Genomic DNA, 60,948 nt, shown 5'->3' with positions numbered 1-60,948 from the left:
CAACCTCTTTCCCCGGTCTATTCCCCCACCTTCATCCCCGTCGCTTGGAAAACCCTCTAGAGCATTCTCTAAAGTAAATTTCGATGGCTCAGTTAGAAATGATTCAGCAGCAGCAAGAACAATTATCAGAGACCATCAAGGTCGTCTTATTGAAGCTATGGCTTTTAATCTAGGAAACTCAAAAGTCTACATGACCGAGGTAAAGGGTCTCCAGCTGGGAATCCAACTTGCAACCAAAAACATCTCCAACATTCATATTGAAGGCGATAACCTCCTTGTCATCAACGCAGTAAAAGGTCTTTGACAACCCACATGGCAGATTGCTCATATAATTGAAGATATCTGCATCCTACTCAACTCCTTCTCCTCTCGCACCACCCGCAACGTCTACCGCGAAGAAAGTGAAGCAGCTGATTAGAATGCAAATGTAGGACATTTAGTTCAAAATAGTTTCTTTGGAACTGATTGTAATGATTCCAAACTACATGATACCCTTATAAGTGACTCGTTAGGAATTTCCTCGTACAAAAGGGTTCCTAACTTCTTTTTCCATTACCTTTGTAAAAAAATATAAATCATGTCTCTATGATATACTCCCTCTGTGGCTCCATACCAAAATATAGTTTTTGTTTCTATTTTAAAAGTCAAACTTTAAAAACTTTGACCAAATACTCTCACTAATGTATGTAAAATAACATACTCATGTGGGGTCTTATTAGATTCACCACAATGTGTACATTCATAATATTAATTTTTTATATTTTTTACTAATATGAAATAAAAGATATCCTAGGTCAAAGATATATCTTAAGAACTATGCAAAAAGAAACCGAAACTATATTTTAAGACGGATGAAGTATTATCATCTTTTTTCTTGATGTCCACGAAGAACATTGAAGATCTGATAAACCAAAAAATTCACACACAAAAAAGTGATATTAGATGTACAATCAAGAAGAAATAAAAATGTACATATAATTTTGAAAAGCCGATAGTAAAAGTAAAAAGAATAATAGGAGTTGTTTGTTTAACATTATTTAACATAGGAAGTTAGAAATCATAGGAATTGGAATTGTTTGGTTGACAAATTCATGGGAAGTAGAAATTCCTAGGAAGTTCCACTTCCCACACAATGGATGAAGTTACTTACCTACGGGAACCTAGGTAAGTAGAAATTCCCATGGGAATTTTCATTTCTCTTGAATCACCAAACAACATCTAGCAATTTCTAAAAAATACAATTACATGAGAAGATAATATTCCAAGGAATTTGCACTTCCTACATTTAATCAAACGAGCACTTATTCTTAGCATCACCTTTTTCTCTTTCATCCTTCCGACGTACTATGAAGTAGTATCACCATTTCAGCATCACCATTCACCGCCAGGCCTCAAGTCCTTTTTCTCTGTAACTTTGACAGGCTCAATTGAACTTTGAACGACATCAAGGTCAGAAATTTATTCAAATATTCCTCTTCTTACTTTTCAATATTTGTCAATTTTTCAATTGCATGTATGATGAGATTGATGAATGAAATTATTTTTCTTCCAAATAGTAGTTGTTTCTCTTTTGTTAGGAAAATTTGAATGTAATATTGGATTCATGAATTTGGATCATTCTTCTACTGTTGATTTGGGACGTTGCAAACAATTAAATTTGATGTATTTATGTGTATGCAGATTGTTTTGCGAGTTTAGATATGAAAATTTTCCATTTCTAATACCCACTTAACGGCTGTTTATGTTAGTACATGTATTGGGTACTTGTTGATTTTGAAATTTGGTAATGGGGTTAGTGCTGTTAGTCCAATGTTGAGACTTTGAGATAGCATATTAATCTGGGTTTAGTTAATCTGTTTTTAAACTTGACTAATTTGAAATTTTGAATACATCTAATCTATTTTAGAATTATGAAAGATAATACACTAGAGCTAAGTTTCAAGTCCTTTTTTTCTTTTAAGAAGGAAAGATAGAGAAAGTGGAGATGATTTTAGTCCAAATTTTCGTCGAATTCAACCAAGCCTATTAGATTTTCTACTCTATTGGTCAACAATCCTCCATTTCATAATGTTGAAGGAATTTTTCTTAATCAAGAAGATAAAATAGAATATGTAGCTACTTCACATCCTACGATTTGAACCAATGAGGGAATGATTAACGGCAAGGGATGTCATAAATCTCCCTCAAGACATGGGGAAAAGAGAAGAATTATCTTGAATCAAAGTCGTTTTAACTTGTTATTTTGTGACTTTTGGGATGTGATAGTTTTATGAATTTTGTTTTTTTTCCATCTTCAATATTACTGCAATGTTTATGTCTGTTCCACCACTCTCTTAAATTCATGGATCCACCAGTGTAAGTATGTGTATGTGTGCTTGTTAGGCAGTAATTAATGGCGGACAAACCAAGTAGAGGCCTGGTGTTGTATGGTTACGGTTTAGCATCTCTCATCACCCCCTCACATTCTCATATCCATGCTGTTGCGTCCAGAGGTTGCTGTGGCTTCTTAGCCCTTGATCATTCCTCTCCTAATCCAGGTTACTCTACTAACTGTCACTTTCTTGTTACAAGTTTTCGCATTACAGCCTCGATTACGGATTACCCAGACACAAAATTTGGTTTATTTTTATCATTTATTGTCTAATCTGTTGCAAAATCATTAGATTTGATTGGCTAGCTTTCTAGGCTTTGCTTGATCAATCAAGAAATGATATTCTTTTTTAACAGAGTAGGAGAATGTGTTTGGAATTGGTAATATATCAACAACAGGTATAGGAATTTTTATGGTCAAAGATGTGCATATTAGAGTCGTTAATTGTTGTGTTCTGCTACTTTTCGATGTTGAGGTTTTTTACTGCTTGTATTAGTAAGCAGGCTCACTCAGATGTTATGTTCGGCTATTCAAGCAATTATTATCAGTATGATCATAATTCAGAACCAAATCAGCTAAGTTTATGAAGCTGGAGTTTTTTTGTGGGATTGATTTCAAATTCGAGGCGTCCAAATTTTCTGTGAGCATAGTGCTTGTCTGCATGACATGAAGCATATATGATTGTGCACTTAATGCTTTTTTTAATGTTAGAGTTCCAATTTATACTTGTTGCATTGAGCTTCACCATAGAGTATTTTAAGGCTTAGTGAATATCCTGATCCTATTTTGTCTAATAGGTCTTTTTTCTGCATGTTAATTGGTCTTTTTTGTGTGTGTTGGAAACGGAAATAAGAAACCATTTCAGCTGCTTGTTGTTTGTTATTGGGGGGGGGGGGGGAATGGTTTACGTTTCTTGAGGATAACTATTTCCATCTAGTTATCACCCTTCCCTATCGTAACACATTATGTTACCCTCCTCAATCCCACACTTATATGGCTTTCCTATCTGTAGCCGAGCCCAAACACACAATATAGGTAACAATTATCGTTACAATTCCTATTCCGTTTCATGAGGTGAATCAAACATGCACTAAGTCTAGATCTTCTCCGGTTTCCCTGTTTGTGAAATCTGTTTGTTTCTTAAATTTTCTGCTATGTTTCTCTTATGTCATATTAATAAATGATAATTTCCTCTTGTTTTTCCACTTGTCTTTTTAATGTTATTAATCAGTTTAGTTGATATTATTATTTAATTTATGTTTTACTATGAAATGCACTTGCTTGGGTGGATCTTTCTTTGGAAGTAGTGAAAAGTGCGAGAAGGGCATCTCTATGTAGTGTTGCTTACTTTATCACATATCCTTTATTTCAGAAGAAGAAGACGGGAAGCTAATCAGAGAACTGGCGCAGCTCTTGGATGCTAATGAAGTTGTTTGTACTACTGTAAGCATCATTATTTAGGAATACGAGCTTTATTGCTACATTAGACCTTGACAATTCATATTTAATTTTTGGATTCAGAATGAAAAGGCGGATGTTGGATCGGAAGCCTTAAAGCAAGTTCCCAGCATAAAGGAAAGGTAGAAACGATTGTTATAATGACAACTGAACAATTATTCTTCTATATAAATGTTTAAACCTGAGTGGCTCTTCTGACAGATTCATGGGAATGAGAGCTGCCATAGTCACCAACAGTCCTTCTGTCAAATGCTTTGGAGAGAAGCTTGGTTTTACAGTCTTGGAATCTCAATCATCTGATTTGGCAGCGAACGAGTTGCTAAAACTGCTTGGCTTTCAAGATGGAAAAACAGTTGATGATGACCATTTTGATCTAGTCTTTGTGCATATTGGAGCATATATGAAGGGAAGTACACAGAATGGTATTGACTATGTGAACAGCTTGGTTGGGGAGATATTGCAAGTAGCCCAACCTGGGTCTGAAGTCGCTTCTCGTTTGCATCTAACACTCATTATGAGCAATGGAGCTGTCACAATAGATGATCCGAACTTATCACTTATGTCCTTGCATGATGTAAACAACGCAGACCTCCAGTCCCTCTTCCCACGTCAAAGCTATACCCTGAAAGGAGTAAATCCAAGGAACGGCATTAGGTATTAACAGCATGTTTGGTATTTTTTTTAAGTGCTGGAAACACAAAACCAAATTCCTTCTGTTGCATGCTGTTTGATATGAGAGGTGAGGTAATGGATTCCATTCCTTGAGGGTTAATGTTACCTCCCAATTACCCTCAACCCTATTGTTAACAGACTATGTCATATTCCCCGATCCCACACTTATAGGCACTTGTTTTCCATAGTGGAATCAAATGCTCAATAAAGTATCAAGTATTGTTAGTTTGTTACAATTCATTCTGTCCATATGATTCCATTCTTTTTCCATTCCATGAGCTGATCCAAACACACCCTAATTTACTGGTTCTGTTGATTACCTTTCAAGATAGTAGATACACATGGGCACAGCCATCTTGGCTTTAGTGGTTTCGAGTGCAGTTTCCAAGATCTTCACGTCAGGGGTTTCAAGGGCTTGTAGTAAGAGAGAGAATGAGAGATGAAGCAGATACTACATTAAAGTGATTGAACTACTTCCTGAATCTGATAATTTGCTTCGACAGGTATCATTATCCGATTTTAATAGCACAATGGCAGGATGCTGTAACTCGAAAGGATATGGCAAAGGAGTTTTCTTTCAATGAATTCAGTAAGGTACATTTTCTAATACAAGATTTTCATAAAGGGTCTAGCATCTCATATGCTTTCTGTTTTGTCTTCTTCTTCCCTTCATGAACCTAAGATGATGTAACTTTGGCCTTCTACCTCTATTGCAGAACTGCGGAAACCTTGCAATCCCAGCTGACAGATTTTTGTATGAGGTAGCCTTTAAGCTATGGAAGGCACCCAAGTATGGAGCATAGAATGTAAGATGGAGCTACTGCATATAACAGACATGGATCTCTGGAGTTATATCAATAACGAATGCAGTGAAATTCGAGACATTGAATGCTGATCCTCGCCTAAGATTATCACACTCAACCACTACAGATTAATGATCCTAAAGAGCTGAATATACTGTTCTGAGATGGGAACGAGACAGAAAATCGCTGTATCAACTCTCTAAAAATAGTCTGCTGTAATAGCTGTAGGAGTTTAACTTATTTTGTCTTTGGAATACACTGCAACTACGATTTTAAAAGAAACTGCTTGAAATCAAACAAAAGAGGAGATATATATGTGAAGGTCAAAAAGACAGTTGCTCATTTATGTGGATTCATTTTGGTTGCATCCTCTCTTTTTTCTCTGTTTTGTTTCTGGGGCAAGTGCAAAGATCACTTTGACAAACATCTGTTATATTCGGCGCCTAAAATTACAAATTGCTGCCATAACTACAAAAATAATGTATTATTATTACATTCCATCTTAATAATTTCTAATCTTGAATTTTTTGGGATGTTTATACATGACTGGGTTATTTTGGATTTTGGGGAAATGAAGAGTGCTTCGGGTGATAAATAGAAATAAACTGAGGAAAACTTGCACCAATTGAGATTCTGAAACATCGGGGCACAAAAAAGAATGAGTAAAAACACATGATGATATTACAATTTCCAATCTTGATTGGTCTTAGTTTGTTTTAGGCACAATTCATGTACAAAAATCAAAGAATTTATAAAATGTAGCCTTCCAAAATGTTTGCCAGTTCTATGCAAACAAAAGTTTGCAATCTTATTACCAAATACCCATGCACCTAACACTTAACAGTCTAGTATGTCCTTGACAAAATAGGTTCCTACCACAAACCATGTAAGAAGCAGGAGAGAAAATGATAGCAGGGCAACCAAGAAGGGCCAACCAACCATGTAGATGCCAAGGCACAGTACTGCTACAAAAGGCAGAAAGGATCTCAAAACCGACATGCCGTCAACCCATTGTCCCTTGTATAGTACCAATGCTGCAATGTTAATCATGTTCCAGCTCATTGACCCGCCATAGCAAAGGCGGTTCAGACAGTTGGCCCCAAAAGAGTGACAATTGCACGTGAAGAGATTGTATGATTTGTTCTCATAGTGACGCATACTTAATCCTAGGGCATCATCCCAAGATATAGCAGTCCCAAACTCGTGATGTATATATCGCTGTTCGCATATGTGCCTTGATAGATTTGGCGGAAGGCAGCACTACAAAAAAAAATTATATCTTTTAGATTAAATGAATCACAAAATCATATTGATTCTTGAAGAGTAAATTAATCCACTTAAGAGCCGTATAGCTATTAAGAGGGTGATTGGTTGGGAAGAAAACAGTTTCTAGGAAAGTGGTTTCCCTATTATCCTTTGTTCCGTTTGCTAAGCATTGGAAATAGGGTGGAAATCATTTTTCTTTTAAAAGGAAGGCCACACGGTCCTCCCTATTCCTCACATTCCCCTTTCCTGTTCGATCTTCCTATCCAGTGATCCAACCTCTCCTTTCCATTTCCATTCTTCCTCTTCTCTCTAAGTTTCCAGGCAAGGAACTAAACCAAGTAAAGTTATATAAAAATTATGTTTTCCTTAAACAATGTTTTTCTTGGACAATCGTTTTCCATTAAAAATGCTTTCCATCTAACCGAACAGAGCCTAATACACCCTCATAGATTTAGAGGAAAGCTATAAGATCCTAGCTATATTAGCCAATAAAAATTATTGAGTAGATACATCTTGGCTAACAATGGAAGGGAAAGATCTAAGCATCTAACACAATTATAAATTTAAAAGTGTTAGCAGGGAAATACCTGTCTTCTGTCAAGTTGGTAGTACCGGGCCACTGCACCAAATGCGAAATTGTCAACATTTACAAGATTAGACCCAGAAAAGTCTAGAATAGAACCATCCTCCCGGCATATGCCAACATGTCCGATAAAAGGTGCCAACCATGAAACAACTGGAAGTGGAGTCCAAACTAAACAACATGGGAACTTTGACTTCTCTAGATCGATATCATTAAGAGGCCACAGCTCATCTAGCATCTTTACAGTTTCATCAATGCTACCTGCTTCTAAACCCATTCCAGAAAGTGTTGCAGGTATCATAAGGCTTTCTTAGATGTTTTGAGATGTATAACATATCAAATATTGATTTCAGACATATTCCATCTATCCGGATGTTGATCAGCATTCCCACATGCACATTCCAGTACAGGATCCTGAAAGAAGAAATTTAAGCAAAAGACAGCATGAGATGAGAAGAAACACAGATTTCTTTTCTGTACCAGTTGCTCTCACACATATTGATAAAAACTAATCAACATGTAGAAGCAAAAGCCTTTTGAGTGCATTTCAAGATAATGACCTCCATCGAATAGGCATTCAGTTCTTGAACATCATCTTTAGCCCAAAATTTTTAATGTCAATCGATTATAGTTAACGATGAAGCTCAGGAGTTGGACATAAGGTAAAAGCTTCTGTATTGACCAGAGTCTTGGTTGTGATCAATACCAATACCCTTCATGGATACTCCCTTCCTCCCGCCTCCGTTGTCTGACTGTCTCATTTTCCCAATCCCTCATAATACGAGGTAATTGTATTTGTACCAAAATAGAAGAAACTTTTGTAATACTCAAGCGTTACTATCCTCCCCCATCACTTATAAGTAGTTGCATATTGAGAACTCTAGTCATATACTCCATAGTAAGAAAGGTGACAAATTTTCCTACATATCCTAAAATGGTAAACTTGACTTTAAATCCCGACAAAGAATGTAGCTAAGTAGATGAAAAGCGCAACTGTGGACTTGCGGTCCATCTGTTTTATGCATGAAAAAGAAGGAAGTGATCTGTTATCACATTGCAAAGCCATGATAAAAATGATAGATAATTCAATTTTCAGTTAAGGCTGTAAACGGTTTTCCCAGAACAGCAAGAGAATAAGTTCCTTAAGGCGAAGAGAGAAAAGGTATTAGAATCTTGGACAAATGTAATCCTTGCAATTTATCGATCACAAAAAGACCACCTCACAATCAATGGTGAAATCTAAAAAAAAAGGGCAAATAACAAAATTTTGAGAGATGACCTGGTAGGTAGAACAACAAGATAGAGCAAGACTACCATGTAAATGAATGTACTTTTGCACCTACATATAGAATGTGTATATATATACAAAGTAAATTCATGAATATAGGATAGTGTTATGTTCAACATATACTGATTTATTATAAGAAGTTATAAAATTAAGTCCAGACAAGTTAGATAAGTCGAAATCAGTTGAACAAACACACCATAAAACATGTCAATTTTCTTAAATTTGGTAAAATTGGGGTAGTAATTTCTCCTAGCTGTCCTCAAATCCTCACTTTTCCAATTCAAACAAATATGTTTGCTTGTATTTTTGCCCATCCAAAAACCAAAGATACTATCTTTTTCCTATAATTTATAGCATCACAAGCTATATTGATATTTCATATCCATTTTTAGACTTAATTTATATTCTTCATTTGTCAAAACAACTTTTTCAATGCATAACATCTCCAAACAAAATCCACAATTTATACAAATTACTGAACACTCCCTTCCCCACATCAAATTAATCGAACACCAACCCAAATTTTCAAGATAAGAATCCCAAAATTAAAACGACAAAATTCCAACAATGCGATCTCCTAAACCCACAAAAGAATTCAACTTTTCTCACATACCCACAAAATATACCAATTTATACAATCTCAACCAAAACTTACCCAAAAAACATACATAAAAAAAACTAATCCAGATAAAAAGTAACACAAAAAACAACCAAACAAATATAGTAACTAAAGAAAATGCAGCTAAATAGAAATATTACCCAAGCAGAGAGGCGTGTTTGGAAGAACAGCTAAAAAAAAATCCTCTTTTTTTGCAATGGATGCTGATATTAACCTTTTTTCTGCTTTTGATGGTGCAAAAACCACCTACCAAACAAAGAGCTACCCCCTTTTATTTTCTTCATCACCCAACAAATTGCCCAAAAAAAATTAAATAAAAGAAAAAGTAATTAGGTGGTTTTGTTCTTCGAGGATATAGATTGAGATTCAGAAACATGGAAAGGTGCATGAACCTGTTTCTTCTTCTTTCAATTGGGTCCCACATACTCCATACTTTTTTAAGATTTTTTTTCTTAGGGTGGGTGAATCTTGTGATCAAGAGTCTATTGTAGTATGTAAGGTGTACCATTGAGATTTTGACATGTGTTTTGTGTGGTAGATATTGTAGTTAGGAATGGTTGGTGATTACTGTTGTGGTAAAGTTAGGAGAAGTTGAAATGTGTGATTGATTGTAGAGGAAAATAAGCTTTTTAGTTTATTGGTGAGGACCTACACTACAATCAACGTCACATTCTTCAAACGTGACTTTTCTGCTTTGGGTGCAATCTAAGGTTTCTATTGAAATTATTTGTTTGCACAGTTTTTCTTGTTTAGGCAATAGGGTCAAAATTTTAAAAAAGAAGCATGAGGGATGGAACTGCCCACTTTGGCCTTAAAATATCTGGGATATGGCCTGTGGGCTGTGGCCTATGAGAAAAGAGAAAATGCATATACACTTCATCTGACTAAAAATAGTAGTAGTATTATATGTTTTTATGTTTGCTGATGTAAAAAATGAAAAAATTTAAATGAACCTGATGTTGTGATGCACACTAAGTTAGTGTGCAACGGATCGATAAGTGATATTAATTTCATATAGTGACTTAGTGAGTTCTACAGAGATATAGTAAAATTATATACAATATAGTAGATTTTATTACCGCAGACCATATAGTGAAATTATATGCAATATAATGGAGAAATTAATTAAAATGTTTTAACATACAAGAAGATCTAAGTTGCATAGTATATATCATGACACTTGTTCTAACATATATAATGATTTAGTTTGTGCATGATATAGTGAAAATTTCTACATGATATAATGTACATCTTAATGATATAGTGAGTTTCTACGTGATATAGTGTTTCTGAATGAGAATTTATTATTGATACAGTGTGTGCTTGAATGATATAGTGTGTGTTTGAATGATATAGTGGGCTTTTGCATAATATAGTGGGTTTTCGCGTGATATAGTGGATTGTTCAGTAATGATACATGCTTTTGGCCTGGTGCACACTAATGTTAACGTGAACCGGGTCCACACAAGTCAGATTGTGTAAAAAAGCTAATATGAATCCGGTGCACACTAACTTAGTGTACACATTATCCATCTCACGTGAGTTTCAATGATTACAACTTTCCGTTTTTGCCGCGTTTAGTCTTCCACTCTTTTCTCTCTCCTGATAACTTCTCTCTCCTCTGATAACTTCACTTTCCTGATAGTGTATTTTTAAAATAATATAGTATATTTTGAAATAATATAGTGTATTTTAAAATGATACAGTGTATTTTAAAATCATAGTGTTTTGCTGAGTTTTTTGGCATGATAGTGTTGCATGCTATAGTGTATATTGACATGATATCGTGTATTTTGACATGATAGTGTTTTGTTGTGTTTTTTGACATGATAGTGTTGCATGATATAATGTGTTTTGACATAATATAGTGTATTTTGAAATGTTATAGTGTAGTTTATTTGTATATTACACAAAATTATTATAATCGATTGTTATAGTGATTGACATGATAATGTATTTTGACATGATATAGTGTATGTTCTAAACAACTGTTTTTGTTAAAATTTTAGGTCGAGATAATCTTATTGAAGAGAGAGAAAATCGCACGGATTTTGGAAAGCGGGAGTGACTAGTTTGTAGTGGGGCACGTGTCTAGGTCTGGTCCACACTATTTTTAATGTGAACCGGGTCCACACAAGATGGATTGTTGCTGATGTATGGCTTCAGATATTAATAACTTTATTAATAAGTTAAAATTATAAGAAGTTGGTGTAAAAAAATACATATATTGAGACGAATTTAATAACATCCCACAAGGCTATGTGCCTATGTTGTTCGTAAAATATAAATTATCAAAGACAATCAAAGTGTAAGTAGTGAATAGTAAACATTATGCAAATTATACAATTATTTATAAATGGATAAGATATATGTGTGAACAAATACAAAATTGTCAACAAAATAGACATCATAAGTTTTAAGTATGACGAGTTAGTAGGAAAGTGGTTAGTGTCATCAACCACAGACACGGTGTTTGGAATCTTGACGAGTTATCCATGCCTCTTGCCCCCAAATATATCCCTGTGAATTTCAAAATACAACCTTCAAGCTGACCATGAAGCTACTCTTATCTGTTGGGCAGCCAAAAGAAAAATTTTCGATTCAAAAAAGATTTATAGAGAGGAATGGCAACAAGGTTTGCCTACTTCCTTTAACCATGAGCTAAAATGGAACAAAATCTGGGAAGCTCCTTGCCACCCTTAATAGTTGAAATCGTGTATATGTCATTAAGACTGTCCCAGAACCCTTGAGATTTGGAATAAGTGAACCCTTCCAACCCAATTCTTTAATATCGACTTTAATAGGATCTTGTTAAATGTCGCCCTAGAATTTTCAGTTAACGCCCTGTATTTTTGTATTTGTATACATGGGTTGTATTTCCCTACCTACATCTCTTTCATCAACAATAACTCCGGCAATTATTCCGGCTAACTTTCCCATCAAGAACTTCGGGAATTTTTCCGGCTAACTTTCCGACGACAATAACTCCGGTAACTTTTCCGGCCATATTATTGCATTATTAATATTAATGAAATTTTATAATTCTTTTAATACACAAAATTGGACTATATTGACTTAAAAAAAATGCTCAGGCACCTTTATTAGGTGCCCAAACCTGTAGTCAGGCGCCTAAATAATGTCTAATAGGAAACTTTAGCCATTTGACACCATATTTGAGTTTTCAATCGATAATAAAATATTAATATAATCATGCTCACCCGCGAACTAAAAATAACACTAGGCCTCGCAAAACTCTATTGTGTGAACAAATATGAAACTTTAGTCATTTGACACTAGATTTGATTTTTCAATCAATAATAAATATTAATATAATCATGCTCATTCGCGAACTAAAAATAACACTAGGTTGACCAAGACCAAAGCACTTGATGTAATAAAAAAACATTGTTAGATTGTGCATGTAACGCCCCGACCTCTAAGCATCTTTATTAGGTTAATTAATCTTGATTATTAGCAGCGGAAGTCCTAGCCTTTGGTCGGTGCGTTACTGCCGTACTTTCCATTAGGAAAATACAAGGCAGCATACTTGCATAAACATATAATAACATGGAAACTTAAACGTACTAGGTTATATTAAAGTAAAACAGAGTTAATGTTAATTAAACTAAGTAAGTACTAAGTTACAAAAGCTTTAATTGTTTGAGTTATTCTAATAACATTTCCTCACTGCTAAGCCATGGCGTCATCCCCATCGGTACCTAAAACAGAAAAACAAAACGTCATGAGCCGAGGCTCAGTAACATACTACTCTAACAACGTAAATTCATTTCAACTCATTTTATTTGAAAATAGGGAGAAGAGAATATCGCAAACATCATTTCATAAACATATAACTTGATAATAGAAATCCGACCATTTTGAGATATTATCCTTTATAATCTTACATCATTTTTAATGGTAACTTGGCAAGTACAACATCATAACATCATAATCATTAATCCGAAAGGCGGTCACAACAAAGGTGACACTTGCGGTGCCCATAACATTAATCCGAAAGGCGGTCACAACAAAGGTGACACTTGCGGTGCCCATAACATATACATATCCGAAAGGCGGTCACAACAAAGGTGACACTTGCGGTGCCCATATCCGAAAGGCGGTCACAACAAAGGTGACACTTGCGGTGCCCATAACGTACTGCCAAGAACCGTCTTTCACTTTCATTTATCATGTTTCGTTATTTTTATATTTATGTGATAAAACATCTCTTAAGCATCATGAAAACCAATTCATCAGCATCATAAACATCATTTAGCAAAACATTTCATATCCCGCAATCCATAAACACATATCATCAAAACATTATGTAAAAGCGTCATAAAACATAGTTGGAAGGGGAATGCGGGTGTTAGCAGTAGACGTTACCTCGAGTCGCGATTATTATACTTGATAGCCGGGTGAGGCTTGTAATATCCCTTTTCCTTTCTAATCTATTCAAGGATTAATAAAGACGACTTATTAATATTTTATTCTAGATTTAAACTCTACGATCCATTTCCATCATGTGTCTATGAATTACTAGAGTGTTTATAAAATTAATAGTTATGGAACCTTATTACAACTTTTATTACTAAAACAATACTTCTTGAATTTAGTAACTTGATTACTAACTTATGTAAAACTATTTAATTAGTAATAACCATTACTTCTAAGATTCATGAAAATTCATGTTTAATGACTTGAAGGTATAATTATAGAACTTTCATACTTTACTTAAACTTTTAATAGTAACTAGTTATTCCACTCTAACTTGTACTAGAGATATTTCATACTACTTGATACCCATGTATAAGTGACTTATTTAATTTACAACTTAAAAGTGGTACTCATTTAATCAAGCTAAAAGTGGGATTATAATTGTAGATTAAGGTTATTAATATTATACTTAAAAATCCAAGTGTACTTAATTAGTATTACTTTATACTACATAAACTTAAGTTATATCTATGTGAACATGAAACTATAACTTAATTAACCAGAGATACCCATTATATATAGTAAAGGTGTAATATTAGTGATTATGTCATAATCTATATTATACTATAATTAGGTTGTATAATTATTTCATAAAATGAAATTTATAATATTAACTTAATTAACTAAGTCCAATCAACTTGATTTATTAACCATACTAAGTTTCTATATTTTAACTTGAGAGGTTAGAAGTACACTTATGCATAAACAAAACAAGATAATAATTCAAGGTAGTTTAGTTAATTAGTCCAACTTACTATATGGGTTATGTTAATTAATCACTAAGCCCAACTAACATAACTCAAGTTTTTTTTTTTTTCAAATTTATAAAAGGAGGGAAAGGTATGTAATATACCTTCACTAAGTGAAGTAACAAGGAGAAGACGGGCAGTGCAGTGGGGGTCGGAGCTCCGGCGAGCAGGTGGCGGTGCAGCAGCGGGACGGACGGCAGGACGGCGGTGCGGCGCGGCTGGCGGCAGGTGCGGCGCGGCAGCAAGGAGGCTGCAGCGAGATGGGGGAGGGGAAGAGTGCAGCGAGAAGGAGAGGAAGAGGAAGAGGAGGGGTGCAGCGTGGGGGAGGGAGAAGGAGGTGGCGGTGCTGGCGGGGTGGCTGGCTGGTGGTGCGAGTCTGGCGCGCAGTGAGGGAGGCCGACAGGTGGTGGTGGTCGGAGAAGAAAGTGGCAGGGTTGGGTGGTAGTGTTGAAAGTTTTCTGATTTTTGGATGGAGATGAATAGTAAAATCAGCATACTATTTATAGTAATTTTACGAACAAAGCTCAATTAAAATAATGGTGGATTAATGGTGAAGTATACTTGGGGAGGAAGGAGTTCTAGAAGCCTTGGGGAGCAAGGTCATGGAGCTTGAGGAAGAAGATGGATTGTGTGGATGGTGAATTTCCTTTTTTGGAAATTTTCTAATTCCTTTACTAATACTAAAATAGTGATTTTTCCTACTTCCTTTTTAATGTATTACCAATCTAACTTAGCTTATTTTATTAAATACTTGATTTTATTTTGTCGAATATATTAAAGAAGTGATTAAATAAAAATAATAATTTACTTAAGCTAATTATCAATGTTAATCAAGTTTGAATTTTCGGGATATTACAGTGCATAGGCCACATTTTTAGATGAAAAAGCATGACACAATACGAGGCAGATAATCCAACACAAAACAACAATAGAAAACAAAGCGCCAAACATGACACACATGGGTAATGTACTTATTGAATAGTATTATATGTAAAAGGATAATATTATATTGTAAAGATTGAGGGGGTGTATTGGATAATATTATATGTAAAGGGATAATATTATATTGTAAAAGATAGAATGGTACTTTACTAGTCATAGATTTGTAATATTATGTAAACATTATAAATATTGAATGCCAAGTTAACCTACAACAAGTTAACATAATAATTCTCCACACTTGTACAATACTAATGTGGTGCTTGTGCCTTGTGTGGATCCTAGCCAGCTCAACATGACACACGGACAAGCCAGCTTGCCATATCCAACCAACACACATTCAGGTGCGATTACATCTCCAATGCCATGTAGTTCTTTGCTACCAACACCACCGCCCACCCCCTCCCAAAAAAAGAGAAACTAAATAGATGCACATGTAATGATGTAATATCAATCCAAATAACGAATAAACAATGGACCACTTATTGCTATAATTTATATGTTCATTGATTGAGGGGGAGGGGGGGTTTTAAGAGTGAAGACCTAAAAATTGCTCTTAAAAGTGGTAACTGGCTATATTAATATACAAAAGTATTTGGTGATTAATACCATACAATAATACTAGCAATTTATGCACGCTATGTGTGCTTTAATTAATAATTTTCTTTGTTAGTTATTTTTTCGCAGTAAATTTTTTTATGATTTTTTTTCCCAAGGTAATTGTTTATAGCATTTCAATAATTTTAGTTCTTCTTAATTATGATATTTTATGAGTAAATAATTTGAAATCAATGAAACACGTATAATGCATAAAGCAATTAGAAATTATATATCACTAACCTTTTGTTGTTTTTAACATATAGTTGGAGTTAAGACTATGGGAGGATTCAATTTTATTACTTTAGATAAAGAGCCTTATTTTATATTTAAAAAATATATAAGTTCTATATACATTATATCATCAAATTTTTACATACTACATCAGTATTGATAATGTATTAATGTATTTCAATAACACACTTCTGATTTTGTTTTATGGTCTTTTCTAATCAATCTATAATCATATGTGTATGTTTTTCAATGTTTCATTTTAAATTTATGATAAGTTTCCTTATTTAAAATGATTTTGTCAATTTTATGTTGATTTGCATTGATTGCGCTAACTTTGAGTTGTTTAGGACTTAGAAGTGTTGTTTGAAGTTTTTTTTTTAAAAAATAATTTATTTAATAAGAATAAAAATGTAATTTCAAATGAGGACACTGTTGCTCCCCTCTTTACTTATAGTATAAAGATACAAAAGTATTTGGTGATCGATACTATACAATAATATAGTGACAAATATATGGACATGTACAATAATCAGGAGATGGACAACTAGTTGGTGCTTCCATCTATCCCTAGGTGATAACGTTTCGATTCTTGTGGTGGTCGTGGGAGTATAATTGTAGCATGTATGGGTAAGTTGTAATTTAGGCCTCGTCAGTAGGGCATGTTAATAATATACAATACCATTTTTTTTATGTAAAAAAAGGTACATGGGCATGTTCACTACAAATGTTCTAATACATTGCTACAGGCTTGCAGTCATCGAGGGACCAGACCAGGTTCACCACAGAATGCATTTGGCTCGAATATTCTAGCAGAATCATCATTGTATACTCCAGCTACAACCCAATCTACAGCATCAAAGGATGATTTCGGAGTTCCTTTTGGCATTCTCCATAGTTAATTAGGAGGGCCACACATATGAACAAAGATATTGCAAGTGCAACCAATGAATTTATGCTTAGAACCGGCTTCACCTAAAAAACACAGACGAAATTATAATACATCGAAAATGACAAATACGTTTTTTATGACCACCAAGAATCCTTGGGTCCAATAGTATGACCACCAATGAACTGGCAAGGCATCCTTTGCGAGTTCTGCCATCCAAAACCATAAACCATCCATCTCGGCAAAGAGTTGCACACAATCAGGCTAAATTTTCAAAAGGGCTAATCCCAATTTCGACCAGCCTTTTCACAATAATCTCAACTATGGATAATTTAAGAACAATACTAATTTCAACTATGGATATTATATTACCTTTTTATAGTGATCCAATTACTAATTAATACTACTCTGGATTTAAACTTTGACTCTCAACATGGCTCACTTCTCTGGTCTGATGCTCCTCTAATAGTCCCCTGACAGGTCAATCACATTGTAGAATAGACAACCTGCATGCTCAAGTCCATCAAAGCTATAAAAATAATAATTGTCCCCTTCTTATTTTAGTATGTTGCTTAAAACCATAAATTAGAGGCAAGATTGGAAATATCCATTATCTGGCTAAACTCATCTCAGTACTTACAAGGTATATTAGTAGCCATTGAAGCAAAAAGGCATACCTGGATTGGAGGCCAAAAATTTGATGATATTATCGTAGCATCAAGAACATCCAGTGAAAACTCAGTGTTTACCACTTCACCCCCTACAAGCAAGTTATTCCAATTCTTGCAAAAGAGAAGAATTGCAGGGGTAACTGATTGAGATGTCTTTGGTAAAAGTTGTTTTTTTGAATATTGCTGTTAGTTCTCTTGGAATCAAGTAGATCATTAAGCATAATATCACATTTCTCCATGCTACTCTCCCCAAATTGTGTCTGGCACGAAAAGGACAAAACATAAACATCAACAATATCAACTGAAGACATACTATTGGACACTTATATCCACCGTTGACAATGAACCTGCTCTGATCATCAAATAACATACAACCACTGACCTTGAGGAGTTCTAGTGTTCCTATCTCCGAGTCAATGTCATAGTCCGATTTGTTCAGAAGCTTCTCAGCCAGCAAAACACGATATTCATTGATTAGCTGATCTTTTGACCCAATTATCCCAACATTCATTTAAATACATCAAGGGATACACAATAGGTCCCCACCAAAAATATCAAACAATCAATAACCTATGACCTTATGAACAAGACACATGGTGCAGATCTGAGGTAATAAACCAATGTGGGATCGGTGAGCCCGTACTCCTGTAGCAAGTGACTTCATGCAAACAGCAATCAATACTCAAGAATTTAGAGTACTCCTAATCTTAGTTTAAAAAGCACATATAGGCGCGCGCAGAAAAAAAAACACTTTAAAAGTCGCCGGAGGCACACCTGCCGAAAAAAATTGGTAAAAATTTCCAAGAAAAAAGGTATTCTGCAAGCATCTCTCCCCCCAAAAGCGCAAGGAGGTGCACCAAAGGCAAGGTGCAGCCCCTTGCACCTTGGTGCGCCTCATGCTTTTTAAGCTACTGTTCCCTATACTCCTGCTATCCCCTAACGATGTTAACAATTATTATACCAAATTACCAATGGGATGTGGGATCATGAAAAAAGTAAATGAGTGTGGAAGAAAAAACTAAAGGTTAAAACATAATGAAACTAAAACTTCACCAAAAGAGGAATTACGTAGAAGCGTGAAAAAATTATGGAACATATGGGAAAGAAAAGTGTGAAGATCAATAGATGAAGGAGGGAGTAATCAGTAAGGTTGCCTAACTCTTAATAATGAAACAATACACTGAGATAAAAATTATGTAAATCCATCGACAAACATAGTCATGCTTGATATAATGCCCACTTAACTTTAAAGGGAAAGGGGAAACTCATACACGAATCTTGTAACACATGTAATGTGACTTTGATCATGTTTCATATAAAATTTTCTTTGGTTAAACTGTATTACTCAGCTAATCACTATTAGTTGAGTTAGTTATTGATTAATTTTATAAAAAGAATTGTGTTTTTTCATTTGAAAAGTAATGTGTTAGGATGATGAAAACATTAAGCATTAAATGGTCATTGTATGATCCTCAAATACCAATCTATTACATTACTATATTTAATGTCAAACATAATAATGTGTTTCGATGATAAAAAGATTAAGCATCAACATGACAATCTATTGATACTCGAAAGAATTTTCAATTGACTTTCCTCCATTCTATAAGCGCCTAAAAAAAGTGTTTGACCAACTGGTCAAGTACCTAAATAGGCGTTTGACCAGCTGGTGAGGCGCCTAAAACAGGCGTTTGACCAGCTGGTGAGGCGCCTAAAACAGGCGTTTGACCAATTGGTCATGCGCCAGCACCTATTTTATACGCAACTGGTTAAACGCCTATATTAGGCGTCTAACTTAGGCGTTAGACAGATGATATGATATTTTTCTTTTGTAAAAGCATGGTTAATAAATATTGTTTCAACTTATAGATTTTAGCTTAAAATTTTGAATATGTAGTAGAATAATATGTATACATAATATGTAAAATTTACATGATGAATTTACATGATGTATTATATGAATTATCTCTAGATTTTTAACATATGATAATAGTCATATTTAGATTTTAGCATATTAGAGTAGTTATAATATAATAGACATAAATTATTTAAATAGTGAAAACAAGTAAATAAAATTATTTTACATATAAGAATAGTTATTAAGCTCACCTTAAATTAAAAATCCATGAAAATATGGACGTTAAATTTGTTTTCGCTTAAAAATATATACAGACGCCTACTTTAGAGTTTGCTATTCCTCTCCACAGGCGGCTAAAATAGGCGCCTTCACCGGTTATCAGGCGTCTAAAATAAATGTCTAACCACAAATGACCAGACGTCCAATTGGACGACTGTACAAGTTTTTGCCATGTTTATTTTTTTTCAATTTATTGCTGGATTTATACTTTGTAATTTTGATATATAATGAATTAAATAGTTTATATTACTTGTATGGTCTTTAATATATTCCATACTCGAGCAATTATGGAGACGGGTTTAATTATCATACTAGATTTTGGATAAGTGATGGCTTCACGACGGTTAAAGAAGATCATCTTAATGAAATCGCAGTTTCCATAGGCTTTGAATTGGTTATTTACTCGTATATACATAATTATAAAGGTACCTGAATTTGTCATTTGAGATGTTTTCGTGGGACAAGATACAAGTAGATAAGGTAGACCCGAGAAAAGTAAAACGGCCTAATACATCGACAAAGTTTTGTGGATGTTCATTTACGATTGACTTGATTTTGATAAATCAATAATATATGTTTATTACCGATAGTAAATATGATTTACACAACCACGCATTTATAGCATATAAAGAGGGTCACAGACGGACTAGTGGGTTCAATGATGATGCTAGGTGGATGGTTCGACAAATGACTGATGATGAGACGGCACCGAAAAACATTCAAGTTGTTGTAGTATAAGCATACATACATCTTCACCAAACAATAAAGCATATATACAACGAGAGGTATTTTTACAAGATGGAACGACGTGAAGCGAATTTTCAGTTAAAAATTTTCTGCACCTTGTTGGTTGAAAAACTATGTGTCATGGTCATTACGAGATGATGGAGGTATTGCTCATGCATTCATGTGTAACTCTGTTGGTGCGAACGAATTTCGTACATATCCTATGGTAGTTGGCATCAATTCAACATATAAAACGAATCGATACGATATGCCTTGCATTCAGCTGATGGGTGTGGCAACGACAAATATGAACTTTCTCATCGCCTATGCCATAATGAAGGATGATACTGCACATAGTTACTGTTGGGTGTTGGAGTGCCTACGTAATCTACTTGACCATCATGTGAACCCACATTTCATATTTACAGATCGTGAATTGGGTTTGATTAGGCTCATTTGTTAAATTTTTCCAGATTCTGTTCATCTTCTTTGTACATAGCATATTAACAAAGATCGACACACGAGTTAGCAGAATGTGTAGGGCAAGTTATTTGGAGAGCAATTTCATGCTAGCCATTGATGGAATGTGCTAAATGCAAACACTAAAGATAGATATGAGGTTGCATTGGCAAATTTAAAATCCACTTGGGCGTGGAAGCAATCCATTATTGATTATGTTAAGACAACATAGTTGGATCCCCATAAGACCAAGTTTGTAAAAGCATGGACCAATGATGTGCTTCATTTTTTTAACACAAGCACACATGGAGTAGAGAGTGCACATACAACTCTCAAAAATTAACTCCAAACCTCCACTTATGCCTTGGATACACTCTTTAAACGTGTTAATTTGTTCATTGATAGTCAAATGATCAAGATCAAGTATAATTTAGAGAAATATAGGTGCAGAATTAATATGCAACATATGATATAATTTTTTCGTCATTTAATTGGCCACGTTATACATTAGTGGCTCAATTTGATGATGTTGGAAAACACTAAACGCCTAAACTTAGGAGATGGGGTGTTTGATTAGTGTGGTTGTCGCCTTTTGTTTACTTTTGCTAACCCATGTGCACGTGCCTTACACTTGGTTATTAACGAATGCAGAAGTTTGTATCTTCCGCATATTCATTATTTTTTTAAGACTTTGGTCATGGGAGATAATGTAAATGCAGCAGATTATGTTAGTCACTGTGATCCGGATGTTGAATATTTTCAAGGATTACCTGCTGAACTTTCTGAGTGCGATCCGACGATTAGAAGAGGTATAACAGACCTTATTTGTTAGCAGTTACACCGAGAGGATGAGGGAGTTCAACAGCCTCATGTAGTTATTTTTAGGAGAGGTTAAAGGTCCAATTAAATGACGGAAAGATTTTATCATATGTGCATACTAATTCTGCACCTATATTTCTCTAAGTTATCCTTGATCTTGATCATTTGGCTAACAATAAACAAATTAACACGTGTAAAGAGTGTATCCAAGGCACAAGTGGAGGTTTGGAGCTAATTTTTGAGAGTTGTATTTGCACTCTCTACTTCATGTGTGCTTGTGTTCCAAATATGAAGCAACATTATTGGTCCATGCTTTTACAAACTTGGTCTTATGGGGATCCAATTACGTTGTCTCAAAATAATCAATAATGGATTGCTTCCACACCCAAGTGGATTTTAAATTTGCCAATGCAACCTCATATCTATTCTTAGTGTTTGCATTTATCACATTCCATCAATGGCTAGCATGAAATTGCTATTCAAATAACTTGCCTTACATATTCTGCTAACTCGTGTCTCGATCTTTGTTAATATGCTACGTACAAAAAAAAATAAACAGAATCTGGAAAAATTTAACTAATGAGTCTAATTAAACCCAATTCACGATCTGTAAATATGACATGTGAGTTCATATTATGGTCAAGTAGATTACGTAGGCATTCCAACACCCAACAGTAACTATGTGCACTATCATCCTTTACTATAGCATAGGCGATGAGAAAGTTCATATTTGTCGTTGTCACACCTATCAGCTGAATGCAAGGCATATCGTATCGATTCGTTTTATACGTTGAATTGATGCCAACTACCATATAATATGTACGAAATTCGTTCGCACCAACAGAGTTACACATGAATGCATGAGCAATACCTCCATCATCATCATCTCGTAATGACTATGACACATAGTTTTTCAACCAACAAGGTGCAGAAAATTTTTAACTGAAATTCGCTTCACGTCGTTCCATCTTGTAAAAATACCTCTCGTTGTATATATGCTTTATCGTTTGGTGAAGATGTATGTATACTTATACTACAACAACTTGAATGTTTCTCGGTGCCGTCTCGGCATCAGTCATTTGTAGAATCATCCACCTAGCATTATCATTGAGCCCACTAGTCCGTCTGTTACCCTCTTTATATGCTATAAATGCGTGTTGTGTAAACCATATTTACTATCGGTAATAAACATATATTATTGATTTCCCAAAATCAAATTAATCCTAAATGAACATCCACAAAACTTTGTCGATGTATTAAGCCGTTTCACTTTTCTCAAGTCTACCTTATCTCCTTGTATCTTGTCCCACGAAAACATCTCAAATGACAAATTCGGAGACCTTTATAATTATGCTTATACGAGTAAATAACCAATTCAAAGCCTATGACAACTGCGATTTCATTAAGATTATCAGACGTCTCTTTAACCGTCGTGAAGCCATCACTTATCCGAACCTATTAAAGACCATACAAGCAATATAAACTATTTGATACTCCCTCCGTCTTAGAATATTCTTTACACTTTTCTTTTTTATCTGTCCAAAATACTCTTTACACTTCTATTTTAGGATATGATCCACTATTATTCTAATCATTATACCTTTTAACTATTTGTCCCACTCTCTCTCCTCCAAATAAAATGATATCACTTATTACCTACCAACTCTAACCATAGCCTATATTCTCTCTCCTTAAAATAAAATAATACTACTTTTACAAACTACTAACTCCTATCACATTTACTTTTTAATAAAATAACAATTAATAATATAACAATCAGTCTATGTTAGACGCCTGGCCACCACAAGTGCAAGCGTCTATATTAGGCGCCTGACCACTATATTTTAGACGCGTTATCACTCGTGGAGGTGCCTATTTTAGACACCTGACAACTGGTGCAGGTGCCTGTATATATTTTTAAGCGAAAAAATATACCGTCCATATTTTCATGCATTTTTACTTTAAGGTGAGCTTAATAACTATTCTAATATGCAAAATAATATTATTTACTTGTAGTTTTCACTATTTAAATAATTTATGCCTATTATATTATAAGTACTCTAATATGCTAAACATCTAAATATAACTATTATAAGATACTAAAAATCTAGATATAATTCATATAATACATCATGTAAATTCTACATTTCTACTTTGATATAGTAAATTCTATCATGTAAATTTTACATATCATGTAAACATATTATTCTACTACATATTCAAAATTAAAGGTAAAATTTATGAGTAAAAACAATATTTATTAACCATGCTTTTACAAAAGAAAAATATCAGATCATGTGGTCAAGCGCCTAAGTTAGATGTTGCCTAAAATAGGCGTTCAACCAGCTGGTTAGGCGTCTTAGGCGCCTAACCAGCTGGTCAAACGCCCAACTATTTTCACCGGCGAAAAAAACTCACATTGTTTGCCATGACATCGGAGTTGATTCTTCTTGATTGGTCACCACCGGTCAATGTCGGTCAACGCCGGCAAACACCTTGGTCAATGCCGGAAATCTTGAGAGAAAATGAAAGTAAATAAAGAAAGTGTGGTGGGTTTGTGTGAAACACCTTGAAGATATGTGGGAGTTTAAATAAAGAAAGGGAAAGAGAAAAGGAGGAAATGTCATGTATAAGATACACATACAACCCATGTACTCCCTCCGTCCTCTATTAATTTACCCCTTTCTTTTGCAAAGAGTTTTAGGAGGTATAGTATTGTGGGGCATACAAAGAGAGAGAAAAGATTATTTATACTTAAAGTTGAATATATGTGATGAAAAGTTCGTGGTCACATTCCAAAAATAGCAAAAAAATAAAGGGGTAAACTAATAAGGGACACCCTTAAAAGAAATAGGGGTAAGCTAATAGAAGACGGAGGGAGTATTTGTATACAAAAATACAGAGCATTAGTATGAAATTTCAAGGTGGCCTTTGGCATTTAGCAAAGGCCTGAAGACTATATATATTTTTATTGTCACTGCTTCAGGGCCAAAGAAAATTAACATGCACTTTAGACAAAAATGAGATGCTTGAATTATTAACTCTAAAACATCTTAACCTCTAATAATGTAAAACTGAAGTGAAATGAAATCTACTGAACTGAAATGAAAATAAGATGGATAGAGAACAGGCCCTTGGTATTAATTCGGTCAGATGTACCGTTCCAACTTTAGGTATTTATTCGATCAGATCTAATATTCCAACTTCAGTCAAGAAATTTTTTTAAAAAGAATGAACTTAGTCAACATTAAATTTTGGTCATACTCTAGTTCTTCTACTGTGAGCTAGCCTATTTGATAATTCACATCAATCTTGTCAATTGCAGCTGAGTCTTGGAAATATATACTCACATACGAGCGTCCTAGCAAATGAGATGGGAAGTAAAAGGGCAGAGACTTCATCATCTTCAAGGTCAAGTTGCCAAGTCACTGCTCCAAAAAGAATTTGCATTAACAGAACAATTATGAGCATTTGTATGATCCAGTGAAATAGAGCAAGGTAGTGAATTCTAGTTTTCTCAATAAGTGTATGATCTTTTAAATACTATTTATGAGCATTTGATGAATCTAGAAGTTAAAACAATCTGCACGAGTTAATATAAGTAGAGGAAGTAAAGCATGTGTAGGCTGTTGTCTCACATAGTCACACTTTACTACCATCCCCAAGAGAGTAATAACAGGAAAAAAGGAGTCAACAAACAAAAATTATTTTCTTTTTGGAGGCATAAAATAGCAAGTAAATTTCAAAATCTGTAAAACAGCACATTACCCCAGTGTCACAGAATGGCTCCGACCTAAGCATGGTAAGGGGGAACATCTTAGAAACCATACATGAAAATCCCACCAGTAATTGCACATATATACAATTGCCATTAAGCCGCCACCTCCTTCGACCACAAGACTATTGAAACACAAAATGTCATTACTCTGGGTATGTATGCAACACATACCAGGAAACTGGCGTGGAAGTGATGCCATTAGAACTGAAGAAACATTTGCTGGTATTTAGAAAGAAGATAAATACTTCCGATATTTGAATTGTATTTGCTGTCTGACATACCATCTCTGTGGGATTGCAAACTGTGAACAAGCATTAACAAAGATCTGTCCTGGCATTGCTTTACCAATGACATTTCTGCTAAAGCTCTGTACAGGGATTCCTCTAGTCTACTCTCTTCATTCTGCCACCAAAAAAACACAAAATCATAGTAGTTTCATAGATGTGCAGCGACTAGAATTAAGCTAGCTTAGTAAAGTAGCAAGAGAGAATAAACATAGATTGTCAATCATACAAAAACTATGCAATCTAAGTATATTACCAAGATCAAAGACAAGCAATAATTATTCTAACTATATTATGTCGAACACTTCTTAAATTTTTAATGAATCTTCTGGCAGCAAACTGTAGACCAACAGCACTTACGCTACATGTAAGGATCAAAGAATGAGAAAAGTACAAGTCCCAGTTTTGCAACTCAAAAGACAGCTGCGTCAAATGTACCCAGCCCCCATCCAACGTAGTTCAGATTCTCAAAGTTAGGAAAACAGTTAAGAGTTTATGTTTCCTAATTGCAGGACATGTTTCCTGCTATGAATTAACATAGCTTGGACAGATTATAATAGTAAAATAGAGAGATTAAAGGAGAAGATGAACTTTGATTGAATATTAATAGTAAAAACAGCAAAAGTAACCGATATTCAAGCTTTCGAGAGGCTTGATTCTCTCCCAAATGAACTACAAGAGCTCACCTAATTTTTCCTTAACAATTTTCAACATGTTCTTCTCTCTCTAATTATCCCTATATATAGTGTAATTACCCTAGCACAACTACCTAGCTTATTCACCAAGCTACTAATTACGATAATACCTAAATTACCCTCCCCTAAAATATGAGTTCATAGTATTACCGGCCCCCCAAACTTCCACCTTGTCCTCAAGGTGGATAGTAATTAGAACGAAATTCCCGGCCTTGGCAACAATTAGCAATGTCCGTGTGAGAATTGATGCCCGGCTTCCACTGGCGTTCAAGCTCTTCATTTTGGAGTCCTTGTTCTTCCTCTGGTGGTGTAGCTAAGAAAAAGTCAGCCTTGAAGTTGTCAAGGGGTAGAAGTAAAGAGTGGTTGAAATTGGGATTTTCAGAGGTAAGATGGAAAGGGGGTGGGTTGAGGAAAGTAAGAGCAGTGTTGAATGGTTTGGTTGTAGAAATTTTTTCTAGAGTGAATTTAGATGTGGAAGAAAAATCAGAAAGTTGGGACTTTGTGGACTGGACAAGTTGGGAAAGGGAATGGGCTTAAAGATGATTGGGCTGAGATTTAAGTATGGTGGCCCAGAAAGGTGTTCCACACTAGTTGGTCTGAGCATGAAGTTAGGAGTGTTGACATCTAGAACTAGGTTGGGTTGATTAGGTAGAACTGGGTTGAGTTGCTATGAATTAACATAGCTTGGACTGATTATAATAGTAAAATAGAGAGATTAAAGGAGAAGATGAGCTTTGATTGAATATTAATAGTAAAAACAGCAAAAGTAACCGATATTCAAGCTTTCGAGAGGCTTGATTCTCTCCCAAATGAACTACAAGAACTCACCCAATTTTTCCTTAACAATTTTCAACATGTCCTTCTCTCTCTAATTATCCCTATATATAGTGTAATTACCCTAGCACAACTACCTAGCTTATTCCCCAAGCTACTAATTACGATAATACCTAAATTACCCTCCCCTAAAATATCAGTTCATAGCATTTCCTTAATCAACTTTATGTGAAATGCATGATGGAAGTAAGAGTTTAAGCAAAAGAAAAACTTAACTACTTGATTTTCGATTAGCGTGGGGAACACTTTTGTACATATAGTCTAATACATTAATTAAACCTCATTAAACCTTGTGCACTTCTTATATATGTGAAGCTGCAAACGGTGTTTTAAAATCAAGGGTCAATTAGATTTGTTGTTACAAGGGTATGGTTGCGTATGTCCGACCCCCCTGCAGCAACGAATGTTGTTTTTTTGTTGTAGTCTTATACATTAATTAGAAGGAAGCTAAACAAAGTTATGTCTGGTACCAAGACTAATTCCTAACTTCTATAAAACAGCCTCAACTTGTCAGGAACCGCAAACGAGGTCTCAACCAGTTCATGGTACAAAAAATAAATTAGATAGGTGCTTACCAAATGTATTTTAAAGAAGGCATGACCTAAGAAGGTCAACGTTAGTAGCTATGTTACTCCGACACGGATACGGGTGTCGTATCCAAGTAGGGATCGGAGGATCCGACACTCTACTCCAAAAGTATGGCCGATACGGGGATACGATCAAAAGAGTGTCTTGGCCAGTTTTATAGACATGGATATCGGATAAGTGTCGGAAAAAAATCCACACACCTTTTTTCTGTAAAAAAAAAAAAGTTGTAAAATTGTAAAAATGTAGGTAGAATTTAAAATTTTACCTTGAAAATTATTATGGTTCAATAAGTAAAAGAGTAAATGAGGGCCATGTTTACACACTAGTTCCAACTTTCAATAGTCAACTGTACATTTAATAAGTATTTATTTTGCTTTTATTTGTTTTGCTTTTCTTTATAACATTCCAAGTTTTAGTAGTATTTTTTTTGTCAGAACAACCATTTCCACGTTTTGCCCTTCCACCCTTTCACCTTCTATCTCTGTCTTTCATCTTCTTCGGTTCTCTTCTTTCTCCCTCCGTGTGTCAATCACATTCTTCGCATCATAACAATGGAATCCTCCTTCCAGTTTAAAATTGATCGAAAAGCAAAATCCCCATGTTAATTTTCCTAAGCTCGGTCTCCTCTCTTTCCAATTTCACATCTAGGGTTTGTCATCCAAGCCCTAGATCCGTAATTTCTCCTTTGCAATTTCAATGCGTTTTTCTTTATTCTCTTTTTCTCTTCTCATCGGGTGATTTAGACACCTCTCTTCCGATACTTTTCTGATACCCAACTCGGACACTTCTTCCAGGCGTGTCGAGCGTCGTGTTGCATGTCGTGTCGAGTAGACACGCAACACCCAAGGTGGAAGAGGGTGTCGAAGTAACACAGGTGAGTAGTATGACCTTCCCTCCTTAACAACAAAAGAGCAACTCATCTCATGAACATATAGAATGGACAATTCAAAGAGTCAACTGCTTGGTGTTTGTTCTCACACAAGGCTGAAGACTGACCGTACACCCAAAGGGGATGAAGTTTGATGTGGGACAATAAGAAACATTCGGAGAGGGAAGACTTTTATCAATATGATTTTGTGTCCCAAAGGATCTGAGTAAATGCATGCGCGAGCGTCCGCGGGTCCCTTGTGGTTTTAAATACCCAAGTACAATTAAATAAAATTTCAAAAGCCTAGTACAAGCCACACCCTACTTGCAACATGTATTTTTTTCTAGTTTCTCAATACGCCATACGAGACATTTAAGAGAAATACACCAAGTCTCACACAATTCCAAGCAAAGGAAAGCAACAGTGACAGATAATGAGGCAGGTGACATGATGGCACAAGAAAGTAGTTGTATCAAATGAGAATCATCTGATTACACAAACAAGACATGCAGTCCAGAAAGACACATTACATCATGTACAAGGCTAGACCAAATCAATATAGTTCTTATACCATCAAATATCATCTGTAGCCATAGAGATGCAAGTTAGAAGGTAATATTGAGTTGTAAGATTTAAATTTAGCACTCTAAAAAACCTCAATTGACTGCAATACCATTTAGCAGGAATGAAAAGTGAAAGATAAGAAGCTTCTCACGGCATGAAAAACTTTACTACATAACATAGTCCACTACAATCTAATAGAAAATACTATTCCCTTGAAATTATCCTTTACGAACTTTTATTCAACGACCAGACAACAAAAAGTATGAAAAAACTGAGATATACTCACCATGGAAATTGACCCACCAACATAAGCATCAAAGTGTTTCCAGAACCTTGAAGCTCCCGTTGTCTCAAAAGTTACCTGCAATAGAACACTACTTCACTACAATGATTAATTCTTATACGGCATACTTAAATAAAAATAATAATAAAAATAACTCATAATTCTACCCCAAGAAGAGCAGTCACGCACATATTTCAAGGTCGGATTTTGATCGTTACATTTTCCATAATTGTTGATTGATAGCCTATAGCTAATTTAGCAGAATTATACTAGAAAGTACTTTCATAAGTTCACAAAATTATCTTTGATAACTTATTCGCCACGGTATGAAAGAAAGTTATTGTCAAAGTCCGGACTTGGAATCTGTCTATGGCTTACACATGGGCACCAATGGAGCCTGCTGATGATAGTCTTTTGAAATATTTCCAAAAGATGAAAAAATTTAAGTTGAACTTTTGAATTTACTATATTCTTTTTGCAACCCAGATTTTATGATCGACAGCAAGGAATCATTCAACTGCTAACCATAAGTGATCCACATGAACACAATTAAAAAGACACATCAGTGTCATAAGTAGACTCACCTTCTCTGAGGTGTACACCAGCTGACTGTTCACTCGCAATCCCCCCCCCCCTCCGCCACACACACAGTCTTTCCTTCACCACTACCCACTTCTATCATACAACTATAATGCAATCGCACTAATTTAATCATTGTTTTGAATGTTTTCGCATTACCTGAGAAGTTATAATCCAAACAATAATACAAAAACTAGCCTATATTTATCGTAACCACATTTAGTCCTCACTTGATTTGCGAGCAGAAATTGTCAGCATTTGGCAACATCTATTCTAAGTATGGACATCTCAAAAGAACAAACTTAACAAACTAGCTCCTTCAGGCTTAAGCAACTTGGCATTTACAAACAGGGGCGGACCTACTAAGGGTCCTGGGTGGCACGTGCCCCACCAAAAAAAATCAGATTCTTTTTACTTTTAAAGGTCAAGCAGATTTTTACAATATGTTAAAATTAAAATGCGCGCAAAAAAATAACATATAATGCAACTTGGTCCAGTGGTTCTCTTAGTAACATGAAATATAGCAATTGATGTTGCCGCCCCTGAGGTTTGACTTCCCGTAACTGCATTTTCTGCTTTCTTTTTTTTTTCTTTTTTTCTTTTCTTTCTTATTTGCTTTTGTTTTGTTTTTTGTTTTTTCTTTAATCTTTTTTACTTCTTACTCTTTCTCTTCTCTATTTTTTTCTTCTCCATTTTGGATCTTCTTGTAAACTTTAGTAACAAATTGAAATAAAAGTTGCATCTGTTGATGAATGTGAAAGTCAATATGTTAAATATACTAAAAATGGAGATAGTATTGAATACTTAATATTATTTATTAAGGTTGTGAAAATTAAAGTGTTGCATTGTTTTAAAATATGATATTATGATTTTTCTTTTGTATTTTGGAGCCCCACCAAATTCGAAATTCTGGATCCGCCCCTGTTTACAAAACGTGTAACTTCATCCACAAGTACCACTTATAGCATACAACTCAAATCAAATCACACTGTAGAACAAATTAGCTGCGAAGAAAATAGCTTTCTGCACACATTCTCAATATTAAGCTCTATAATAATCAATATGCAATGTCCTTACTCCTAAAGTCCTAACTAACAATTAATTACACTATATGTTTTAGGCAATAACAAACTAGAAGCAGCAAAATTGTGGCAGATATACCTCAAGGGATTGAAGAAAATGGTCTTCAACGAGAGAGCGAAGGCCGTAATCACAGAGACGATGGTCCTCTAGTCTCAAAAGAGATTTCAGCATTACCGCTAGAAAGTGCTTCAGTTGTAGAGCAAAAAATATCGCAGCTTTTGAGAAAATCTTCAATTGAATCGGAGGTGAGAGAAGCTAGTGCTTCCAAATTGCATTCTTTTGTGAGAAGAGAGAGCAAAGGAGTTTAGGGTTTTGATTTTAAGTACATCGACATGCTTTTTCATTTGATGTGACTACTCATAACTCTGTAGTAATGTTCTGTTCAAGGAAGGTTTGGCTAAGTAGCGTCATCTCAGTCAACATCATACTGACTTGATTTGAACCAAATTTTACATTTTTAGTTTTGAAATTTGTCCATATAAAACAAATTTTTTTTGAAATGTTCTCTCCATCTTAAATTAATGGAAAATGATATACATAGCCCTTGATTTTTAAGATTTGGACATAACTATTTTAGTCTATTTTTTTATTATTATGTAAAGCAAAAAAGTGAGAACTAACTTTCCAAGACTTTTTATGGAAAAAAATTCTGCCAGTCCATATGTGTCACAACACATGACAAAGGAGAATTTTTATTTTCCAAAAGGTTTCATCATAACTCGTTGTTGAGCAGGAACACGATAAGGAATTCTAATGTCCCCCTCCTTTTTCCCTCTCTTTTCTTTCATGGATCATAAGCTTTAGTGATCGAATTCTTATTATATTCTTATCTAAAGTTCCCATTTTAAAACTTTCTATGTCAATCCTAAGAACAAACTGTTCTTGATGCTCTTCACAGAAGTTGTATATGTCATATGGAAGCAACGTAACTCTAAAATTTTGTGTAATCAAAAGCTTGAGTCACCTCAAGTAATCAGAGAGATTTTGTTAAAGTAGGAGCTAGATGCTCAGATGAGGATAGGCATAAGTTAGTTATGTTTTAAGGTCTCTTGCTTGCTTCTTTTGTTTGTATGTTTGTTACCCTGTGATTAGTTTTTGTAATCACACCGTTTTTTTGCAATATATGATCCTTTATTTGCCAAAAACAAAAAATATAGAAACACCAAAGACCTTATATATCAAAACTAGATCAATTATACTCAAAGTTAATGAACATACACATCGAGCCACAAAGTCCTGAATTGAGTAAAAATAAAATTACGTATAAAACTCAACACCGCGATCACAAACACTACAAGAAAATAGGTTTTGGGCGACAATTTGAAACCCAAGGACAACAAAACTGAATTTCATGGCCCATAGTTGACAACAAGAGCGACGAGTTGAATTTGTTGCCCTAATGAACACTATTGTGTGACAAAAATGTTTTTTGTTGCCCAAATTCATATTGGGGCGACGATTTAAATCTTCGTTGCCCATTACCTTAATTAGGCGACAAAACTGCGTATTACGTTGCCCTTGTTTAGTGATGGGCAGTTCAAATTTAAGATTCGTCGCCCATGCTACATAGAAAATAGCAGAAAAATAAAACTCACTCCAAAAATTTCCCACAAAATCACGTTCCTTCCTCTCACACCCTCAAGATTTCAACTGCTCATAACTCTCAACTCACTTTCTTCGGTTCACGGTGGTTCAGCGGTGCCCTCATCTTCAATTTTTCTTGGTGAATTGGTGACTTCCGACGAGATCCTGGACATCTCTCAGGTGACGAGTTCAATTATGATGGCCAATTGATTTTCTCACGAATCAAACTGCAATGATTGACATATCTCACGTTTATCAGGTTTCTCGACATTCTCAACCACCTCACTCAGTTTCTTAGCATCTCGACCATCTTAGGTGATGTTTCTTTGATGAATTCTTTAATTATGATCGAAATTTCGATTGATGGTCAATTGTCACCCTTTTATGCTCTGCCCTAACTTTTTAAAATTACGCAATGGTGATGTGGGTGGCTGCCGGAGATCAACGGTGAGGCTGGCAGCGATTTCGGCGGCAAGGTTGGTATCTTTTGTTGTTTACCCTAAGTCACGAATCAACCCTTTCTTGTCAAGCTAAACAGTTGTTTACCTTGAATTATTGGTATGAATTTGTCAATGTTTTATTGAATTGGTTAGATGATATGTTTCTCATTATTGGTACAAAACTGATGGTGGTTCAAGGTACCTGAAACCCAGCCTAACTATGTATTCTCTAAACTTGTAACAAAAAAATCATAGTTTTTGTAGTTACTTTAGCCCATTCTTTTTTTGTGATTATAACTTGTATTGTGGACACATTCATGGTGACCAACATAAATTGGGGTTGTTTTGGTACTCTGGAAATGAAGCAGAGGAAAAAGCTGAAGTATATACTCTTTTTGTTTTTGGGTTTCATTGTCGATATTGGTTTGGACCAGATATTAATAGCTGGGTCATTAGGATGAGATTATAGCAACTTTTATCGTAGAGATTAAGATGGTGTTTTCTTGTCTGAAGCCGTTTTGGGTGGGTGGAGTTGGTGATGAGAAAAGAGACTCAAAGGGTAAAGTTAAAGGGTTAATGTTTTACAAAGATTTGGGTGAACATGTTTATGGTGAGTTTTCAATGGTAGTTATGCAAGCAAATGAAGTAGTAGAAGATCAAAGTCAAGTTGAATCAGGGCTTTTTACAACTATTAGTCCTGGACCTCATGGAGTCATGGTACTTTTATTGGCATATATGATGGGCATGGAGGACCTTAGGCTGCCTCTTTTATGAACAATAATTTGTTCCAAACTTTCCAAAGTATGCCACTCTTAACTTTAACTTATTCCATTCACCCCCGTTTTCATCTTAGTAAAATGATTGTATGCGTAAAATAGAGAAAGTCATAATCTTTTGAAGTAGTATAATAATTAAATATTGTAGCCAGAATTGAGCTACAACACCGCATGAAAATGGCGGCAGCAGCACCGCAGGGGCAACAACAACATCCATGGAGGCAGTAGCGGCGCACGAACAACATCGACACAAGAGCAGGGGTAGCAACGCAACCAATTCTTAACAAATACCAATTGAGTAGAGCAGAGAGAGAAAGCATAAAATAGCGTCGCTAGCTTGCGGCGGGTGGAAGCTCCGGTGAAGGTGGGAAACGGTGAAGGAGTTGGGAGAACTCGAACAGAGAGACGAAGGAAACATGTGATGAGGAGTTGGGTTTTTTTGGGTTTCATTTGATTTTGTAACATAAAAATCGATAATATTCTTTTAGGCGATTAAGGAGTTTAGAGCACCTGCAACTTGCAAATATTGAAGAGTTGGAGCTAGTAGCTTGGTTGTTGGAGTGAAAAGAAGGTTGTTGCTTGGGAAAGCCAAGTAGCTCCACAAAGCTACTTGCTTTGTTCTACTCTTTGTGGGCCCTACTTCCACTTTTCACTTTCCACTTTCACTTTTCATTTCACTCTCTATGTATAAATGCAATTGTTTAATATGATGATGACATGCAGGACCTATAAAAATTACAAGTGGTTGTAGTTTTCCATGGGAAGAAGTTGTAGCTTGGGAATGTTGTAGTTTGGAAATCTAATGTGGCACACAAAGCTACAAGTGGTTGTAACTTGCCACTGTAATTGCTCTTACGAGGAGTAATTTTGGGTTTGCATTTTTAGCAAAATACTACGTAGCAAATACTTGACACTTGAGACCCAAAATAGATTTAACAACACACCATAAAAATAAAATAATATATATTATGAATACGACATGGGATATTTATCATTTTTGTGTTTCCCATTCTATGAGAATCCAAAATGTCTCTAATATCACAACTTACTAACTTAATTATTTAAATATTTCCCAATATGATATCCTAACATGCAGTAACTATATCCAATTGAACTCCAAGCTATTCAAACTCGTTTCTAGAAATTTAATAGTATAATTAAGCTAATAAAATATTTAACTTATAATTAAACGCGTCTAAGGTAATACTTGCTATCTATAGATAACATATCATATCAATACCAACACATCAATAGAAGATAATAAAAAAATATCCCATGTATGATTTTGACTAATAATGATGATTAGAACACTTTTTTAAAAAAATTGGGTTGTTACATTCTTCCACCCTTATAAAAAGTTCTGTCCTCGAAACTTGAAATCAAACATTTGAAGAACCAATAAGTAAAACGATTTAACAACAAAATTCATTTAAACAAATAAACAAGAGAGAGTTTCGCTCTTATACACCAATTCCATTTACACAAACGAAAAAAAAATCTCAAGCTGCTAAGATATTAGATGTCGAGCCTCCATTCTGCCATCATCTTTTAAATCTCTACTTCAACCCGATTCCTGAAGTCGATGAGCAAAGAGAACTAAAGGGGCAATATTGTTGGTATTGTTCCAATTACCTCATTTGAAGTAAAACTCATTTCAATTTTTTTTTAAATTGTTGAGATTGAAAAAGTTTCCGCAAAATCATATTTCTATCCAATAAGTAGAAGTCACACACAATTACAACACACAAGATGAAATGCGACACAATTTGAGTTGTAACAATCATAGAAACATACGACACATTACATCACACCACCCATAAAAGAAAGTTCGTCCACGAACTTTTGAAACAACCAACTATGAAATGAGGCTATAGCATATAGGCATAAGAGTTTGACATCTGAAAAACAGTCACAAAACTAGATCAAGACCAATATCAATATCAATATCCCGAAACGTATGAAAGATAGGTGGTTACCGTAACGATAAAAAATCACTATCGGTCATAGCGGAAGGGCTTCCACATATATTTTATGAATTAAAATTTGAAGGCATGATTATAATTTAAGACAGTATGAAAGATGGGGCAATATTTTGAGGAAATACCTGGAAGCAAGAAGTTGAAGAAGGTGTATATTGATATCCAAGAGTACGCGAAAGCCAGAATGGAAGGTGCAATCAAGTTCGCCAAGAAGCAGAAGGTTAGTCTAGAGAGAGAAAGTCTGTTATGTGAATAAGAGCATATGAAGAGTGATGTGAAATGAGGAGCGGAGGTCACCCAAAGCGTATTTATAGAAAAACTCACGGTTTTGATCAAGCGACTCTTCGTCTTCCCGTCCTTGATCACGCCACGTGTTGTGAAATACGGAAACAGCTGTGAAGCAGTTGCTCATAATGACCTCTGACATCATTCGCGCACATCGAGGCGATGATTGGTATTCCACGACAACGGTTGATATTCCTACACCAATTCATATCAGATATATCCATGACGATTTAACATCCAATAAGTAAGATACGTCTTTACCAGACATATCAGCTTGGGGGCTAGTTGTATGGGGGCTGACTAAGTTCCATACCGGTCCTCATAGACCCATAAGAATCGTCATGTTCAATGCATTTATTGTAGAACCGTTGACTTTTTCATACCGGTTTTATCAGGGTACCTTAACGGTACTCCTCTTTGAGCCATTCTCATATGGGCTTGGGCTTGATCCAGTTACTATTTAAATGTGCCTACGGGCAAGCCTAAAGATAAGTATCAAAAGAGGATAGAATTGTATCCAACCAATAGGAGTAGAGTCCCATTCTAACAAGGACTTTTGGCGTCCCCTATAAATACCCTGTTAATCTGAGTCATAAGGTACGTTCACAATCGTTATTATACTCCACTTGAGAGCTACCGCTTTACCCATTACTAATTTAGGCATCGGAGGGGCGTTCCTCGGATCAACCCCCGAGGTTAGTTTACGTGTTCTATTTTGCAGGACATCAAACCGGCTTATATACGCAGAGGATACCGGTTCACACCCTACCACTTATGTCATACCGGAACACATGTAATTTGGGGTGTTCATGAAAAACCGAAACTGAAATACTGTATCGAAATACCGAAAAACCGATCTAAATGGGTGGTTACTGTAACGATAAAAAAAATTCAACCGTACGGATACCGAACCGATAATATTAACGGTTAAACGTTACAGTTACGGTTATAATTTTTGAGTGAAAGGTTAACATAAATATCGAATTTTTTTTTCTCTATTTAATTGTTGTGAAACAGTTTCAAACAATTACATTAATTCTAATATTTGTTGCTAAGTTACAACAATTAGAGTATGTAATTTATTTGAAAACTCTAGTACTAATATAAACACTATAATTAGGAAATTGAAGTAAACTATTAGTTTTATATTCCAATGGATTATCCACTTTATAATACATTTTATATTATAATATAACTAATATCAAAATATATGCAAAAAAAAATTGAAAATATATAATACATTAAGTAAAATATAATAGTATAAATTAAATAACAATGGTTAACTGAAAAACCGTACCGAAAATACGATTAACCGCTTAAGCGATAACCGGTCTAAATGGTTATGGTTCATAAAAAGAGCGAACTGAATTTTTCGGTTACCGAACCGAAATATTGATTCGGGACAGTTAACCACTATGAACACCCATACATGTAATGATGTAATATCAGTCCAAATAACAAATAAACAATGGACCACTTATTGCTATAATTTATGTGTTCATTGATTGAAAAGAGGAGAAGGGGGGGGGGGGTTGAAAGACCTAAAAATTGCTCTTAAAACAGGCAACTGCCTATGTTAATATACAAAAGTATTTAGTGATTGATACTATACAATAAAATAGTGACAAGTATATGGGCATGTACAAGAATCAGGAGATGGAGCACTAGTTGGTGGTTCCATCTACCCCTTGGTGATAAGGTTTCAATTCTTGTGGGGTCGTGGGAGTATGACTGTAGCCTGTATGGGTAAGTTGTAATTTGGGCCTTGACAGTAGGGCATGTTAATAATATACAATACCAATTTTCTTTTGAAAAAAAAAGGCATACGGGCATGTACACTACAAATGTTGTAAGACATTGCTATAGTCTTGCAGTCATTCAGGGACCAGACCAGGTTCACCACAGAATGCATCTGGCTCAAATGTTCTAGCAGAATCATCATTGTAAACTCCAGCTACAACTCGATCTGCAGCTTCAAAGGATGATTTCTGAAGTTCCTTTTGGCTTTCTTCATAATTAATTAGGAGGGCCACACATATGAACAAAGATATTGCAAGTGCAACCAGTGAGTTTTTCAACCTGCCTAGAACCGGCTTCACCTGAAAAACATAAATGAAATCATAATACATCGAAAATGACCAATGTGCTTCTGATAACTGGATATCTCAAGACAGTCAGTGAGAAAAAAATATTGGGATGGAGCATAATACAGTCGACATATTCATAGAGAAAAAAATGTGTTGCCATGTAAATGACCAAAGCCTGGCATTTTAATCTTTTTGTCCTCCTGGATGGTAAAATGCAAGATCAAGTTAAGACAGTGCAGTCTGCAGTGCACTCAATAGATAGAAAGACAGTGCAAGTCGTCCTCTTAACTTGTTTTCCAATAAATCTATTGTTGTACAGAAAGACATAGCCATAGAACTTCAAGAACACCACTAGGCAAATCCATTTCTATGCTACTAGCTAGTATCAAACACAAAACAAATTCTCCGCCATATGTGTCACTTCCTCCACCTTCATCACCCTCTAAAAACATAAAAAAAGTGAATAAAGACAAACCTAGAATTAAAAGAAGAAACCTCCAGAAATATGACATGATGAAACTATATAACCACTTCGAACCCTTCTTGGACACCATCACAATACCTCCTTACCATAGAATTTCTATGACTATCCTCCGCCAGAAAAGTTATACACTTATACTCCATAAAAAACACAATGCATTTCTCAGGGGACAAATAGTAGTTGACCTTTTACAGTCTAAGGAAACAACTGACCTGAAATGAGCCTAAAAGGCGATCACGTGCCAAAACTTCAGCAGTCTTTACCCATATCTGCAAAGAGAGAGATGTAATTCTCAGATCATACATAAGAACAAACAGATTAAGGGGTGACTTTTCTAATTCAGCAATGATCTGCACTTACACTCAGTCAAATGTTTAATATTGTATCCTATTGAAAAGGTAAAAAAAACAGTCAAGGAGCAATGAGTGAGCAAAATAATTAAGAAATATGAGTGCGAGCAGTCCCATAGTGAAGACCTAGACAGAAAATTGCCTAATTTAAGATATCGACAGTTGCAGAAAGTAAAAATCTTGCTTAACTTCATTCTTATCATTAATAATGCCTGCTCTTAAATTTTACGATTCCTGGCTCCTGTTAATTTTCCTCAAAATACTCCTTTAGTGGTAACTACTAAATTTTCAAACCTAAACTGATAAAGAGGTTCTGAAATTCTGATGGTTAAACCACAAGTTGGAAGAAACCCATTTCCCCATTGTCTTCTCGTTGATACCTCCACATAACAAGGTGAGTTAACTAAGCACTTCATCGAGCTGTTCACAACATATTCTTGGAGAAAAAAGCCCTTGGGTTAATTGGATATCTTATGGTGTCGTCCATCAAAAGACATTAGTTTGAGCATGATCTATAAATGCTTCTTAAGAATATTCAGGGAATCCCACACCTAGGATTGTTCCTTCACCTACACCCTTTTGGCAACAAAAGTCCCAAAGGAAAATCTACTAAAAAATGGTAAGAATCAAGTTCTCGACCATGCCCAATTAACACTCTTCATCCCCTCTTCCCTGATAATAACAACCATCTATTGAGTTAAAATCCCAAAATACAAAATTAGCATGACTAATATGGAGGCTCTTGGTATGTGTTATAACGGATGTGAGAAAGAAACAAATAACGAATTCAAAAGCAATAAAAACAGACACTAGAATTACGTGGTTCACCAATTTGGCTACGTCCACGGCAGAGAGAGAATATTTTATTGATGATGATGATGACCTAAGGAATACAGAGTTACAGATGTTATATATAGACTATCTTAGTCGCATAAACGACCTAAGGATAAATCGGAAATTTAACCCGTCTAATAACAATTAATGAAAACACACGTCGAACCACACCCGCAAAACCGCGAGTCGCGGTGCTGGCCGCGAGTCGCGATCAGCTCTCGTCAGCTGTTTGTAAAACAGTCATAACTTTCTTGTTTCTCAGAGGAATTGGGCATATGACCTATCGTTGGAACAAGCTATCACCTCCAATTTGAATCACATCAAAACCATTTATAGATTGAGAAATATGTGCATTCAAAGTCAGCCTTATGTCAAACGTCATTCGTTCTTCACGCATTCTACCAAACACCTTCAAGGCACCCTTCAAGGCACTATTCTTATAGTATGTCCTACTTTTAACCCCTCCCTCCTTTGTTCCAACTCTCTTTTCATACACCCTTCGTATAACAACGGAAGAATAGTAAGCTTCTTTCCTTCTGCTTGCATAAAGGCCTTAGCAAACTCATACTACAAGTTCACCAAAAAAAACTCATACTACAAGTTAAAAGAGAGACCAATTCAAGGTAAAGAACCATCAAGCAGGAATTTCCTTTTCATCAAGTGCATCGACCCAGGAGCCAACCTAAGAGAGATTAACTTAGAAGATTGCATCTCCAAATACGAATGTACATCCACATTAGAATTCTCTGATCTTCACTCCATTTTCCTCTCCATGTTTCCAATAAATATATATAGATATGCTAAAATTGCTTCGAATAGTAGATAACACCACTTTTAACTTTTCACACCTCAAAACAAATTAGCTCTTTCCCTCGACGAAGCCCTAGAAAGCCAAAAAAAAAAACAATGGTTCACCCTAGAAACGTTACACTAGGGGTGTAAGTTATTTGGTTAAAAACCGAAAACCAAACCAAACCAAACCGAATTAGTAATTTGGTTTGGTTTTTTTCGAAATTCGGTTTGGTTTGGATTCAAAAAAATTATTTTTTCGGTTTTTCGGTTTGGATTGGTTTTGGTCTTGGAAAACCGAAAAAACCGAAAAAAACCGAATTATTGTCACTTAACATACGAATTTTGTCTATTATTTTTTTGTGTTTCTTTTTTTTAATATTAATTACGAAAATACAAAAATATTGTCACTTGAAATACAAATTATCAAAAATTTTGGTTTAAATTCGGTTTGGTTTTTATCTTGGTTTGATTTAATTTCATTTCGGTTTGGTTTGGATTTTGGAATATGAAAAAAAATTGGTTTGTTTTGGTTTGGATTTTGAAAGATAAAAAAAATCCGGTTTGGTTTGGTTTGGATTGAGTCGAATTTCGGTTTGGATTTGGTTTGGAAATTTCAAAACCGAATTTATTTTGGTTTGGTTTGGTTTTGACCTTAAACCAAACCAAAAACCGAACTTACACCCCTACGTTACACCTCCAATTTTCCAATATTATTAGTCTTGTTACAATTCAGATGATTACAAATGCTCAAAAAAACTAACTGATCTTGCAAACCAACATTAATCATGGCCATAAAACACATATAATACCCAATTGAAACAAATCAGATAACTCAAAAGGTTTTTACAGTCATACATACATACACCAAACACAAAATTCCACAAAAAACATCACTCCTTCCAATCCATTAAATGGTCCTAGATTCTATTTCGGAATGTCTCAAAATTCCTTTCCCTAATTCACTACTTCAATAACTATAAGTATCTCTATAACACCTTCTCCACTTCCCTAATCTTTGAGTTAATAAATCAACTGATACAAACACAATGAGTGAACAAAATACAAACATTACCTGACCATCATACCATCCAGTCTCCTCATCTGAAATGTGAAATCAAACCAAAAACAAAATTCATCAGATACCCACAAATCATAACATCATATAATTATAACAAACACACAAAATTTAAATTACATTCAACAGTGGCACTCAGTAAGCGATTTCCAACATAAGCCCACCCCAAATACATCCTTAAAACAGCCATAGTCACTACAAATACGCCACTCGAAAGCGAACCCAAAACCACCTTAACCTGATCATGATCCGACCCAACTGACCCAAACCATGAAACAGGTAAGCCCACAAGAAGCCCAAAAGAAAGCCCAGTAGCTAGCAACCTAGAAGCATATTCAACAAGATCACCAGAAGCCCAAGAAAAGGGAAAAGAAGTGGAGAGATTTTGGTATTCAATAATGGGTTGTTGATCTAATGGAACAGGGCACTCTGTTCCAGGTGGAGTGCTGTAATTTCTTAAGGAATTTGAGGAGTTGGGTTTTAATGGAAGATTGAAGCTTTTTTGGTAGGGTAGGAGAGAGAAAGTGGATGAAGGAGAGGAGAAGAAGAAGAGATTTGGAGGTTTTGGAGAGAGAATGGGGTTTTTGGCCATGGCTTTATCCGAAGCCGAAATTGCAAGTTGAAGTCTGCAAAAGAGATTCACTCTCACTTGTCAGTTGTCCATTTCATATTGTAACATTTGAATGTCGTCTTATATACTCCATTATTATAACGATTTAATATTCATTAGTTTATTTAAAGATTAATTGTTTGAATGTTTAGTTAGAGACTTATATATCCCCTTCTAATTGAGTTAAATGAATATGTTTAAAGGGTAGATGAGGATGTGTAAGAAGCTCAATAGTACAGTGTCTCAAAATTATACGGACTCGAAAATATAATTACTTTTAAAAAAATTAACTTCATAGTTGTGGAAATCACCCTTGTTTTCTATCCTTAATAAATTTATCAATGATCAATTTTTAAATTTTCAACTTTCTATTTTTAATATCGTAACCTTTCATTTTTATTTTTATTTTCACAAATTTAGGGGCCTAATTTTCATTTTAAAAACCCCATAATCTTCAAGACAGTCTTAAGTCACTTGAAAAGATAACATAAATGAAAAAATGGTTTATATGTAGTTTGGTGAAACGGTAGAATCACTATTTTAGCCATTAGTTAATTCTACTTGGAAATAATAGAAAATAAATACAAGATTTACAAGGGGATGGAAATGACAATCCAACCAAGGGTTATTTGTTTTAGATAGGAAAAATGTCATGACTCGTGATTAAGTTAGTAGATTATTCAATAGCGAATTTCCAAAAAGAAGTGGACTTTAAAAGGAAGTGTGATTGATATTTGTGGTTGGGAAATGGACTCGCTGGATATTGTCCTTCATATTCAGGGAAAGAAATACTCCCCCCTCCCCTTCTCCTTCCCTTGCAGTCGCACGATTGGATTTTCGGTGGGTGGGGTTTTCGGGGGGTGTTGGGGTTTTCGGCTGTAGGGGTGTGTTTTGAGGCTGGGGTGGGGTTTTCGGGGGGGGGGGGGTCGATGGGTGGGTGGGGTTTTCGACAAGTGGGGTTTCCGGCGGGTGTAGTGGGGTTGGGTGGGGTGCGATGGTAGAGAGGGGGCTGCTGCAGTGGTGGGGAGGGGGTTGGAATGCTAGGGTTGGGGAAAGAGAGATGGTAGTTAATTGTTAATTGTTAATTTAGGTTAAATTAAATAGGTTTAACTTTGATTATTTGTTATAAGTAAGGGTAAGTTGGTCATTTACAAGCCAAAACTTACTAATTTAGGAAAGAAAAAAAAAGTGTAATATCTATTTTGAAACATGCTATTTTAGAAAAGTGTAACATCTAAATAAAAACGGAGGAAGTATATATATTCTCTATGAGATTTCGCAAGTTTTTGATGTATATAGTTTGGTGTTGTAATATCTACATTGTCAATCCATTCATCTTTAATTAAGGTGCAAAAGTCTGCAAGTAAGAGAGGTGATACACATACATCCGGTCTCCGGTGTATGAGGCTAAACATATACTTTCAATGAGAAGTTGCCCCATTATTGTTAGCAAAAAAAAAGGGGAAATTGGAGGGGGAAATAATTTGGCTGATGGCGCCACAAAGCATGGTGTGACGGGACAGATTGTTGTTGGCGCCTTAATGCATATTACTCCCACCAACCTGCATTTAATGCATATTACTCTCAACAAGCTGCAAATTCTAATATAGATTTTGATTACTACATAAATGTATGTTGTTACTAATAAAAAATTACAAACTTATAATCGTTTAAACCTACTTTGTTATTAATGCATATTACTCCCACCAACCTGTCAGAACTGTAATATAAGTTTTGATTACTAATTAAATGTATGTTACTAGAAATTTACAAATTTAAAATCGTCTGAACCTGCTTGACACTAATGGCAAGCGTGAGATTCGAACTCAGGACCTATTAGTCAGAAAAGTGCTCTTATTGCTGCTGATGTAACCAAGTGGGCTGAATATTCACCATGCTAAATAGTGGATATATTAAATAATTATAATAGCACATCCGTTATTTGCAAACTGTAATAAAGGTTTTGATTACTAATTAAACGTACGTTGTTAATAGAAAAATTACAAACGTAAAACCATTTGAACCTGCTTTGCTATTAATATAATTGAATATTTTTTTTTGTTTATATAATCTGTTTTACTTTCAATTTTAATTATCATATAATGGACTTCAAACAAGGTTATCAGGATCGCGATCCTACTTTGGATCGGTGAGGGCATATAGCCATATAGGATCGGATCGTTGGATCGAATTGTACGATCCTACAAAATAACTAAAATTTGATAAAATATAATCTAAATATGTTCCAAATGATTCATAATTTGAGGAGAATAATCCTGAAAGTGCAAATTAGATTGTTAAGGCTAGCATAGGGGTTTTATTATAAGATAATACATACATTCCTCTGAAAAGATCCTACGATTCTGTACAATCTTATACCGATTCCAACCGATCCTATGCGATCCTATGGGAGGCCGATTCTATGAGCGATTCAGATCATTTGGTCATATTAGGATTGTACGATCGTACGATGCTAAATCAAGAAAAGTATTTGTTGCCACACACATCTACAACAAAAACAGACTCCATTAGTCCATTAGTCCATTAGTTACAAAATTTTCGACCGAATACAACAGTTTCATTTAGTTTCATGTTAATCATATCAAGCAACTGAAGCATCACTCTTCGGTTTGAATCATGTACTACTATAATTAAATGAAGCACCCCAAACAATAATCTATTGATATAGAGAATTATATCACAGATTATGCTAATAATTCAGAAAGACACGAAAAGAGATGTAAACAAATTTCAACCATGTAGTGCACCAAGAGGCTAGGGGGGGAGGGGGGAGAGAAAGTACAACCTTTGCTGTTAGGGATAACCCGTGGAGTACACAGAAAGCAGAGTCCCCCCAAGTTCTGAAAAACAATGTAACTCAAGTATCTGTCCAACCCACCCCCTAAAAAAAAAAACTTTAGGGAACAACTTTCTTGTGTTTCCCTTTTTTTCCACTTTACATTCCACAATAAAAAAATTATAAACCAAGTGTTTACAATTCCAATTGCTTTTAGAGAACAATAGTACAATGAAAAGAAACAAAACACAAAACTGTGGTTTTATTCACTTTATTTCCACCCCCACCCTCCCTCCCCTCCTTTCCCCCCATTTAGACTTATACACGTTGAAATTTTCTTTTGTCAGTCTTCTTGCACATATACGAAGTATTTAATATTAACACTTGCAATCCTACAACAGCTAACCCCCATGGCAACCTCCACTGTGCTTCGCACAGCCGATGAATATTTTGAGGATGTCCAAGGCTCTCAAGATTGAACTTCTGAACTGGTAGTGCCGAGTCCCCGCTTCGAATGAACCAACAACTAACATTTCAGTGTTCTGTCTGTTTCTTTGCAACAAAAAAGCCAGTTTACACAGCCACAGTTCAGCTGCTCCTGTTACTCCAGCTCTTCGAGCATAGCAAAAAAATCCTAACTATGAACACAATGGATATAATCACACTTGTTTAATTTTTCTGTACAATCAGGCGATTGAGACCCTTAAGGCGGGTGATAAGCTGTGAGAAAGAAGGCCTCAAACGAGGATCACTGTGAAAAGATAAGAGAAAAAAGTGCATGTCAGCAACAAGAATCGACATTAGCTAAGACTTCCAATGAAAGCACAAAATTACGCAGCTGCTGAAGCTGAACCAGAAAGAACAAGGGAACTTACTTTTCCCAACAATCCTGTATTATCTGGGCAACCTTTACATCTACTTCTTCAGGGATTACAAGGCGTCTATTCTGGAACCCAACAGCTCCTACTACTTGCATGGGGTTTAACCCAGTCCATGGTACACATAACGTAACCAATTCCCACAATATCACACCAAAACTGTAAACATCACACCTGAAGAGTGCAGTTACGTTAAGAAGATTCCAAGACGTATATCTATAATCATCAGCATCTCATGCTATGGCTAATCATAACTTACTTTTCATTAGATGGCTCATTTCTTAGAACTTCAGGTGCCATCCATTCAGGCTGCAATCAAATAGCAAATAACATTACGTAAATTCCCAATGGCTTCAATACAGAGAATCCAGATGCTCAATCCTATTCCTCAAAGTTCAGAAAGTTAAACAAAACATTTGCTCACATTGTTCTAAAGCATCCGCCCCTTCAATTCTATTTGTTGGGTGAATAGATTTTTAGACATACTTTTTTGTCTTTAAATATGGAGCGAAAATGTCAAATACACTCTAGTTTCAACTTTGCCTCCAGGAAGAGTTACATCCTTGGACAGGAGTATAAAGCTCTGGGGTATAATATAATAGTTTGCTCAATGCTAAGAGTCCATTGATACACAAGGTATGATACGAATACATATTATGGTAATTGTTAATTTTGAACCCAGTTTTCCAGTGTATGTGAGATTGACATTAGAGGCATAATATAGAAACTGTTTGCACAGGGGCTTCAGATATCTCTGACAAGGAGACAAAAGCTTCAGCTTCACCATGTCTCAGTATGAAAATAAAAATCCGTATTGAAGGACAAACAATCTGACCATGTCAAATCTAAATATATTCTCTGCACAAAGATAATGGGTAAAACATTTGAATACAAGTGTACAATTGAATGGATTATGCGGTTGCATTCATGAATTTCCTTATTAGAAGATTCTTGGAAGTTTCTTGAAGAATCTTGCAACTTTCCTAGTGATTCTACTCTAAGTGGGATTCTACATATCCTAGGTTGAATTAGGTTTAGCTTGCACCGTTTACTGTTCACTTGGGCTAGGTTTTACGTGTTTTTCAGCACTATGATTTATGATTCTTTTATTACTTGTGTTGTATTAGACGTGTAATTAGGATACGTAATGTCTGATTTTTATCTTGTAATTAGTTTGTGATTTTAGGAGAATTTGTACACAGTTTTTATCTCTTAAAATGTATTAGGCTAGTAGTTTAATTAGCTTAAATATTCTAGTGTAATTAGGATTGTCATTTTTATTTAAAATTTCAGACTTCAGTAAAAAAATCAGATTTGGATTAGTGACATTGATTTGTTATAAAAGAGCTTTTGCTACCTTTAATTTAGTTATTAAACCTAGCATACAATCATGAATTGTATGTAACCTACTCAAAAGTCAAAACCGTGACTTTTGAGTCTGTACTTGGTTTACTTGTATAATTTTCGTTCATATAATCACAAACACAAATAGTTTCATTTGTTTCTATCTAGAAATGCATCAACAGGAAATTAGTTCTACCATTTAAATTACAAAATGTTCCCCAGTAAAACCAATAAGCATCCAAAATATGAGGGGAGAGGGGGTGGGGGGTGAGATCTGGTTATGAAGCGAGAAAAAATAGAGAGTGAAAGAAAGAGAAAAAAAGGCTAGACAAAAGAAAAAGGGTAACAAGGATTTTGTTTAGGTTTTATCTTCTTCAGAAAAATTTCTCTAATTACACTAGGCTGTTGTTAGTAGTTATGGCATATTGGCTATCAAATAGTGACCTTAGCGGTATCTGAGTGATTCCAGAAAATTGGGTATATGCTATTGACCATTGTGTACCTTTGGGAAATTTCCAAGAGATTTACCAGTCCAGAATTTCACCAACGGGCATATTGTGTAATCGTAACATACCTCTAAGGCTAAAAGAAATTTCTTATACGCCAATTACACCAAATCTATTTTATGGGCGGATTATGTTAGCAAGATAGGGGTAACAAAGATGCATATGTTGAAAATTTTGTGCAGGAACACATTTCCAAGTAGAATTCAGCAAGGAAATATATTGAAGAAAGCTGGAAAAACTGATGTGGAGGATAAGACCTAAGAGAACCGTTTATGTTGATTTTAGGCATGCGAGACGTTAGCTTGAAGAGTAGTGGAGAGTTGAGATAATGAAGATTCCAAAAGCAGGAGGCCAAAAATGGCTTGGATCGAGGGCTATAAGAATGGTATGAAGAAATTAGCTTTTGTGAGCATATAACACCTGACAGAAGTGAATAGAGGCGATGTGTCATAACTCACAAACACCTAAACATGTTGCGGCACTCTTGCTTTTCTGACAGCAAGCCTAGTGCGGAATGGGGTTTGTGTAGTAGAAGGTACAAGCAAAGATTCTATTTGAAGACAGAGACACCGTTGCCTATAGGCAACAGGAGGCGAGTCGGGCGTTACAAGTGCAATACCAAGTTTGGAGTTGGCTAAACAACAACAATTAGAATATTAACAGCAAGGTGTCACATATTGATTTCATTCACGAAAGCCCTACACAGGCTTAAATGATAGATAGCTTTTACTCCTAGTGATCATTAAATTAGAAATAACACCATAATGAAAGAAGAAACAATACAAAAGACCTGAAACATAGAGTATGGTATTAGAAAGCATAGAGTACAACTAATACAAGCCAATGTTAGGTGAATTCTAGCACCAAGGATCTACGTGGATGACCACTGGAGATATGGGATTATGGGTGCTTTCTTTTCACCTTATCAATAAGTTTAAGGTTTAATAAGTTCAAATAAGTTTTAACACCTGATAACTTCAATAAGTTCAGTTAAGTTCAGATGAGTTCAGGAGAATTCAGGTAAACAGGACGCGTCCCAAGGCTTTAGTATTGTTGTTAACATTTAACCGAAGTCCAGGAAACTATGTTGACTTCAAACTAGATGCTTTAGATCCCTCATACTAATCTTGTTCAAGTTTACTAACTCTGAACTATGATCAAATGAGAAATGTAGTTTGAACTCAACAATTTCAGTTGGATAATACAATTCTCACTCCCAAAGAGTTACACGCACCAACCTGAATCTATGCAGCCACCTAGCATTCCCCCAAGCACAAACTACCCTATACTAGCATCATGTGTCTTGCGCCACTGTTGTCAAGCAAGCATTAACATTCGGCCTAGCAGGAAATACTACGTTTAGCAGAAAATGCTAGTAGAGAAGAGGCAACAAGAGGCATCAAGTCCTGAATCTCAAAGGCTACAATCAACAACACTTAAGCTCAAAGAGCACCATTATTGGAAAAACATCCAGCACATATCATTGTTTAATGGCTGAATGGCATGATGGGCAAGGGACTCATCACATGCATTTTATTATATGTTGCATTATCATTCTATGGTTCACTTGTTAGACAATTTTCCTTGATTGAGATGAAAACACCAAATAAAATTAAGTCTGAAACCATCATGCACAGGCAACGGCAAGTGCTTGTCATAGTTGTCAAGGTGCTAGACTAAAACGGTATAAGTGCAAGAACAACAGTGTACAGTCTCTCTAGCTAGGCAAACTGGTGATGTTATTTAGAAGATTCGAATCAGATTACATCCACGTATGGTCATCTATTGTAACCAAAAACTGATAGAAGGCAAGCAAAAGAGTTATCTTGTTCAGTGCTCAAATGTCTTGTGTATACTGTATAGTAACACTGACGGAATTACGGTATACTTGGGAAGCAGACATCATATTAAATATTTCACTAGAGACTGTAGTCAATATACCACATTCAATATAAATGCCAGCATGACTAGAAACAAAGTATTACCGTTCCAGCAGTCGAGTTTGATGACAGAAAAGTGTGGTGCTTCAAGCGTGACAAACCGAAATCACAGACCTGCACACAACATCAAAGGATCAAGTTTATGCCAAATTCTAGACACTAAATTCATGGAATATAGCATAGGTGCACGAGCTAGCAGGTATCATCTGATATAGCTCAGAATTTTCTAGCAGGCTTGAAAATAATCTGAGTCTGTCCAAAGCATGAACCACTTTGATGACAGTTCATCAAACAAGTGTCTAAGATTGCTAAATCGAGCCTGGGCTAGATATAGCCAGAAACTACAACCTTCCCGATCCAAATGGTTAAATAACATGTTACCTAAAAAAATTAAAAGCATATTATCAAAGTTCAAAGACTCGATCCATATTGCAGTATGAACTAACCTTTACAACCCAGTTTTTATCAACAAGAAGATTGGGCGACTTCAAATCTCGATGGACAACAGTAGGATGACTTGTGTGCAAATAATTCATTCCCCTAGCCTGCATTTAAGTAAAATGTATCAAAGATTTAAAAAGATTGAACTGCATAATAAGAAAAACAAATTTGTGAAACAATATTTGACATGATACCACATCAAGAGCCATTTTCATTCGCTTCTTTTCATCGATTTGAGAGCCAGATCGATGCAATAATCTGTACAAACTCCCTCTGCATAACAACAAAATGATATTCATAAGGGCATCACAAAGGTAGAAAATGTCATTGCTGGAAAATTGACACCAGTTCTTAACACTTGTTGTCCAGAAAAAGTTTGCTACATAACTTTAAGGTTTGCAGCATCATGAAGGTACATACATCTGATGAATATAGGCTTTTCTAAGAATACTTAGCTCATTTTATTATGTGTTTAAAAAACCTATAATTACCTTTGTACTGGTTCACTAACATAAGTGAGATTTCATAGAATTGTGTTATAAGAGCTTTACAAAGCCTTGGGTATTGTATATACACACACTTGTTCATTTGTGTACTCCAACAATTGTGTGTTTCCATGCTGGATCCCCCTAATTTCAAAACTATCCTTAAAATAATATTGCACTTCCATTGTGCCCCTCAAAGTTCCAACAGCTACATTTTCACGTCTTTTTAGCCGGCTGCCACCCCCAACTCAACCTAACATACACTCAAACTGCATAAAGCCTCTATTTCATCAACAGCAACATAGTGCAGATACTAATAAAGAAAAGAGGAAAAAGTTTTAGACTTTTTTGTACCATGAACCTCACTCATTGGGTATTCTCTAAAAAAATCCTAAACTTTTAAAAACACTCTAGGATATTATATATGGTAACCCTGGAAAGATCTTATTGTTGTGCAATAGGGTTAATTTGGAAAACTGTCTAAAGTACAGGGTCACCATGGATAACTTCTCAAAAAAAAAAACAGCCTAATATCACCACAGGGAAGGGGGGGGGGGGGGGGGGGTAGAATATAAAGCACCAGACATCAGTAATATCTTAACTGCAGATAAAATATCTAAACTGATGGTATGCATAATCCATAACCAAAAGTTCAACAATAGTTTCATAGTAACTATATCCAATCTAATATGAATCTGCCGTGAATAGGTGTAGAACTAACCGGGGAAGAAACTCTGTAAGGATTGAGAGATTTGGAGGACGAGTAACCGCACCCATAAAGAGAACAACATTAGGATGTCTCAACCTTATCATCATCTCAGCCTAAAGAAACCCAGGTTAAATATTTAGGCAAATCAGTTTAAGAAAAAGCTAGAATCGTGAAGAGAACAAATAACAAGAGAAAAGACAACAGATCAATGCTTACTTCACATTTAAACTGAACAAGCACATCTCCAGTTAAGTCTTGGACCAAGAACTTCTTAACAGCAACTTCCTGCAAAGGGCACATTTATTAGCTACATTAAAAAATGCAGCAAGGCCACCATATGTTGCCAGCAAGCATAGCGCTCATATGTGCACATACAGGAGAGTCAACATTAAGACGTGGACATCAAATAGGCACAGCTACGCAGACAAAAGCGGCAAAAGGGAAACAATAGCAAAGTACTAGACTGAACTCTTGTACTACTAATATCTCTCAAATCACATAAGGAGTGTCCATGTATGAAGTGCAAATGTAATGCACATGTAATAACACTCCACAATCTCAACTTCAATAGTCCTACAATGAATGCATGCAGATCAATGGTGTGTCCTAGAATTTCAGCATATGGGTTCAAACATAACACAAGCAAAGGGCCAATTGTTCCTTTTCAGATCTTAGGACAGTAACTTCTCTACACGATCTTTCCTAAACAAGAAACTCTAGTTTATTCATTTGTCCACGGCCCACGCTCTAACAAGCTAAATTACTAAATCAAGGTAATTATTCTCACAAGTACCATATATTAAACAAGAACCAATTCAGCATAAAAGCATCTAGCTAGCTTAAATCCTAAGTAGAAAGCTTAGAATCATAAAGAATGGAGCCAACTAGCCAAGTAGGTAAATGAATAACCTGCAGACAAATAATTCTGGTGCTTTTGTTTTTTGAGAATAAACGGCACAAAGGACAACAAAGAAAAGACATCAATCACTCCGTAGCAGGTGGATGGCTATTTATAGGACTCTTGCAAAAACTAAGAAAGGAAAGTCATAGCAGTACGGGACTTAGGATTGTAGCAGATTTTCAGTTGCAGCGCTAGAGTCAAGCAGAATAGCAGTCAGAACCGGGTGTTCCTTAGCTTTTCTGTAGAATTAAATATCATGACGAGCCAGAGAGGGAGGGATTTTTAATTTTGTGGGCATGCTTTTTCTGATGGGTTACTTACTGATTTCGGTGAAGAGGGCCACACGCACGTGCCAGTTATAAAGACTTGACAAGAAATTTCTTTGTGGGTTCTTCTAAACCCACCGAGCCAATAGTAGATATGTGATATGTCTTTGGTTCAAAAAAAAAAAAGGCACAAAGGTATGCTAATCAATTCACCCTTTGAGAAAGTGGGGGACTCTTAACTCATAAACCCATAAAACAAATTAATTCAAATGGGCTTATTATCACATAGAAGGAGGTACAAGTGTACAATCTAGTTTGATCAAAACAATTTAACATTGGCAATATCCTCGATTTTGCCAATGAGTCGTGAATCAGGCACATGAAAAACTTGTGCTAAAAAGAAATTACAGCATTGTCTTAGTCTTATTGAATAGTTTCACTAAGAGCCTGGCTGATCCTGCAGCAATTTCTTTTTTTTTATCTCGCCACTCCCACTTCATTCTATATGCCATATAGAATGAAAAAGGAGCAGCGAGATGATAGGGAGGTCAGATGAAAGAGAAAGAAATGTCATCTGAGCAAAAATAGCTTCAGGTTGGAAAGTCCAAGAAAGAGAGTAGCTCTGGAGACTTCAAAACCATGAAGATTGAGTACTCCACCCAGAAAAATATGCAAAAAAGCGGCAGAAGGGTGGACCAGTCAAGATCCATATGGTTAGAAGGTTTGAGGTGCTAATGTGAACCAATATAGCAAAAGAAAATGAGAGAGGGAAACAGAAATCTATTGATCTGCTGCTACGCTTAATGGAGTTCCAAACACGTGATGTCCTCCGACAGAAAGTATTTTCTATTTCATTGTTTCTGAAAATGCATGTGTAAAGTGCAATTCACAATTCACACACATTAAGGAAAACTTCAAACCAAAAGTCTTACATAATAGAGTATTGGGCAACCAAGATAGGCATTTCGGATGTGCTTGTGCATCTTTATTATGTGTTCTGTTTTCCGAAACGATTTTGAGAAAGCCAAAAAAGTCTACCTAGCTTGTTACTTGCTTTTCTTTATAAGATGATGGTTCCTTTCAATGATAGTAAATAGTCATTCAGCAACTTATACATATTCATCAAGCCACCAAGAGCTTAAAATGATGGCTCCTTTCAATAATAGTAAATGATCATTCAGCAACTAATATTCACCAAGCTACCAAAACATTCATGTCAAACCCCTCCAATCAAACTCACTTTGTATGAGCCTCCAGAGCATGAAGTTGAAAATAATTATTAAGTAGCAGCAACTTCAACAATCCATAAATTCCAACCAAGTGGATGGTGTATGAAAACACAACTTTTGGTGACAATAAAAAGAAATTGCTGTGGATCAGCCTAGTATCAAAGGAACTTACAGTGCCATTCCAATCTGCACGATAAACTTCACCAAACGAACCTGAAAAAAATAAAACCAGACAAGCTCAAATTATTTTCACTTGCCAATATAAGACATACACCCACGTATGATCAACCATTGATCATTATATTGGTTGCAAAGATCTAAATGATGTACAACTGTATGACTCCATTTACAAATACAAAGTACTTCCTCCGTTTCAAAATAGATTACACGGTTTGACTTTTGCACTATTCACAAACTCTCCTTTGACTGTGTTTTGTGATTTTTACGTAAGGAAAAATATAGTCATGTGTGTTAGATTCGTCTCGATATATAGTTTCACAATATCAACTTTTTATAGTTTTTACATGTAGGGAATTAGAGATATTAACCGTTAAAATTATGTGTTGGCAAGTGCAAAGGAAACATATCACAAGCGCGGAGAATTATAAGACATTTCAAGCTATTTGTTCCATGAGCTTGATTGAGCCACATTCAAGGTCTATGCCAATGCTTGAAGTTAAAGATGAAGGGAAATAAGTCAATAACCTTACCATAAGGGAGAAAAGATTAAAAAAAGAAGAAAGCAACTAAAACACCCAAAACTTGATTTACCCATAATACACAATGAATAAAGTATTATATAATTTGCAGATAGAGAATTCAAACCACAATACTGGTACTTCAGCATTGATTATAAATTTGCTAATGACTTCCAACTTTTAGAGACTGAGAGGAAGTAGAGAATCTGACCTATACCAATTCTTTCTCCAATCTGAAGATCCTCCCAACGTATCTCCCATTCTGCAAACTCACCAAGCACATGGCAGACCCCCTCACTAGAGACGGGGCTAAAGCACTCAGTGTGTCCCTCGACAGTCTCCAGCTGAACACAAGGTTCTTCACCTAAATTAGTTTGTTCCAAAAATTTTCCTCTAGAACCCCGAGAACGCTGTCCATCATGACCAGATAACCCCCTTGAAGAGTCAGCTGCAGTAAAAGAACAACAATTATAAGTAATAACCTCACATGAAGATCCTCTGTCCAATTAAAATGACTTTAGAAAACAAAACAGCACCTGTAGCACCACTCTTGTTCGTTCTGTTAGGTTCAGCAACAAGAGCAACATCAGAATCAGGTCGAGGAGAACACAGAAAATCTGCATCAAGATGCAAATTCTGTTGTGTTGCATTATCAACACTCTCTTCACGCTTATCACAATTGTTCAAGGACTGCAATCCAAAGTGGCATATGAGTGGCATCTCAAACCTATGATCTTGTAAGTTGTAAGTATCTCCGGAGCTAAGAATTTCTTGTCTCCCTCGTTGGACTAATTCAAGCAATGTCTTTTCACGCAAAATACTAGGACTCATATTCATAAACAAATCTGCTGGTGGTGAAGCACCACTCTCTAACAAAACGGCATGCAATTTCTGTGCAAATTCAGGATCCTTCGCCGCACTTATTACATATTTAGAAACATCCTTGACTTTCTTTTCTTGTGCCAGTGATGCTTCTTCAATAGCACTTGGTGAGCAATCATATAAACTGGATCCTGATCTAACAGGCTTCTCAAAAGCATAAGTAGACCTCTCATTCAAATCAGATCTAACAGTAATCTCATTCACATGTTTTGCTTGTGTACTTAAGGAGGCTGCTTCTTCCAAATTGGAGCCATAAACTTCAGGAACCACAACAATATCACGTATATTTCCGTCTAACCCAACCACTTTGTCAAAAGCCAAACTTAAGTTGCTGACAGCAGCAGCACTGTCAGACAAGCCCCGTGCTTCCAGTGCAGTGTCCAGAAGAAGACTGCTAGGCACCTCTGATGGAATTAATGTCCCAGGAGCAGCCATCAAATCAATTATGTATTCACTGCAATATAAAAAGAAAGGCATTGCATATTAAGAAATCAGGGAGCTACTTCCAAGATAAAAAAAAAAAAGTAGGGAAGGAGGTCACACTATCATAGTCAGTGTTCTGGAGTTGAAAAAAGGTAAAAAGTAGATTTAAACAGCCAAGAAACTGGAATCTGACCCTGCAAGGTTTCACAGCCTTTTAAAACCAAAGAAAATAGCCCCTACCTTCCATCATCAAATTTGATCAAGTTTATAGCTCCCTCGTCAGTGCCTGTGTACAAACTCCCTTTTACAAGCATGCATGGAAGATTAATCCTATCAGCTAGTACCTGGTACAAGATTTACGAAAAGATCTTCAAAATGCATCAGCTATATTCAAGTAAGAAGTAATCATAGCAACACAGCATAACGCAAAACATATACAAAAGCCAGTTTATACCGGCTAGTGGATCCCTAACAAGACGGATGATAAGCTGCATATCAAACAGTTCCAGATGAAACAGAAAACTAACTAAAACTAGAAGGAAGCCAATAACAATATGCTACCCATCCCTCTTCAAACACCAAATGAAAAACCTAAGACTTCTTATTCTCATAATTTTTCCTACAGCCACCAAGACATCAATGATCAATGCATGAGCACCAGCACCTTGAAGCAACAACAATCTATCCACATACCTCCAAATACCACACAGAATCATATAGGAAGCAGGCACACATTTTACTCATCTACAACGTCATCATATGCATCCAAAATCTATACTAAGGCTCTTCATTTTACCTCAAGCACCCCAGTCGGATCCTTGACACTCCAGCTTGTCTTTGGAAACTTCAAGACTTCTGTTTGGGGGAGAAGCATAAAGAATTTTCTTATAGTAGCCGAGCTAGACACTTGGACATGGGTACACAAGTACTCAAGTCAGGGTAACATAGTAAAAAACTATAGGATAGTTGCTGAGACACAAGGGCCCAACATAGCACTAACTACATCCTTTCCGCAACAATGACGATGTAAGTAGGAAAATATATCCACACCAGAATGTGGTCCATCTATAAGTCATTTTCCAAGTCAACAAGACCTTAACTTATTAGTTCCTCAGTTTAATCTTTTTAGTTGCCACATGGTGGGGGAGCAAAGGGATTTTAGCCTAGGAGACCCATGTGATGTGAGAGAGGTGCAGAGAAGGTAAAAGGGCACATGTAATGAAGAGAGAGAGAGAAACCCAAGCTAAACGGGTGAGTTTCCAACTAATCTAAGACTTCCAAAATAGGTAAGTTTTCAAACTAAAAAAATGAGGTTGGAATCTTCATCCCTACAATCCCTACATTTCAATGTCCTAAACATGGTAAAATAATAAATAAATAAAAAAGAAACCCGGATCCACGTGGACATATTTGCATACAATTAAGAAGGATATTACAGAAGGTTTAACTAAACAGCTAATTTCTTCATATCTAATAGCATAATTATGTAGGAAATTTTAATATTTTACAACTCAGATTATACACTAAGAAGTTAGCCAAAGCATAGAAGCCATAAACCACACAAAGAATTAAAATGAACCATAATCATACATCATTAACAGCTTTAAACCAGAAATCAAGTAGATAAAGCCTACACTAACAAAACTACTAGTGTATCATGCACAACAACGTGACTTTTCAAAAGATGACCACTTAGTTATTCACAAGTATACATTGACAAAAACCAGTCCATCAAGGTCATAGATGTATATTGCTCGAAAGGATAGGATTATAAACCAAAAACTTTAGTGATAATAGTAACCCTGTCACCAATGTTTCTATCTTGTTTGCAACACTAGAGTAATGAAAAGGAAACACTAAAACAAAGGTAAAGACCACAAACCTTAAAAAGCAAGGCACGATGGCGTGAGAGCCCAATATCAAGACAACCAAGAGGAAGAACAATGGAATCGCAAGAAGCCATCAACTGAGTACTTCTCACTTGCCACCTCTTTGTAATTTCTTCGGCATCAGTAACAGGACCACCCAATCTATCAACAACAAGGTCGGCTAACCTCTGAATCAAACCATTCAACATCCCATGTCCCAGAACTCTAAACTCAACTGATATAGCATACACTTTATTCTCAAGCTGCTGCAACTGAACATCAATGGATCGGTTCACCAAGACAACTTCATGATCAAAGTTACCCAAAATGGAAATAGCTTGAAGATCCACAAGCAATGGCATTTCCCCTTGTGCAATTGAATGCGAAGCGATAGCATAAACATCATAAAATCCATCCACTACCTTTTCATCATATTGAACAACATTGTAGTTCTGCAAAGACCGACAAAAATGAAACTAATCAATACGAACACTCACTATGATTCATCTATAGCTCATGAACAGCACAGAAGGTTCCATTAGAGTATAATTTAACCCCATTTACAACCAAAACCCGCAACAAAATCAATCTACGTGAGCTCTTAACCTTCACCTAAAAAACATCATCTAAAATTTACACTGACATGGTATAAACACATACGGTCTTCTTCATTAAACAAACCAATACCAAATATTAATGCCAATCAATACCTAGATTACCAATATAACGCCATCATTTCAGCTCAATTCATTCAGAACCACTCAAATTACCATGTATAATTGCAAAAACCTCAAAATTCAATAACCTAAAATTGAAATAGAAAGACTAACCCAATACTTAAGCGCCAGAAATTCACTAAGGCGTTCATTATCAGGCACCGAAGGCGAACACGCGAGGCTCAATTGCTTAGCTGCCATGATCTGGTGGTCGGATTCGTCGTCGTTTCGAGGCTCAGGATCCGAGGCGCTGATCGCCATTGCTAACTGAAGCTGAAAATCCTCCTCAATGAAATTGAAATCAGCCGGATTTCTCCTGTTCACACTCACGCTAACATTCTCCGGCGCCGTCGCCGGCGAAGACGATTCCCTCGCCGTCGGATCACTCGACGAAGAAATCGAAGGCGGCGATGATGAATTCGACGAAGAAATCGAAGGCGGCGTCGTTTCCGAAGTTTCCGTAGACTGAGTTCGATTATTAGGTATTCGACGAGCCGCGTGATGGCGATTGTGATGGTCGTTACCGATGTGTAGCTTCCGAAGGAGATGCTTCATCTTCGACATAGTTGTTAGTTGCTTAAGCTCACATCAATGGCGGATTTGAAGAGAGAGAAAGAAGGAATTTGAAAGGTTTTTGCTGTTCAAACTTTTGTGTTAAAATTTTCTCTCTCTTCTCCTTCGTCTTCTTTTTTTGGGTTTTTTTAGTATCTCTTTAGACTTTAGACGGGTAAAATGTACACAAAAAGGGAAAAAGAGATAGAGTGAGATTCTTATTTAACTCTTATCAGTTTATTTATTCATTTATCATACCTAAAATTAACCGTTCACTCTCTTATCTTGCTTCCCTCCATTACACAGCAAAATTGACTTGACTCTATCCTAAAGGTTTTCAAGTAGACAATGATCATGGGTTTTCTAGCAAAAGAGGGAGTGTGATTTGTCAAGGGTTTATTTATAGTAAGGGGTGGTTATAGGTAGTTATTTACTTATTTATGATTTTGAGTTTGGTACCATTTTTTACTTAGCTCTCCTTGTGATTTGATCGCAGTATGAAGTGTAATAGTTTAGGTGAGGAGAGAGATAAAGTAGAGATTCATGTGATGAGGAGAGATAAAGATAATAAGAATATTTAAAAGAAGTAAAGTTGCGAGTAAACTGGAACATCCAATACGAAGTGTTGTAACTAAAAGAGAACGAAGGGAGTATTGAATAAGTATCTTATAAAATTGATTTTTTTTATGGGGCGGATGTATGAGTATGACAGTATGAGTGTAAAAAACTATGGGGTGACGTTGTGAGTTTTGTAATGAAAACATTTGTAACTTTTTATCTTGAATAAGGGATAATATTGATAAAGTGTATCACCAATTATTAAAAGGTTGACAATGTTTCATACTTTTGAAAAAATACTTCACAAAAATGTTGAAAAATATTTAAAAATAATAATAAGAGAATAATGGTATCATAATTGTTAATCTAATCTCGATTAAGTTTAATGAATTCTCTAATGGATCAAAATGCCCAACCAACCTTCCACACATGTCATTGCAATATAAATTTCCTTGATGGAAAGTTCATCAAGTAGTTGATTTTAAACTTTATCGAATAACATTTGACTCCAATAGCTTGCTTAGAAGACGACAAATTTATATAATTTTCAGAGTTTCATACGAATGCCCAATAAATTAGAGTTGTATCCCCCAGGATGTGTTTTTTGCCATTATTTTTTTAGAGAACGTATTGTGTCGGACTCGTCCGACCATAATCTTGGTCGGACGACTTTCAGGTGGTTCCAATTTTTTTTCAGGTAGTCTTCATTTTTCTTCAGGTGGTTCCAATTTTTTTTCAGGTAGTCTTCATTTTGTTTTCAGTTAGTCTTCTTTGTTTTTCAGTTGGTTTTTGTGCTTTAGTTAGACTTACTTGGGTTTCAGTTGGTCTTTATTCTTTTTCAGGTAGTCTACATTTTTCTTCAGGTAGTCTTCATTTTGTTTCAGTTAGTCCATTATTTCTTTCAGTTGGCCCATTATTTCTTTCAGTTGGTCCAACTGAAAGAAAAGAAAGTCTAACTGAAAGAAAAGAAAGTCTAACTGAAAGAAAAGAAAGTCCAACTGAAAGAAAAGAAAGTCCAACTGAAAGAAAAGAAAGTTCAACTGAAAGAAAACAAAGTCCAACTGAAAAGAAAACAAAACACTAACCTCTACTTTCTCTCACTTTCTCCTTCTTCTTCATTATTAAACAACCC

At 35.6% G+C, this 60,948-nt stretch overlaps 5 protein-coding genes and 1 long non-coding RNA gene across 26 annotated transcripts; 1 reads left to right on the top strand and 5 right to left on the bottom strand.

Annotated features, from left to right (window-relative positions):
- The first annotated feature begins 1,283 nt into the window (after positions 1 to 1,283).
- Positions 1,284 to 5,646, top strand: LOC104884227 (hypothetical protein). Its single transcript, XM_010668845.4, has 7 exons — positions 1,284 to 1,449; positions 2,383 to 2,537; positions 3,744 to 3,814; positions 3,893 to 3,951; positions 4,031 to 4,483; positions 5,005 to 5,095; positions 5,218 to 5,646. Exons 2-7 carry the CDS (start codon positions 2,393 to 2,395, stop codon positions 5,302 to 5,304), a joined length of 906 nt encoding a protein of 301 aa, XP_010667147.2. The 5' UTR covers positions 1,284 to 1,449; positions 2,383 to 2,392; the 3' UTR covers positions 5,305 to 5,646.
- Positions 5,647 to 5,963: 317 nt separating this feature from the next.
- Positions 5,964 to 9,459, bottom strand: LOC104884228 (protein REVERSION-TO-ETHYLENE SENSITIVITY1). Its single transcript, XM_010668846.4, has 3 exons — positions 9,201 to 9,459; positions 7,158 to 7,567; positions 5,964 to 6,564 (listed from the first exon to the last, which is right to left on the bottom strand). Exons 2-3 carry the CDS (start codon positions 7,452 to 7,454, stop codon positions 6,142 to 6,144), a joined length of 720 nt encoding a protein of 239 aa, XP_010667148.1. The 5' UTR covers positions 7,455 to 7,567; positions 9,201 to 9,459; the 3' UTR covers positions 5,964 to 6,141.
- Positions 9,460 to 11,077: 1,618 nt separating this feature from the next.
- On the bottom strand, positions 11,078 to 14,719 carry LOC125495004 (uncharacterized). Its single transcript, XR_008968158.1, has 3 exons — positions 14,411 to 14,719; positions 13,447 to 13,511; positions 11,078 to 12,779 (listed from the first exon to the last, which is right to left on the bottom strand). It is a non-coding gene; the product is annotated as an uncharacterized LOC125495004 (long non-coding RNA).
- Positions 14,720 to 16,738: 2,019 nt separating this feature from the next.
- On the bottom strand, positions 16,739 to 31,821 carry LOC125495003 (anaphase-promoting complex subunit 2-like). Of its 21 annotated transcripts, none has more exons than XR_007271430.2 (7): positions 31,409 to 31,817; positions 29,672 to 29,746; positions 25,834 to 25,954; positions 25,125 to 25,202; positions 24,193 to 24,288; positions 18,016 to 18,075; positions 16,739 to 17,893 (listed from the first exon to the last, which is right to left on the bottom strand). XR_007271430.2 is itself a non-coding variant. In XM_048639129.2 (6 exons), the coding sequence occupies exons 1-5, from the start codon at positions 31,499 to 31,501 to the stop codon at positions 18,053 to 18,055; spliced, it is 390 nt and encodes a 129-aa protein (XP_048495086.1). In that variant the 5' UTR covers positions 31,502 to 31,818; the 3' UTR covers positions 16,739 to 17,893; positions 18,016 to 18,052. The 21 variants fall into 21 exon arrangements, 7 of the variants coding, with proteins under 7 accessions (XP_048495086.1, XP_048495085.1, XP_048495087.1 ...); XR_007271443.2 differs by having other exon boundaries at positions 16,739 to 17,048; positions 17,640 to 18,075; positions 25,724 to 25,954; positions 29,672 to 29,759; positions 31,409 to 31,805; XR_007271435.2 differs by having other exon boundaries at positions 16,739 to 17,468; positions 17,640 to 18,075; positions 25,724 to 25,954; positions 29,672 to 29,759; positions 31,409 to 31,804.
- Positions 31,822 to 37,931: 6,110 nt separating this feature from the next.
- On the bottom strand, positions 37,932 to 42,683 carry LOC104884778 (hypothetical protein). Its single transcript, XM_010669471.4, has 4 exons — positions 42,134 to 42,683; positions 42,011 to 42,039; positions 39,175 to 39,231; positions 37,932 to 38,493 (listed from the first exon to the last, which is right to left on the bottom strand). Exons 1-4 carry the CDS (start codon positions 42,603 to 42,605, stop codon positions 38,269 to 38,271), a joined length of 783 nt encoding a protein of 260 aa, XP_010667773.1. The 5' UTR covers positions 42,606 to 42,683; the 3' UTR covers positions 37,932 to 38,268.
- Positions 42,684 to 45,274: 2,591 nt separating this feature from the next.
- Positions 45,275 to 59,459, bottom strand: LOC104884779 (serine/threonine-protein kinase EDR1). The gene is made up of 14 exons (XM_010669473.4): positions 58,821 to 59,459; positions 58,005 to 58,442; positions 56,363 to 56,466; positions 55,354 to 56,153; positions 55,029 to 55,265; positions 54,292 to 54,332; positions 51,940 to 52,008; positions 51,736 to 51,836; positions 50,724 to 50,802; positions 50,535 to 50,633; positions 50,134 to 50,202; positions 46,558 to 46,607; positions 46,296 to 46,472; positions 45,275 to 46,171 (listed from the first exon to the last, which is right to left on the bottom strand). Exons 1-14 carry the CDS (start codon positions 59,268 to 59,270, stop codon positions 46,090 to 46,092), a joined length of 2,796 nt encoding a protein of 931 aa, XP_010667775.2. The 5' UTR covers positions 59,271 to 59,459; the 3' UTR covers positions 45,275 to 46,089.
- Between the last annotated feature and the right edge of the window lie 1,489 nt (positions 59,460 to 60,948).

Source organism: Beta vulgaris, chromosome 2 (assembly GCF_026745355.1).
Source record: "Beta vulgaris subsp. vulgaris cultivar EL10 chromosome 2, EL10.2, whole genome shotgun sequence".
Taxonomy (NCBI): Eukaryota; Viridiplantae; Streptophyta; class Magnoliopsida; order Caryophyllales; family Amaranthaceae; genus Beta; species Beta vulgaris.
The sequence above is the reverse complement of the archived record's forward strand: the minus strand, read 5'-3'. Positions and strand labels throughout refer to the sequence as shown.

What these genes read in the sequence shown, in the direction of transcription:
- LOC104884227 (XM_010668845.4), top strand. Translation starts at nt 2,393, where the DNA reads ATGGCGGACAAACCAAGTAGAGGCCTGGTGTTGTATGGTTACGGTTTA. An exon ending in ATGAAGTTGTTTGTACTACT is followed by an intron (nt 3,815 to 3,892) that starts GTAAGCATCATT and finishes TTTTGGATTCAG; the next exon opens with AATGAAAAGGCGGATGTTGG. An exon ending in CTTTCAATGAATTCAGTAAG is followed by an intron (nt 5,096 to 5,217) that starts GTACATTTTCTA and finishes CCTCTATTGCAG; the next exon opens with AACTGCGGAAACCTTGCAAT.
- LOC104884228 (XM_010668846.4), bottom strand. Translation starts at nt 7,454, where the DNA reads ATGATACCTGCAACACTTTCTGGAATGGGTTTAGAAGCAGGTAGCATT. An exon ending in ACCAACTTGACAGAAGACAG is followed by an intron (nt 6,565 to 7,157) that starts GTATTTCCCTGC and finishes TTTTTTTTGTAG; the next exon opens with TGCTGCCTTCCGCCAAATCT.
- LOC125495003 (XM_048639127.2), bottom strand. Translation starts at nt 31,501, where the DNA reads ATGCTGAAATCTCTTTTGAGACTAGAGGACCATCGTCTCTGTGATTAC. An exon ending in TTGGTGGGTCAATTTCCATG is followed by an intron (nt 25,955 to 29,671) that starts GTGAGTATATCT and finishes TTTTGGTGGCAG; the next exon opens with AATGAAGAGAGTAGACTAGA. An exon ending in TTTGCAATCCCACAGAGATG is followed by an intron (nt 25,203 to 25,833) that starts GTATGTCAGACA and finishes TTTTTGGAGCAG; the next exon opens with TGACTTGGCAACTTGACCTT.
- LOC104884778 (XM_010669471.4), bottom strand. Translation starts at nt 42,605, where the DNA reads ATGGCCAAAAACCCCATTCTCTCTCCAAAACCTCCAAATCTCTTCTTC. An exon ending in ACTGAGTGCCACTGTTGAAT is followed by an intron (nt 42,040 to 42,133) that starts GTAATTTAAATT and finishes TTCACATTTCAG; the next exon opens with ATGAGGAGACTGGATGGTAT. An exon ending in GCCTTTTAGGCTCATTTCAG is followed by an intron (nt 38,494 to 39,174) that starts GTCAGTTGTTTC and finishes TATGTTTTTCAG; the next exon opens with GTGAAGCCGGTTCTAGGCAG.
- LOC104884779 (XM_010669473.4), bottom strand. Translation starts at nt 59,270, where the DNA reads ATGTCGAAGATGAAGCATCTCCTTCGGAAGCTACACATCGGTAACGAC. An exon ending in GAACAAGAGTGGTGCTACAG is followed by an intron (nt 55,266 to 55,353) that starts GTGCTGTTTTGT and finishes CTTTTACTGCAG; the next exon opens with CTGACTCTTCAAGGGGGTTA. An exon ending in ATAAAAACTGGGTTGTAAAG is followed by an intron (nt 50,203 to 50,534) that starts GTTAGTTCATAC and finishes TGTTGTGTGCAG; the next exon opens with GTCTGTGATTTCGGTTTGTC.